Source organism: Pantherophis guttatus, chromosome 13 (genome assembly GCF_059756535.1).
Source record: "Pantherophis guttatus breed Tessera chromosome 13, ASM5975653v1, whole genome shotgun sequence".
Lineage (NCBI taxonomy): Eukaryota > Metazoa > Chordata > Lepidosauria > Squamata > Colubridae > Pantherophis > Pantherophis guttatus.
The window spans coordinates 5,924,508-5,996,596 of NC_142075.1; the positions used below are offsets into that span (position 1 = coordinate 5,924,508).

Consider the following 72,089-nt stretch of genomic DNA (forward strand, 5'->3'; position numbering starts at 1 on the left):
GCACGTTGAATTGTGGGTGTGGGCACGCACACGCGCAATCCCCCCGCTCTCCCCCTGCTTTTGGCACGCAACTGCAAAAAGGTTAGCCATCACTGTCCTATACAATCTCAGACAAGTGACTATCCAGTCTCTTCTTAAAAACCTCCAGCAACGGAGCAGCCACGATTTCTGGAGGCAACTTCTGTTCCACTGATTAATTTGTCCTCACTGTTAGGAAGTTTCTCCTTAATTCCAGGTTGCTTCTCTCCTTGATTAGTTCCCATCCATTGTTTCTTGTCCTGCCCTCCGGTGCTTTGGAGAATAATTTGACCCCCTCTTCTTGGTGGCAGCCCCTCAAATACTGCTATCATGTCACCCCTAATTCTTCTTTTCCTCGGACTAGCCAAATTAAAAAGGAGAAAGAGACACATTCTTTTTCAAAGTTTAATGCTCAACAGAAAAAAAAAAATAGTGGTAAGTTCTAACAGTGTTAAACCATCACCGACATTACAACTATGATTATTTCCAGGGCAAAATAGACCATCAAATCCCACCTGACATTACTCACTAGTTAAAACATCTACTACAGCCTTTGCGATCACTTACTACAGACAATGTCAGCCTACAATTGTACAGAGCTCACACTGTAGCTCAAATGTTTTCTTCTTAATTTCACAGACGTAACTACAACATCAAACCTACTAGAGTTAAAACCGATGAAGCAAGTTAGTTACAAGTACCTCCACTCTTATTGCTTTCAATTAACTTAAATCTTGGGCACTTTTATTAGTTTCAGAGCCTCCATTTTAATGAGAAGTAAAGGCACGTATCTATGTGAAAACTTGTGTTTGCAGCATTATAAAGTGGAAGATTCTTCCACCCTTTGGAAAAAATAGTCAAGAAAGCCTATATTTGTATTAAATAAAACCCTCCAAAACATCATATTGTGTACTTTCTTCTGGAAAAAAAAAGTTTTAAATAAGACCCACTATTGTTGAGGTAATCGTAATATTTTCTTTAGTGATCAAAGCGCACTTTTCAATGGAATAAATTCGTGCATATTTATATCAAGATAATTAATAAACTTTCATCCATTTTGCTCTTTGTGGACAAAAACTCAAGCATCAACCCAAATCTAATTCAGTTTTTGATGTACAAAAAAAAATAGTGAAATCAGCTTAAATTATAAGTGCAAATCCGTTCACTTGTGTCTCAAAATGTAAGCATTCATTGAAAATTCTGCTGGAGAAAAATCCGTCAAATCAGCGCTGAAATCCGTTTAAAATCCGTTTAAAATCCTGGCAGTGCTGCCAACACATAGCAAATAGATCATCTAAGATAGCACTTAAAGTAAAAAAAAAGGACAAAAACAATGACCTAAAACTGGTGCATATTAAGCTACATAAATATTCAAAAATAATTACTGTGACTTGCAGAGATCGTGTCTATCATATTATGATACGAAGACTGTGGTTGGTGAGCTGTGTGCCTAGCCTCTAAATCAATTTCTCAACCTTGGCAACTTTTAAGATGGATGGACTTCAACTCCCAGAATTCCCCATCCAGTCACCTATAAAAACCAATATGGGCTCCGTATGGCTAGCTGGAGAATTCTGGGAGTTGAAGTCCACCCAACTTAAAGCTGCCACAGTTGAGAAACATTGCTCCAGATGCATACAGCTGATGGATAATGTTGGTTGTCTCTACTCTTCCTTCTTAAGATTCTTTTTCTTCAAACCCAACTTGAATTACGTCTAATGTAAGACCACAAGACTCTTTATTAATACAGGTAGTCCTCGACTTACAACAGTTCATTTAGTGACGGAACAACAGCACTGAAACAAGTGACTTATGACCGTTTTTCACACTTATGACCATTGCAGCATCCCTGTGATCATGAGATCAATATTCAGATGCTTGACAACTGACTCACATTTATGATGGTTGCAGTGTCCCGGGTGTGTGTGTGTGTGTGTCATGGGATCCCTTTTTGTGACCTTCTGATAAACAAAGTCAGTGGAGAAGCCAGATTCACTTAATAACCATGTTACTAACTTAACGACTGCAGTGTTTCACTTAACAACTGTGGCAAGAAAGAGCGTAAAATGAGGCAAAACTCACTTAACAAATGTTTCGGTTAGTGACAGAAATTTTGGGCTCTGTTGTGGCCGTAAGTCAAGGACTACCTGTATATTGTAACTTTATTTTTATTTTTTTCTATTTGATGGATTTCTTAATCTGCTCCCATTTGGGGGAGGGAGGTCTATTCCGTAGTATTATCTGAAGCAAGGAGATTATTTTGATCCTGAGCTTGTGGGTTTCCCAAAGGCATTTCGGTTGGTGGCTATTAAAATAAGCATTGTGGGTGATGGACACTCCTTAATTTAGATTCAAAGCTGAAGTGGGGTTGGCTTTTCTCCACTCTGAACAAATCGTAAGTCACGTAACTGAATCCATTCTGAGTCATACGTAGCTTATGCTAGGAACGTCTCTCAATATCGTCTGCATATGATGATCTTTGATATGTGAGGAAAATTGCTCTTAGAAAATAGTCACCTTTTAATGCAGTTTCTCTCTTCAGATTAAAAAAAAAAAAGCTTAGGATCACTGGGTCCAAAACTTTGCAGTCCAGGTTCAAGGCGATTGCATTCTTCTTTGGGACCCAGCCAGTTCCAAAGAAATGCAGTTATGCAAGAATTGTGCTCCAGGTATGTAATCCTATGAAACACAATAGGGGACTGCTCTGGTGGCTTTAATTAAAGCACGACACGCTAATTTAGCAACTGAAGCTTTCCCCATGCTTTTTACCTCATGAAATATGGAAATGCATAAAAGGTGAGAACCTAAATCCTTCCAAAATTGGCATTATTAATAAAATATCCTCATTGCATTCTCCACTTTGCAACAAGAGTGTAGAGTGTGACTGAGTATGTTTGTGTATGTTTGTGTGTGTGTAAGACAAGAGAGGGAGGGGGAGAGGGAGAGGGAAAGAGAAAGGGAAAGAGGGAGAAAAGGAGAGAAAGGGAGGGAGAGGAGAGGGAGAGAGGAGGAAAGGGAGAGAGGAAAGAGGGAGAGGGAAGGAAGGAGAGAGGAAGGGAGAACAAGAAAGACAGAATGAGAGAACAAGAGAGGGAGAGAGGGAGAGAGAAAAGAGGGAGAGAGGGAGAGAGAATGAGAATGAGAGAGAGGGGGAGAGAGGAAAGAGGGAGAGAGAACAAAGAGAGGGAAAGGGAGAGAGGAAAGAGAGGGAACGGGAAAAGGAGGGAGAGAATAAGAAAGAGAGGGAGAGGGAGGGAGGGAGAGAGCGCAATGAACTGTTTAGGCCAATGATCTGACATAATATTAGCAAGTCTCTTTTGTTCCTATTTGGTCACTTATTTTTGAAAAATGTAGCTGAATAAGGGTTTAGAATGAGATTATCTGACAAATTAGTCACACATTTTTGCTAATAGTGTACACAGTTTAGACGTGTTTTCCTTAAACTGCGATCATAACAAGACTGTCTTTATTCCTTAGATTGTTAATACAGGTAGTCCTTGACTTAACGGCCATTCGTTGAACAATAGTTCAGAATTACAGCAGGACAGAAAAAAGTGATTTACACTTAGGACAGCTGTGCCACAACTGTGGTCTGATGATCACAATTTGCACTCTTCCCAGCTTCCAACAAGCAACCTCAATGGGGGGAAAGCTAGATTCACCTAATAACCACAGTAAAAATGGTCATAAAATTAAATGTTATCACGTAATGCCTCACTTAATAACCATCCCACTTAACAAGGAATTTTTCAGTCCTAATTGTGATTGTAAGTCAAGGGCTGTATGTTTGTATGTTTCTTCTGGGTAATCCACGTGAATCAATATGATATTGTATGACTTAAATATCTTTTTTTTAAAAAATGGCTACTCTTTTTAAATTGAGCAAAGATGCTATTTTCCTATATCCACTGATATCATTTCTCAGACAGAAACAAGGAAACTACAAAAAAATATATATCGCATTGAGAGTCCACAGCATCAGTAAAATGAAATCTTATGTAATTTAAGCGAAGAATGCTACTAAGGTATTACTGTATCAGAAAATTTACGTTCCAAGTCCTCAGTTCCTTGTTCAGGGCGAAATGACAAGATATCCCCAGGTTTAAAACGCAATGATGCAGCAATTAAGCTTCTCGGCTTTTAAAAACAAAACTTGGAAATGTTACTTTTTTAAAACCAGGGTCCCTCGTCCTCCTCCTCTTCCCCCTCGTTTTCGTTCAGGTAGAGAAGGGCAATTTTCTTTTCATCCGAAATGACCGATCGTTGGTCAACCATTCTTTGCAGTTGCACAGTTTGATCAAACGTGGACTCCTCTGACTTTTGTTCACTTTCTGGGCCTTTCCAAACCTCTTCCATGCTGCCTTCAGATTGACTGTCGTCTGCTTCTTGCCTACTTGATACAACTAGGGTAGCTTGTGGCTCTCTCCCACCCATTTGGCTTATGTCCATCTGGAAGGTAAAGGATGTTTCTTTCTGTCCGATTCTGATTTGCCCGACAGATTTGCTGTTTTCTGAGGGTCCATCTCTGTGGGAAAATTCCATACCGCTGGAGAGTTGAGCATCAGGACTACGGAACTCTTGCCCAATCTGAATGTGATGTGTTGATCTGCTGATCTCTGCAGGACTAATTTTTTCCGAAGAGTCTTCTTGTGAAGAACCGATTCGTGGAGATTCCAAAACAAAATCTTGGGATAGGATGTCACGACTCTGGACTTCTTTCTGCCCTAATTTAATATGATGTACTGACCCTTCAGAAGAAAACATCTGTCCCAATTCACTGACCTTTTGGTGCTGTTCAGAAATGGGCTCTGTAAAAACAATTTGTTCACTTACAAATTCCTTCGGACTTAATTTGATATGTCTGATTGTGGTGTTAACATCCAGCACCTTCTCCTCACCAAGTTTGACTGAACCATCATCTGATGTCTTGGTGAAGGAACCTTCATAAATGTTTTGGTCAGATGTTGATGTGTCCTTCTGTCCTAATGTAATCTTTTTTACTGTTTCTTCAAACAGATCATGGTCTCCAGTGGAAAAAGGCACTTCATATATTTCTCGCTCAACATGTATTTCTTTGGGATCTATTTGGATGTGTCTTATTGATGTGCTGATTGCTGTGGGATCTTTCACCTGTGAAAAGATACCCCTTCTAGTATCAGATGACAAGTCTGAAGCTGATCCCTCAAACATGATTTCTTCAACAATTTGTTTTGAATCCAATGTGATATGCTTGGAGGATCTAATATCACTCAAAACCTGGATCTGAGTAGAATTTTCAGGATTACTTACTTCTTCAGATGTATAAATAGGACTTCTATAGATTATTTTTTCTGTGGTTTCCATTGTTTCAGGACTCAACTTTATTTCCTTCATGAATTGACCTGTGTCCGCTGATACTCCTGTTGTAAAGTCCCTTGTTCCAAACTCCAGCGTGTCAGAAATAGGACCTTCATAAAAGACATGTTCAGTCTTACGGATTTCAGTTGGACCAACTACAACATGCCGGATGCGTCTGTTGATATCAAATGACTCCTTAGAAGGATAGGCATCTTCTCTCTTATTGGTTTCTTCTGTGGTCCAATGTGTGGAGGAAACATCTATGTGATGTTTTTCATCCTGCCAAGTTTCTGGTTCTTGCTTTATGTATTGATCAAAGTCACCTTCATTTGGTGACTGTTTGGACAATTTCATCTGATCTGTCACAACTTCACCAAGCAATTCTGTACTCAACTGGTCAGAGTCTATTGTCTGGGATAAATTAACTTCTGCAACGATACTAAATACACCCTCTTTTTCGGGGTGCTTTACTTTTTTAATATCCACCTCCAAGGTACTAGAGTCAGTTTTGTCCTCTTTGGTGAGTTCACCGAGTTCCTGTTTCACAAGTTCTGGAAGAGTTGCTTCAAGCTTTCCTAGAGCCTCTTTCAACTGATGTTTAGGATCTTTTGAATGGTGAGCAAAAACCTCCTTTATTGACTCCTGAAATTCATGCGGGATTTTAATCTCCTTCTCAATAACTACAGATTCAGCATGGGCCACCTGTTCTTTGGGGGGTTCCGCCTTTGAGATAAAGGGCCCAGCATCTGCGCCAATTACTTGATAAATCAATTCTGGTAAAGCCATGCTTTCCTTTATGTTGGTTTGAGACCCTTCCAGAAATTCATCTTGCCACGAATATTTCACCATGGATTCTTCTTCAAAATGGATTTGACCATAGGTGGAACCTTCTCCTTCCTCATAACCAAACGGGTATTCATCTGGAGTGGAAACAAAGTACTTTTCTTCATCCACAATGTCATCTCCCTCAGATACTTCTTCCACATGAGTCACAATCACATCGGGTTGTTTTTCCTTAACATCTCCAGTAACACTTGTGGTGGCTTTCTCTTTATCACTATAATATGGATGTTCTCTCACATTGAGAAACGTATCTTCTGCTTCCTCTACTTCGAATGGGGTTGAAAACTCCACCCTTTCATCAACTACAGTTGTAGGCTCTTCAATGATCTCAACTTTAATAGTCCTCTTGGCCTTGTCTTTCATTCCTTTCATCCCAGCATTAATTATATCGTCTAGGACATTTTCATCTAAACTTCCTTTAGTATCCTCCAATACTTTTTTAATATCTTTCTCAAAGAAACTTCCCAATTCAGACTTATTAGACACATCAAGGTCATCTTCTTGAACTGTGGACTCTATGCTGATCTTGGTTTTCACTTTTCCATCCTCAGAAATTTCTTCCTTTTCGAAGGAAGTTATTTTAGCTTCGGGAGGAAGTCCTTCCTCTGAAGACTTTTGTACAAAACCTTTAAGGATGTCAGAAACAATGTTCTCTGCTATACTCTCAGTGAGCGAAGCATCTATTTCAGAATTACCTTCTTTGCTTCTATCACCTGGAGTCATTTCATTGCCGAATTTAAATTCAGCTTCCCCTTTTGATTTTTCTGGAAAAGTTTTGAAGTCTTGCAGTGTTATCTCTACATTATGATTCCTCTGTAGAATTTCGCCTTTAGTATATCCTGAATGAATGGGGGCATCAATAGTTTCTTGGGTTTTTGAGGAGATGCTCACAATGTTCTCCCTTCCAAATGTTGCTGTATCTTTTGGAATCTTCTTTACTTCTGACTCCACTTTAATCTGTTCCTCCCATCTTCTAGAAGGCATCTTATCTTTCATTAATTTATCTTCCTTTCTCTTAAAGATACCCTCTTCCACTGTATTCTCTTTGTTATCCACACCTTCCTTCACTTCGGCCTCCTTTTGAACAGTTTTTTCTACCCTGTTCAATTTCTCAAAGTTCTTCATGGCAGAATCTGTTGCTTCTTTGGCCAACTTTTCCTTCTGCTCAACTCCTTCTACCAAAACGTGTTTTTCTTCTGTTCCTGGTTTGCCCCCTTTGATTATTTCATTGATGTCACCCAAGATTCCTTCCCTCGTCTCATATTGGCTTCCTTTAGAAGAAGAAGTTGTTGAGCTGTAAGATAGAGGTGAAGTGATGATCATGGTGGCCCTGATGCCTTCAGAACTTGTTGGCTTTTTCATTTGCTTCTGAAGGATGGTGGACTCTTTCAAAGCAGATGCCATACTTCCCATTTCGAATGTCTTCCTTTCAGGCGCTGGTGGCCTTGGCTGAAGGTCACCTTCTCTGCTCATCCGATAAGGCGACGTAAAGCTTTGTCTTTCTCTTTGTCCTATCAAGCTTCTTTCGTGAGTCACATATCTTTCGGTAGAACTTGAAGGACGCTGTCCCAGCCTGAAGGGTTCTTTTGGTAGCATTTTTTTCTCAGGGAAAATTGTTTGCCTTCCAGCACTTTCTGTCCTAGATGAAGAAACCACAGAGCGGCTCAAATTTGTTTGCGGGAATTTATATCTTAGGTCAACATTTGGAATTGCGGGAAGAGCTCTCTTTCCTTTCTCCTGTTGATAAGCGGAGTATCGGTTGCTATACTCGTAACGCAAATTTCGGTCACCTGCCAAGAGATAAATAAAAATGGATATTAATGCCATGTACTTATTACTTACTTATTCATTTAATTTGTAACACAGCACTATTATTTTTAGAAATAACTCAAGGCAGCAAACATATCCAACACACCTTTCTCCTCCTTTTTTTTTTTTTTTTTGCTTTAATTTATATGCCGCCCTTCTCTGGAGACTCAGGGTGGCTTACAATGCGTTAAGCATTGTTACCTTCATACCTTCATACTTTTGTATATTTATACAAAGTCAGCTTATTGCCCCCACAATCTGGGTCCTCATTTCACCTACCTTTGAAAGGATGGAAGGCTGAGTCAACCTTGAGCCTGGTGAGATTTGAACTTGCAGTAATTGCAAGCAGCAGATGTTAATAACAGTGCTTTAGTCCACTGTGCTACAGGCTCTGTAGTACTACAGAGTGTACTAACACTGTACTACAGGCTCTTTTCCCCACAACAACAACCCTGTGAAGTAAGTTGGGCAGAGAGAGAGAGGGAGTGACTGGCTCAAATTCCCCAGCTGGCTCTCATGGCTAAGGCAGAACTAGAACTCACAGTCTCCTGGTGATTGGCCTAAATCACCCTGCCAGCTTTCATGCCTAAAGAGGAACTAGAACTCACAGTCTCCTGGTGATTGGCCCAATGGGGCCAAATTTATATATGTATATTTTAACTGTATTTTAATATTTGTATTTGATGTTTTTACTTGGCTGTTCACCGCCCTGAGTCCTCAGGGAGAAGGGCGGTATACAAATTCAAAATAAAATAAAATAAAAAAATAAAAACCAGATTTCATTCCTAAGGAGGGACAAGAACTCAGAGTCTCCTGATGATTGGCCTAAATCACCCTGCCAGCTTTCATGCCTAAAGCAGAACTAGAACTCACAGTCTCCTGGTGATTGGCCCAAAGTTACCCAGCTGGCTTTCATAGCTAAGGCAGGAGTTGAACTCACAGTGTTAAGGCCACAGTCTAGTGGCCTTAACCACTAGATAACACAGCAATACACCTTAGGCTTAATTCTAATCATAGTCTGAACGTATAAAAAAAATAGATCTAGTTTGCTATCAATTCTATTCATGTTTGCATCTCTTTGCAAAACAAGATATAAACATTTTTTTAAAATTTGATTTATATGCCGCCCTTCTCCAGAGACTCAGGGCGGCTTACAATGCGCTAAGCAATAGCCTTCATTCTTTTGTATATTTATACAAAGTCAGCTTATTGCCCCCACAATCTGGGTCCTCAATTTACCCACCTTAGAAAGGATGGAAGGCTGAGTCAACCTTGAGCCTTGGTGAGATTCGAACCTGCAGTAATTGCAGGCATCTGGTCTTAATAATCAGCTTAATAACAGGGTGCCTTAGACCACTGTACTACCAAGGCTCTTGGGCTATAGGGCGTTATAATTGCTCCAGTTTTTATATTCTTTATTACGATACACTGCCAAAGCAAATGAAATTTTCCCTGCCTGAAAAGCAAATTATTATTTTATTTATTAAATTTATATGCCGCTTGCTGTACTTTGAAAAGTGACAAAATGATATTTTGGCACACAAAACAAAATGCAAACCCATGACAAGTATTCAGTGTGTAACTACTACAAGAAATTTACAAGGAAGCCAAAATAAAGTTTTAATTTCTTTCAATTAGCTGATGTGAAATCCACTGGACAAAGCAATAACTATATTCGCAGTACACTTACTTACGTAACCCAAATATAACGATAATTTTACAAATTGCTACGTTCCTTTCTTATTTTGCAGGATGAATCCTACAACTCTTAGTACAGGTAGTCCTTGACTTGCAACCACAATTGGAAGCAGAATTTCTGTTACTAAGCAAAGTGGTTAAGTGAGTTGGGCCTGATTTTATGACCTTTTTGGTCACCGTAGTTAAGGAAATCACTATAGTTGTTAAGTGAATCACATGGTTGGTAAGTGAATCTAGCTTCCCCCATTGACTTTGCATGTCGGAAGCCCCTGATTTTACAACCTGGGGCAAAACTCATTTAACAACCGTCTTGCTTAATAATGGAAATGTCGTAAGTTGAGGACTACCTCTATACAGTAGTGGCCAAAATTGTAGAAACCTTTGGGGAAAAGTGTATTTTCTAAAACTAGCTAATAACACCACTTTTTTGGGGAGTAGTATCATAAAATTATATATCAAAAGATAATTTAATCAAGAATGTAATGCAATAACTTTTATGAAGGACTGGCTATTAGAATAGCAGTTACAGTATAAAGAAGAAAAGTGAAACACGTAGGAAAAATCGAGATGTACAAAAATTATCCCCATGTCAGTTAATACTTAGTTGGGTAACCTTTAGCATGAATTATGGCCTTACAACGTCTTTCCATGGAGCGAACCAAGTCTTTTAGTTCTGCAGCTGTTATCATGTGAAATTGAGATTGTAGGATTGCTTCTATTAACTTGGTTTTATTGCTGGGTCACGTCTGACTAACAAGTTTCTTTTGTCGGCTCCCTAGATTTTCAATTGGGTTAAGGTCTGGGCTATTCCCAGGCCATTCCAGCAGTGGACTAGGATTATCTTGAAACTCCCCCCAAAAAGGTGGTGTGATTAGCCATCAAACCTCAAAAATACACTTTTCCCAAAAGGTTTCCACAATTTTGGCCACTACTGTACTCCATATAGCTTGGGACAAAGCAGGAATGGATGCTTTGTCTTCCCTTCTGCTTTTAAATGCATTGATATAATTTCCATCTTTTGTACCTTGGGGTAACCTTCTTCCATGTTCTTCATTCCACATGAGAATCCATTGCTTGCTCTCTGCTCCTAGCAAAGCTCTGCCGTACAGAAAAACAAAATGGAATTAATAACAAATTAAAATATGTATGCCCAGTGCAGTTTTTCTCAATCAGAAATATGAACATGAACCAAGCAACCATCCTAACAGTGTTTATCTCTCAACTGTGGTCACTTTAAGTTGGATAGACTTCAACTCCCAGAATTCCCCAGCCAGCACGGCAGCATGGTTAGGGAATTCTGGGAGTTGAAGTCCACCCATTATAAGGTGGCTGAGGTTGGGATGCACTGTTTCAGGGCAACATCCCCTTTCCTTAATTTTCAGTTATGCTTATGAAAGCCAGAATGCTACAAGTTTGTATTTCCTCTTCGTATTTCTTACACTTTCTGTCTCACATAAAAATTTACATCTTTTTTCCCTTTGGGAAATTAATTTTTCTGCCTGGCCCATGAATAGAATCAGTCTTGATTAACTTTAACCAAGGTCTCGAAATAACTTTGGCTAATCGCATTTTTAACTGATTTAAATCAAGAACAATCAAGTTAAATCTTCCACACTGTAGTATTTGCAGAACCAGAAGGGAATCATATTATATGTCTACCTACTGACTGAATTAACACGGCCTGTAATTGAAATTCTTCTAGGTTCGTTTTTTTTTAACAGAATTGGAAAGATACAGGAATTTTGCATACTGGGATAATATCATTGGAAAAAATGGTGGAATACTTTATGCAAATTAAGCTTCATGTCATTATTGCAAACCCAGTTAGTCCTTGACTTAAGACCATTATTGAGTCCAGAATTTCCGATGATGAGAAGGTGGTTAAGTAAGCTGTACCTGTTTTTATGACCATTTTTGCTATCGTCGTAAAGGAATTTAAAGTGAATTTACACTTTACAAGAAGTGTAAGTGGCTGTTACAAGAATCCAGCTTTCCCCATTCCCCTGAATAAGAAGGTTGCAAATAATAATCATGTGACTTTGGGACATTGCAATTGTCATAAATGCGCCCAAAGCTTGATCACATGACTGTAGGGAATGCTGTGACGGTCTTTGAGCACTGGTCACTTTTTGAGTCACTTTTTTCAGTGCTGTTGTGACTTCAAACGGTTGCTAAACAACTGGTTGTAAATTGAGGATTACCAGTATAGGAACTGACACATGGACTCTATGGAAGGCTTCCTGTCTAATCTACTGCATCTTCAAAGTAAGTGTAGGAAATAACCAGGTTGAACTGGAGGGAGGCGTCAAATATATCATCAGTCATGAGTCTCTGCTCCCCTGCAAGAGATCTAAATCCAGCCCAGCTTGAATGCCTCTCTTATCTCCCGCTCATTTCCCTTGGCCATTAGTTGGCCAGATTCTTCTAGAGCAGAGCTGTCAATCTCACGTCATCATCTCGTGATGTATCGGGACCTTTTCCCCCTTCACTAAACCGGGCTTGGGGGTGGCCAGCACGTAACACATCTGACCCGCGGGCCACAAGTTTGACAGCCCTGTTCTAGAGAGCTTAAGCTAGCAATATATACCCATTTGAACCAGTGGTGAAATCCAAATTTTTTTACTACCGGTTCTGTGGGCATGGCTTGGTGGGTGTGGTGTGGCTTGGTGGGCGCGGCTTGGTGGGCATGGCAGGGGAAGGATACTCAAAATCTCCATTCCCTCCCCACTCCTGAGGAAAGGATATTGCAAAATATCCACTCCCACCCCACTCTGGGGCCAGTCAAAGATGGTATTTGCCGGTTCTCCGAACTACTCAAAATTTCCGCTACCAGTTCTTCGAACTGCTCAAAATTTTCGCTACTGGTTCTCCAGAACCTGTCAGAACTTGCTCGATTTCACCCCCGATTTGAACTGCCTGGATCTCCTGATTTTCCCTGGCGCTTGACAGTAGGATTGGAAAAAGTCACCGGATGCTTCAAGCAATTCAGGTGATCGGTAATATTAAATAAGAAAATTCAATAACTCTAATTGACCCTAAGGCAGCTGCCTCTATTGTTAGGATGTCCTTTTTCAGTGTAATAGCTGACAATTAGCTCATCCTCTGAAACAGAATTTGTGAAAAATATATCCTTTGAGTCTTTTTAATTATATTAAATATTTATTTTATTTATTTATTTAATATAATTTGTATGCCGCCCTATCTCCGTAGGACTCAGGGAGGCTCACAACAAATAAAAACAAACCCAATAAAACATAAAATACATAAATATGCATACTTAAAATACATAAATGTATAAATATATAATTTAAACATATATTAAAACCCATTAAAATCAAAAAAACCCACAGTCCAGGCTAACTAATAACTAATATATAACTAACTAATAACTAATATATATATATAAATGATATCTATATATAACAATTAATAAAGATATAAAAAGGTGCTTAACTTAGTTAAGGTACAATAAGTCCGTCTGCCAAATTGATTGCAGGTAAAAAAATCTCTCCGTAAGAAATGCTAGAGTTAAAACTATAGCAATATGGACATTCTCCTACAGCTGCTGTGAAATTGCTGGGTTCATTAAAGGCAACACGTACAATATTTTAAACTGTGTAATCTCTCAAAACAACATTTTCAGTTTTGCTCTGCCAACTGCTTTGACCTGATAATGCAGGACGACTATCTACGCTCTATAAGGAGCTTATTTGGAAATGTTTGATAGCTAAGATTCCTGGAAAGCAATATGAAATTTAAGTCATTTGCCTTTAAAGACCCACAATGTTTAAACACTGAGGAAATCTTATTTCATTCTGAGTTATAAAACAGTAATGCAGCCATTTCATTGATTTGTAATTGGTTTAAATATTGCTACACAAATTGAAATGTCGCATAAATAAAATACAGTGGACGTAAATAAATGAATGGATATAATTCTGTGTTGAATACAGTGCTTAATTTTATTTGTCCTCTGCGAATATATACCGTATTTTTTGGAGTATAAGATGCACCTTAGTTTTTGGGGAGGAAAATAAGAAAAAAGCTGGAATACCCCCAATCAGCTGTTCCCAGAGGTGAATTTTAGCAATGGGTTCCTTTGTTGTGAGCTTTGTTCCTTGCTTTTTTTTTTTTTTGTCTTTTTTTCTGCCTCTGAAACTTCTGAAACTGTGTTTCAGAAAAAACTTTTTCCTGCCTCTGAAACAGAGCTTCAGAAAAAAAGCCTCTGAAGCTGGGTGGGGCTACATTCAGAGTATAAGACGCACCCAGATTTTCACCCTCTTTTTTGGGGGGGAAAGGTGTGTCTTATACTCAGAAAAATATGGGTATATGTATTATGGTGCACTTATTTTTAAAGAATTGTAACTGAACTTTTTTAAAAAAATATTTTAGACGCATTGTGTTCATGGAAAGTAGCTGTTTTTTTTCTTCACAATCATGCAGACTGCATCCGATATATTATGAGAACTGCTAATAGCCAAGGACTTTAACAAACTATACTACAATATTTATAAAAATATTTGAAAGGGTGTGTGGAACCGATGTGATCTCCGTTGCTCTAGAATCAGTGGATGAAGATGGCAGGGAAGTAGCATTTGATTCAATGTTAGGAGCAAATCCTCTCTATTTAAAAAATGGCCAATAATGAAACAATGTCTTGGACAATAAATCATTACTCCTTGGACACGATTCGGTATGTAGGAACTTGCTTCCAGCAGAAGCTCGCAAACAGGACAGAACCAACTAAGTTGATTTATTGTAGACAAGACGGGAGCTGTGTAAACAATGATCTACCAAAGTAGAAAAGAATTCCTATGTGTGTTTGCTTCAGGGTTTAAATTCTAGGCTAGTGATGGCGAACCTATGGTATGTGTGCCACAGGTGGCATGCAAAGCCATCTCTGCGGGCACGCGAGCTGTCGCCCTAGGTCAGCTCCACCGTGCATGCGTGCGTGCCTCCCGCCAGCCAGCTGATTTTTGGGACTCTGTGGAGATGCGTGTGCATGCACGGGGAGCAGGGGGGGTCGTGCGTGCATGCACGGGGGGGCAGGGGTCATATGCGCATGCACTGGGGCGGGGGTTGCATGCGCATTGCAGGGGTGGGGGAGGATGGGGAGGTCACATGTGCATGCGTAGGTGGGCGGGGGAGCGCAGCGGGGGTCGGGCGTGCATATGCAGGGGCGGGGCACACGGGGCATCGCATTATGGGTGTGGGCACACAGGTACGCGCTGTCGCACGCACGCACATGATTTCGGCACCCGAGGGAAAAGAGGTTAGCCATCACTGTTTTAGGCCTTTTCCTCCTGGCTTTTCTGGTTAAAGAATAATTTCTTTTCTCTTCACAGGCTTGAGAAAATTACCTGTGTAATGTAGACATAACCATTTTATCTGCCCTGGGAAATCATTAGGTCTTGCCTTGGACCAGTTCGCATTTGAGATGTGATGGATTTCCAACTCACTGAAGACAAATTTTACAGAATAACAGAGTTGGGAGAGACTTTGGAGGTCTTCGAGTCCAACTCTCTGCTCAAGCAGAAAATACCATTTCAGACAATTTGCTAGCCAGTCTCTTCTTAAAAGCCTCCAGTGATGGAGCAGCCTCAACTTCTGAAGGCAAATCATTCCACTGATTAATTGTTCTCACTGTTAGGAAGTTTCTCCTTCTAGGTTGGTGTTGTGGCTCGTCAGCGGCCTGTGAGGATTGTAGCTGATTCCGACAGCGAGGAGGCTGGTGTGGTGCTGCACCTGCAGCCTATGCAGCTGGTACTCGAGTCGGACAATGAGGAGGCTGGAGAAGATGTGGTGCCAGAGGCAGGGATTCAGAGGCCTTCAGAACCTCCAGAAGCTCTCTTAAGTGAAGAGGAAGAAGAGGAGGAGCCTCTTCTCGATGCCTGGGCGCACAGAGCGGCCAAAAGGCAGGAGTGGCTCCTCAGGAGGAGGTCTCCTCAAGAGTAAGGCTTGGGGCTAATTGGCCACTCCCTTAGCCTATTTAAGGAGGAACGCCGACTGAAGCAAGTTGTAGGGAACAACTTTAGTTCACTCTACTTCGCGTCTGGATTCTCTGCAAATTGCTTCTGGGCTTTCAGCCAACTTTAGTAAGATTGTGATTACTTTATCTTTGGTTTCTTTTAGGCTGTTAAGAAAGTTTATTAACAGCTTTTGTTTTGATAAAGACTGAGTTAGTTTAGTAAATTAAGTTTCCGGAGAATCGGTAGTAAAAAAATGCCTAAAAAGTAAAAAAAAAAAAGTTCTGACGATCAGATGAGTGACGCGCGATTTTTGGAACTTTTTTTTTTTTTTACTTTTTATCGCGCATTACTCACCTGATCATCGGAACAGTTTTTTTTACATTTTTTACTACCGGTTCAGCGAACCAGTAGCCTTTTTTACTACTGGTTTGGGTGAACCGGACCTAACCGGGAGCATTTTTACCCCTGCATCTAGGAGGATAAAGAGAAAACCTATAGGCAGGGGCTGGACAGCACAAGCAAAGGACAGCCAACGACTTAATATCCAGCCATCAACACATCCCAATCAACATCTAAAAAGCCACATACAACAGGTTCCCTATAAATACCACTGTTGTAGCCTGTTGGCCCCTCCAGCAGCCGAATCAGATGAGGAGGAGGCGTGGGAATCAGGGTCAGCATCAGGGCAACCTGAGAGCTCCGAGGGGGAAGAGGGCATGGAGCTGGCAGAGAGAGAGGGAGAAAGAGGCGGAGCCTGGGCCGTCCGTCAGCCCTCAAATGGAGAGTCAACAGCCTCCAGGACTGGAGGTGGCTGATGGAAAAGAGGAGGAACAGCTGGGTCCAGTGCCTGACGCGTGGATGTGCAGAAGGCAGAGGAGAGGAGAGCAGTGGAAATCTATGGGCTGGTCCTTGGGACAGAAGAGCTACCGCTGCTAGTGAGGCCCATCCTAGCTCTGGGGATAAAAGGCAAGGGGCGCAGATGAATGGGTGTGGCAGACAACTATTCATCTTCCAGTCAGACAGACTTGTTAGCCTGCGAGAGAAACTTTTTTGCCGGGACTGCCGGCATTTCTAATAAAGGAATCTTTTGAGTTCACGTCAGAGGGTTTGTCATATTTGGGGAGCTGGGTTAGAAAAACCACACAAGTACACTTTGCTAGAGAGAAGTTCCCCGAGGATGGGCTCCAGCATGAGTCCGAAAGCTCGGAAGACAAAACCTCTGTTCCTGGTGACTGACCCACACTGGATTCTGCAACATTATCCTGGGACACGTATGTTCACCTTCATTTGTAAGAAAATTTATATCTATAGGAGCCGTGGTGGCGCAGTGGTTAGAATGCAGTATTGCAGGCAAACTCTGCCTGCTGCCAGGAATTCGATCCTGACCAACTCAAGGTTGGCTCAGTCTTCCATCCTTCCAAGGTCAGTAAAATGAGGACCTTGATTGTTGGGGGCAAGATGCAAATAATGCTTTTACATAGTAAACCACCCAGAGAGTGTTGTAAAAGTGTAAAATAGCAAAAATGCTATTGCTATCCTCGGTCTCCCAAAACTGCAGTGTATTCCCATTTCTCCATGTAAGAAGTATTACAATCCAGAAAAACAAATCTGAAGATCTTCTCTAACTCCTTCCAACTGAAGTCCTTGAAAGCTTTAACTATGATGACAGAAAGCAGGAATGCAGGAAGCTTAACTAATGATTGTTGGCTACTGATAAAACAACAGTTTGCGGCAGTTTCCAGAGCAACCCAGAAGTCACTAAAAATAAGCTGAAGCACTCACTGTATATGGGAAAAGGGAGCCAAGCACATCTTTAAATGTGAGAACTCACAGCTTGAACTGCTAGAAACAAGCCGAGCATTAACATTAAATATTGCAAATAAAAACCACTTGACAAACACAGAAAGGAAAGAAGGAACGGCAGATGCTGAATTGCTTCTGATCTGTCTTTGGTCCAATTTATGAAATGGAACGGTTTTGAGGTTTATAATCTTGGAGAAAAGCACAAAGGAAATCATAGCAATGGTTTGGGATGGCTTGAAGCAACATATTGAATCGTAGTCTAATTTTGTGGGTGTGTAAGAAAGAGCAAAAAGAAGAGCAAAAAGATGGTAAGGAGTCTGGAGGCGAAACCATACAATAAACAGTTGCAGGAATTAGGCATGCCAACAAAAGTGCCTATAGTCAAGGCGATGGTTTTCCCAGTTGCAATGTATGGCTGTGAAAGTTGGACCATAAGGAAGGCTGGGCACCAAAGAATTGAGGCCTTTGAACTCTGGTGCTGGAAAAGACTCCTGCGAGTCCCTTGGACTGCAAGGCGATCAAACCGGTCAGTCCTAGAGGAGATCAACCCTGACTGTTCTTTAGAAGGCCAGATCCTAAAGAGGAAACTCAAATACTTTGGCCACCTAATGAGAAGGAAGGACTCACTGGAGAAGAGCCGAATGCTGGGAAAGATTGAGGGCAAAAGAAGAAGGGGACGACAGAGAATGAGTTGGCTGGATGGAGTCACTGAAGCAGTCGGTGTGAGCTTAAATGGACTCCAGAGGATGGTAGAGGACAGAAAGGCCTGGAGGAACGTTGTCCATGGGGTTGCGATGGGTTGGACACGACTTCACAACTAACAACAACAGCCTAACGAAGAGAAGAACTAGGATTGACATGATAGCAGTCTTCCAATATTTGAGGGGCTGCCACAAAGAAGAGGGGGACAATTTATTCTCCAAAGAACCTGAGGGCAAGACAAGAAGTTAACAGATAGAAAACCTATCAAAGAGAGATTCAACCTAGAACTAAGGAGAAATTTCTTGATAGTGAGAACAATTAATCAGTGGAATGGGTTGCCTTTGTAAGTTGTAGGTGCTCCATCACTAGAGGTTTTCAAGAAGAGACTGGACAGCCATTTGTCCAGAGAGGCTCCTTCTCAAAGCAAGGGATTGGACTAGATGACCTCCAAGGTCCCTTCCAACTCTATTATTCTATGTTCTAAGTGCCAAATTAATTTTAAAAAGCCTGTTTGCATGCAAGTTCTCCCGTCAGTAAAAAGCCACACTGAGAACAAATGAAGTGTAATAGGTGTAAAGGGATCCTTGGTTGAAAAGGATCTTTTTCCACAATAACACAAATCATCAGCAGGATGAATACCTTGAAGAAAAGTTGAAGCACCTGATTTCAGCATAAGTAGTCCTCAACTTACAACTTTTTGTTTAATGACCATTCGAAGTTACAATGGCACTGAAAAAATGACTTATGACTATTTTTCACACTTACGACTCTTGCCGCATCCTTGTGGTCACATGATTAAAATTCAGATGCTTGGCCACTATCATGTATTTATGATGTTGCAATGTCCTGGGCTCATACGATCACCTTTTGCGACCTTCTGACAAGTCAACGAGGAAGGCAGATTCACTTAACAACTGTCCCAAAAGTGATTTTTTCAAGAGGCAACTGGACTTCCTTGTTTTTCTTTGAAGACGTTTCGCTTCTCATCCAAGAAGCTTCTTCAGCTCTGACTGAAGATAGATATCTATCCCCACCATCCAGTCAGCGCTGAAAAAGCTTCTTGGATGAGAAGCAAAACATCTTCAAAGAAAGTCCAGTTGCCTCTTGAAAAAACACCTTTGGGACAACCATGATCTGGATGACTGAGAATCTCCACAGGCACTTAACAACCATGTTACTAACTTCATAAACTGCACTGATTCACTTAACAACTGTGGCAAGAAAGGTCATAAAATGGGACAAAACTCATTTAACTACTGTCTCACTTCGCAACAAATAATTTGGGCTCAAAAATTGTGGTCATCGAGGATTAATCGTAGTCTTATTTTGTGGCTAAACTCTGCTAAACAAATAATTCCCTCAACACTGTCAAATTAGTTATTAAGTCTGCATTACTATTAATCTTCTCATCGTTCCTATCACCCATCTCCTCCCACTTACGACTGTATGACTGTAACCTTGTTGCTGGTATCCTTAAGATTTATATTGACTGTTTTCTAATATGATTTGATTGCCTATTTGTTCCCTATGACTATCATTAAGTGTTGTACCTTATGATTCTTGACAAATGTATCTTTTCTTTTATATACACTGAGAGCCTATACACCAAGACAAATTCCTTGTGTGTCCAATCACACTTGGCCGAGATTTCTATGCTATGCTATGCTACGCTACGTTACGTTATGCTACTCTATTCTTCTATGCTATTCTATTCTATTCTATGCTATTCTTCTATGCTATGCTACGCTACGATACTCTATTCTTCTATGTTATGCTATGCTATGCTATGCTATGCTATGCTATGCTATGCTATGCTATGCTATGCTATGCTATGCTATGCTATGCTATGCTATTCTTCTATTTTATTTTATTCTGTTCTATATTCTTGAAGTGGACTTCTAGCCTCTTGTTTTTTTTTTCTCTTCACCAATGAGATTTGGCTGCTTACTTCAACGGTCTCTTATGCGCTATGAACATGAGTTTTATCAGTACTGGCAGACAAAAACGGAATAAGAACTAAATTCTGCACTTTACTGGTTTTGTTCCCTGTGATGTAATCAGTCTTGCTGAAATTTATTCTTTTGAAAAAGTGAAAGTATTCCCGAGCTGCATTCGGTTCTTTCAGAGGGGTTAATTGTATTATGAAGTCACACCCAGTAGAGGAATTCGTTCAATTCAAAGTTATTATTCAAACAAGAAATAGCATTAGGACTCTTACGCAAAAGGAAACATGGAAAAATTTTATTGGTTGCTTCAAAAGGAACAGAGATTCTTTTGAAATGCCTTTTTTTTAATAGTTAAATGTTTGCAGAGATTATGTTAAAACGTAGCACGGAACAGAAGTAAACCTGGCATCTTAACAGGATGATCAACTAGGTTTTGGAAATTTCTTTTATTAGCAAAGCTAAAAAACAACAAAACCTTCCATTGGGTCAAATTTGATTGGCAAGTCAACTTTAACTAGAAATATCATAATTTAACGTATTGAAGTTTGTAAGAATTCCAGGATAACAGGATCAGTTGATTGCCAATCAAGAAAATTTCCTAATCCTAAATCTATACTAATCCTAATCTTACACTAATCTCTTCAACACAGGTAGCTGTTGACATACAACCACATATGACCACAATACAGATAGGCCCATATGACATACGACCCAAATTTCTGTTGCTGAGATCATTGTTAAATGAGTTTAATTTTATTAACTAAACCCCTAATAAATGTATCGAAAGAATGAAATTCAGTTTTCCGCGCTTTGAGCACCAATCAATATGTAGTACAACTGACAGTTAGAACAATTAATCTGTGGAACACTGTAAATGCTTCAACACTGGAAGTTTTTAAGAAGATTTTGGATAACCATTTGTCTGAAGTGGTGTAGGGTTTCCTGCCTAAGCAGGGGGTTCGACTAGAAGACCTCCAAGGTCCCTTCCAACTCTGTTATTCTATTCTAATATATCTAAAGACAAGTGCCCAAATACTTCCAAACTTCACACCTGACTGAATTTCCCCAATAAAACTACCAAGAGTCCCAATATTACTTGGGATTAAATTTTAGTCAGTTTCCATATTGTCACCTGCATCTCAGCAGCCCTTTTCTAAACTGCTTTCAAGTTTATTCTTAATGATAAAACATTCTGTTACTCATCGAGGCCTTTTATCTTCCCTTCCAATTCTGCAGAAATTTCATTCCAGCAGGAACCTCAAAAACTTGTTCTGGAATTTGGCCGAGTGCAGGGGTGAAATGCTCCCAGTTCGGACCGGATCGCCTGATCCGGTAGCGATGGCGGCGGGTGGTTCGGAGAACCAGTAGCAAAAATCCCTGCCCCCTCCCCCCCCATGCCCGACTGAGCTGCGCGATCATCAGAGGCTTTTTAAAAAAAATTTAAAAGCATTTTTTCTACAACCTCTTCAGCCGAAGAGGCTGGAGAAAAAAATGCTTTTAAAAGCCTCTGACGATCCCAGCTGAGTTGCCTGTTCGTCAGAGGCTACGCCCCCAGAACCGGTAGTAACAAATTTTATATTTCACCACTGGCCAAGTGTAAAACGAAGCCAAGGTTTCCCTCGCGTCTTCCTGCAGGGTAAAAATATTCCTACCTGTAAGTTTCAATTTCAAGGCTGAGTCCAGCTTTCACTTGCAGGAGTTCATGGTAATCCTTCAGGTACTCTGCAATGGACATGGTTAAGTAGTTCTTCTCTTCTTCAAGGGCTTCAATTATCATCTGAAAACACAGAAATAATCATGAGCGTTGGGTGCTCAGGTCGTCTTCGACTTACGACCACAGTTGAACCCAAAATTTCCTCTTGCCAAGCAAGACGGTTGCTTGGGATGAGTGAGCTTTTCCCCATTTTGCGAACTTTCTTGCCACAGTTGTTAAGTGAATCACTACAGTTGTTAAGTTGGTCACAGGGTTGTTAAGTGAACCATGGATTCCCCGTTGATTTTGCTTGGCAGAAGGTTGCAACAGGGGATCTCGTGACCCCCGGGACATTGCAAGCAACCGTCATAAATTGATCATATGACCATGGGGAGGTTGCAACGGTCATAAGTGTGTGAAAAATGGTCATAAGTCTCTTGGTTTCATTGCCATTGTAACTTTGTCACTAAACATAAGGTTGTAAATTGAGGACATCTGTAAATATATGACCAAAAGCCCATCTTTATCAATTCTTAATTCACAGCGAGGGGGCCTTCCCACACTAAAGCTTTAAACTGCTTGGCACCTGTGCATAGGTAACCTGGAAGTGATTCTTTAGAGATTTGCAGATTTCAATCCTTTTTTCCACTGTGATAGCCAGGTAGTTGGTTGTTTGATCACAGCCCCTGATCAGTTGATCCCACCAGGTTCTTGACATCTCCACCCATTCCAAAAAAGTGAGCATCAATTTATTTCCTTCCTTTCTTCCTTCCCTATTCTCTTTCCTTCCTTGCTTTCTTTCCTTCCTTTCCTTTCCTTCCGTATTCTTTTCTTCCTTCCTTCCTCTCTCCCTCTCAAACATTTCTCAGTTTCCTTCCTTCCTACCTTCTTTCTCTCCTTTCCTTTCCTTCCTTCCCTATTCTTTCTTTTCTTCCGTCCATATTCTTTTCTTCCTTTCTTCCTTCCTCTCTCAAACATTTCTCAATTTCCTTCCTTCCTTCCTTCCTACCTACCTGTCTTTCTCTCCTTTCCTTTCCTTCCTTCCCTATTCTTCCTTCCCTTCCTTGCTTTCCTTCCTTCTTTCCTTCCTTCCTTCCTCTCTCCCTCTCAAACATTTCTCAATTTCCTTCCTTCCTTCCTTCCTTCCTTCCTTCCTTCCTTCCTTCCTTCCTTCCTTCCTTCCTTCCTTCTTCCCTCCCTCCTTCTTTCTCTAATTGTTGCCTCTTCAGTGCTGCAGATAACAGGGGAAATTTTGTCAACTTCCCAATCCTTGTCAATTTAAATCATTTCATTTTGCCCCCCCCCCCCCCCATATGTTTGTTCAGCTAGTCCAGGGGTTGGGCAACTATGGCCCCTTTGCACCCATGCGGACTCTGGGAATTCTGGAAGCTGAAGTCCAAAGCACGGAAAGGGGGCATAGTTACCCACCCTCGAGCCGGTCAGTTTCATTTATCCTGCCTCCCTCCTCCCTGGCATGATGGAATAGAGCCTTGGTGGCGCAACAGACTAAAATACTGTTAAGTAACACCAGCTGCCTGCAATTACTGCAAGTTCAAATCTCCCCAGGCTCAAGGTTGACTCAGCCTTCCATCCTTCCGAGGTTGGTAAAATGAGGACCCGGTTTGTGGGGGCAATAAGCTGACTTTGTATAAATTAGAAGACCGCTTTGGGGGGGGGGGCAAAACCCCTACTAAGCAGGTATATACAAAAGTATGAAGGCTATTGCTTAACGCATTGTAAGCCACCCTGAGTCTCTGGAGAAGGGTGGCATATAAATCAAACCAATAAATAAATAAATAAATAAATTTATCTGCTGCTGTTGATGTGGGGTGTTTCTTCCGCTACCCCATTATTTCAGCTTGGAAGAATGCTCAAACAGGGGGTTGGGGTGGGGAGAGGAGGAGGAGGAGGAGATGATTAAGTTACGGAAGCACTACTAAAACCCTGGAGTCAGGCTGGCTCCCTCGGCTGCAGGATTCTACCTGGTGGATGGCTGGTGAGCTGAGCAGTAAAGCCAGGAAAGGAAAGCCATCGTGTTGCCGAGAACAACTGGGACACTCGTAAATCAACACTGTTGAGTAGTGACTTGGAAAGTCACAACAGAGGGCAGGGTAGGAACCGGCAAGAGGGCTGGCTAATATCTTGCCAATCTCTTGCTGACAAGAGCAGGGAAAGTGTTTTGGCTCCGTTACTACTGTTGAAAAGGCCCAGACAGCTTAGCCAGGCAAATATTAAGGGGTGACATAATGGGGGTCTTAAAATATCTGAGTATGTCCTGCCAACGGTAAGAGAAAAAAAACACAGGATGGCAATCATCTGCAATCGGCCATGTCACTTATATCAAAAGCATTCTGACAATCCAAATAAATCTACCTAAGTCATTCTGCCTCTTGTCATTGCAGTGGGTTCTCAGAATTGGCCATTCCTTTTGCTCATCATGCACCTACGGGCAGTCCTTGTTTAGCAACTGCCTCATTTAGTGGCCATTCCTAGTTCTGATGAAAAGGTGACTTTACAACCATTTTTTGTATTTACAACCTTTACCGACTTGGAAAGCCGAGGTCAGATAGTAAGCAGAGTTGTGGTTTCACTTAGCGGCTGCTTCTCTTAATGACTGAGTTCCCAGTACCAACTGTGGTCACTAAATAAGGATGATCTGTATTAGATACCGATGTAGAAAAAGCTGTTACTAGTGTTTAAGTTTTGATGTGTTTGTTTTTGCTTGTTTGTTTTTGTTGTGTGTTATGGTTTTCTTTTTTTTTCCTTTTCTATTTCTTGTACTGTGTATTTTAATGTTTGAAAATTTATTAAATATTATATTTTTTTTAAAAAAAGGATGATCTGTACTCTACTATCTGGAACGAGCTCCCCCCGGAGACACGGAGGATCCCGGATCTGCGTACCTTCCGTCGCGCGCTCAAGACTTTCTTATTTCATCAAGCTGGTCTCACCTAAGTTTTTCCCCTTTTTAAATGGAAATTTTAAATTTGGTTTTAAATTATTGGGGTTTTAAATTTGTTCAGCCAAATTATTTAATTTGTTTTATTCTATTTTAAAATTTGTATTTATATGTTTTATTCTATGGCTGTTCACCGCCCTGAGTCCTTGGGGGGGAAGGGCAGTATACAAATTCAATAAAATAAATGAATAAATAAATAAAATACTCACTTTTACATGTGAGTAAAAGTATTATTCACGTAATACTTTTGAAGTTCTTTCAGTTCGAGAAATCATTAAGTTCAAAGATTCTTAGAACATAAAATAATAGGGTTGGAAGGGGCCTTGGAGATCTTCTAGTCTAACCCCCTGCTCAAGCAGGAACTCTATACCATTTCAGACAAATCATTGTCCAATTTCTTCTTAAGAATCTCCAGTGATGGAGCAGACACAACTTCGGCAGGCAAACCGTTCCACTGATTAGTCACGAAATCTCTCCATAATTCTAGGTTGGATCAATCTTTAATGATCTTCCACCCATTACTTTTTATCCTACCTTCAGGTCAGTGGTGAAATTCAAATTTTTTACTACCTGTTCTGTGGGCGTGGCTTGGTGGGCGTGGCAGGGGAAGGATACTGCAAAATCTCCATTCCCTCCTCCCCCCCCGCGGGAAGAATACTGCAAAATCCCCACTCCTGGAGGAAGGGTACTGCAAAATCTCCATTCCCTCTCCACTCCTGGGGGGAGGATACTGCAAAATCTCCATTCCCTCCCCCCAGCCAGAGATGGCATTTGCCGGTTCGCCGAACTACTCAAAATTTCCGCTACCAGTTCTCCAGAACCTATCAGAACCTGCTGGATTTCACCCCTGGTTTTGCACCATGTTCATCCTTCCTAAAAGATGAAGGAAAAGTTTCAGAGAAAGTTCCTTTTTCCTTCCAATATAAAATCGTAGAGGCCATCTAAGGTGACGGATGGCCTGGAATCCAAAACAAAACAAAGATGTTCCTTTTGTAATTCTGTAATTAATTTCCAAACTGTGCTGCCAAAAAGCACCGGCAGTGGCCATTAGCTTAATGGCCACTGCCGGTGCTTAAAACAAAAGAAGCATATTTCAGCAGATGAATTTATGGCTTTTCAGCACAGAGAATCCAGAGGCAAGATAACCCTGAATGCCAAGGGTTTGGGAACAGGAAGAGGGGTAGCTCTTTCTTTCCCTCCTCTCCTCATTTGGGAGTTTCTCGGAGACACTTAGTGGCAAAATGTGAAATAAGTGGAATTTTGATGCACCTCGTGAGACTTTCCATAGGCCCAGTTGTGGGGGCAATAAGCTGACTTTGTATAAATTATACAAAAGTATGAAGGCTATTGCTTAACGCATTGTAAGCCACCCTGAATCTCTGGAGAAGGGCAGCATATAAATCAATCACTCAATCAATCAATCAATCAATCAATCAATCAATCAATCAAATAAATAAATAAATAAATAAATAAATAAATAAATAAATAAATAAATAAATAAATAACAGTGATCAGCTGTAGGACGGCCCTTTGAAGGCCCGTGGCAAGAGTTTAAACAGTTTTTTTCCTTCTAGCCGATCAGCTGGGACTCGGGAGGCAGTGAATAGATTGGGGGCGGGGCCAAATAAAAGGTAAGAATAACATCGGGGAGGGCCCAGTTCCTGAACAAAGAGAACCGGTTCGGTGATGTCATATCGTCACCGCAACCAGCTCGGCTGAACTGGGCCGAACCGGGAGGAATCCACCACTGACCCCAACTGATATAATGGTGAAGGTGCTGAACTAGAGAAATCAGAAGATCAGAAGTTCTAGTCCTCTCCTAGACGTGAAAGCCAGCTGAGTGACTTTGGGCCAATCACCAAGAGACAGTGAGTTCTAGTCCCGCCTTATGCATGAAATCTGACGGGTTGACTCTGGGCCAATCACCAGAAGTCTTTTCCGATGCTTCATCTCTCTCAGCTCCTCCGAGAACCAAGGTGCCAATTGAGATCGGCATCGGGTCAGAGGCCGCAAAGGCACGACGCGGTCCAAAGCTCCGGCAGCTGCACTATCCCAGGCGGCCACCAGCTCTTCAGTCAAGTCGTGTGTTAGAGTCCCAGGAAACGGCCCAAGCTCCGTCAGGAATCTTTTGGGATCCATCAGGCGCCTGGGACGGAACCATCTGGTCAGTTCCGTCTCCCTGCGGCAGGGGGAAGCGGCTGGAAAGTCCAAGTGAGGGAGCGAATGATCTGTCCATGACAAGGGTTTAATGTCTAAGTCCCCTCTACCAAGATCATTCAACCACTGACCAGAGACGAAAATCAAGTCCAGAGTGTGTTCCCCTGTGTGAGTGGGGCCTTGAACTAACTGGGTCAGGTCTGTAGAGAGACGATCCATGAAGATAGGCTAAAGAGAAGTTCCCTGAGGATGGGCTCCAGCATGAGTCCGAAAGCTCGAAAGACAAAACCTCTGGACGAAAGGTGGTATTTAGCTGGTTCGGTAGTGGAGATCGTGGGTGGGCCTGCCCACCCACCCTGGCGCTATGCCGTCCTATTTTAGGCATGTTTTTGAGGCTGGGCGCATGCACGGAAGGCATGCACGCAAGCAAAGCGTATGCACGGAAGGCCGGGCGGATTTGCGGAAGCCATGCGCGCACGTGAACTGGTAGTAACAAAATGTGAAACCCACCGCTGCTCTGGACCCAGTGTCCGACCCTGGTTGGATCCTGTAACGTTATCCCGGGACACATTTATAAACGCCTTCATTGATGTAATAGAGATATTGCTTATCCAGAATGCCCCCGAGATGTATTTATTACACTTTCCTAGCTGCTTTTTCACTCAATGGTACAGGTGGCCATAACACCTGTTTCTTCATACGGAGTCCAGTAGCCGATTGCCATTCCATCTGACCATATTATAGCCTTTTCTTGGAGCCAAAAATCACTGCAGAATAGTCATGGCAGGCAGCCCTGAGTGAAATTTAAACCTAGCCGTGCTGTTCTCAACAGGGGAGGTTGGAAAGGGTGACACGTCTTCATTTCTCTCTTCCAGAGAGAACATTTTGTCCTGGGCTTGGGACGGCGGAAGCCAAAAATGTGAGCCATCCAATCGTTTTGTTTCGCTTCATGAGGGGGATGAGATGGAAGAGGTTTCCAGGCTGAATTTGCTTCCCCATCTGCTAGAACAGGGGTCTGCAACCTTAAACACTCAAAGGGCCATTTGGAGCCCGTTTCCCACAGAAAAGAAAACACAGGGAGCCACAAAATACCACCTGTGATTGGCCCCGCCCCATCTATTCTCTGCCTCCCGAGTCCCAGCCGATCCGGGACGAAATGGGGATTTTGAAGTATCCTTCCCCCAGGAGTGGGGAGGGGATGGAGATTTTACAGTATCCTTCCCTTCCATGCCCACCAAGCCATGCTACACCCACCAAGCCACACCTACAGAACCAGTAGTAAAAAAAAAATTGAATCCCACCACTGACCCGTAAGTAGACCAGCTCCTCATTGTTACCACCATCATCAACCTAGTAAGAATTAATTTAGAAGCCCTGGAAGCTGTAATATAGGTAGAACAACTTAATTATGCTGGTCTGGGGACTTCTGGGAATTGAAGTCCACATATTAAAGCTGCCAAGGCTGAAAAACACCAATTTAAAAGTTTTAGTTTCTTGACCCTATTACTTCCGGAAAACTTCAAAAGTCCCGGAATTAGCCTAGAGCAGTTTACAAAAACGTTATTAAAAGTAGAGTGAAAGAGTTCTGCTTGGAATTCTACAGTATTGAATATATTGTTGCCATTGACAATGTGTTCATTGAAATCAGAATTATAAATGGGTAAATGAACATCCCAAGAAAGGATTGGGAGATGAGCCGTGGCCAGGGGGGCTTTTTATCAGGTTTGCCTGATACGCCAGTTGCGCCCCTTTCTGGATCGGGACTCCTTGTGCACAGTCACTCATGCCCTGGTCACATCACGCCTGGACTACTGCAACGCTCTCTACATGGGGGTCCCCCTGAGGAGCACCCGGAGGCTCCAGCTGGTGCAGAATGCGGCCGCGCGGGTGATTATGGGAGCAACGTGGCACTCCCACATAACACCTCTCCTGCGTGAGCTGCACTGGCTCCCGGTGGTCTTCCGGGTGCGCTTTAAGGTGTTGGTTCTCATCTTTAAAGCACTCCATGGCTTAGGGCCAGGGTATTTGCAAGACCGCCTGCTGCTACCGATAACCTCCCACCGGCCAATACGCTCTCACAGAGAGGGCCTCGTCAGGGGGCCGTCGGTCAAGCAATGTCGGCTGGCGGCCCCCAGGGGGAGAGCCTTTTCTGTGGGGGCACCCGCCCTGTGGAATGAGCTGCCTCCTGGAATACGATTGATCCCGGACCTCCGGACCTTCCGTAAAGCCCTGAAGACGTTTTTATTCCATCAAGCCGGCCTAGCCTAAATGGTTTTTAATTGGGATTTTAAATTTTATGGATTTGAGGGTTTTAAATTGGGAAGCTAGTGATTTAATTCTTTTTTAATTATCTTAACTTTTGTATTTGTATGTTTTTTTAATTTTGGCTGTTCACCGCCCTGAGTCCCTTCTGGGAGAAGGGCGGTATACAAATTAAATTAATAAATAAATAATCAGCTTGAAGGGCTAACCATGTCCCCTACCCTCTTTTCTCTAGTAGTCAAGGGGCAGTATGGGCCTGGGTCTTTTGGGGGGGGTGGAGCCTTTAATGGATGGGCAACTGGCAGAAAGGCTGTGACTCATGAAATTGTGTTGGCATTTAATCCCATTTCAGCAAACATATATTGGGTATAGCTAGTCCTTGGCAAATAGATGGGGAAGAAATGGAGGAACTGACAGACAACACTTGCTCCTGGGGAGGAAAGCTATGGCAAATCTAGACAGCCTACTACCCTGTTTCCCCCAAAATAAGACATGCCCTAATAAGCCCAATCAGGCTTTTGAGTGCATGGCAATAAAGCCAAGCACTTACTTCAGGGATCAAAAAAATATAAGACAGGGTTTTATTTTCACATCACCTTGCCAGCACTCGTCACTTCTCGTCTGGACTATTGTAACGCTCTCTACATGGGGCTCCCTTTGGGACGCACCCGGAAGCTCCAACTGGTGCAAAATGCGGCCGCGCGGGGGATTATGGGAGCGACGGGGCGCTCCCATGTGACACCTCTCCTGCGCGAGCTGCATTGGCTTCCAGTGGACTTCCGGGTGCGCTTCAAGGTGTTGGTGACCACCTTTAAAGTGTTCCATGGCTTAACTTTTATGAAGGATTTGCTATTAGAATAGCCGTTAAGGTATAAAGAAGAAAAGTGAAACAAGTAGAAAAAAAATGAGATATACAAAAATGATCACTATGCCAGTTAATACTTAGTTGGGTAACCTTTAGCATGAATGACGGCCTTACAACGTCTTCCCATGGAGTGAACCAAGTATTTTTTAGTTCTGCAGCTGTTCTAATGTGAAACCAAGATGGAATGATGGCTTCTATTAACTGGGTTTTATTGCTGGGTCACTCTGACTAATAAGTTTCTTTAGTCAGCTCCATAGATTTTCAATTGAGTGAAGGTCTGGGCTATTCCCAGGCCATTCCAGCAGTGGAATAGGATTATCTTGAAACTCCAAAAAAAAAGTGGTGTTATTAGCCATCAAACCTCAAAAATACACTTTTCCCAAAAGGTTTCCACAATTTTGGCCACTACTGTATAGGCTCTCCTGTTGGAGAGAGGGTTGGACTAGAAGACCTCCAAGGTCCCTTCCAACTGACTTATTCTGCAATTCTGCATATAATCACGACTTCAGATCGCTTTGTGGGATCCGAAAGTCCGAAAAGGAAGGCGAGTCACCTTTTCCTACCGGTTGTTTAAAAAAAGAAAAACCCGGAACGCGCCAAGAAACTTTTCCGACAACCAACCGGCTTTCTAAAAAAAGAGGCAGCCGGAGCTTCTGGGCGCTTCAGCCCCCAGCATCTTGGCGAGCTCCACCGGTCTCCCTCGCTCTCGCCCTGCCCGACGGCCTCACCTGGTACTCGGCCAGCTGGGCGCCGTGGCTCTCCTGCTGCGCCAGCCGCTCCTCTTCCAGCCGCTCGCCCAGCGCGCAAAGCTCCCGGCAGCGGCGCCACAGCTCCTCGAGGCGGCGGCGGCTCTCCTGGTTCTGGGCGCGCAGCTGGCGCAGGTCTTGGTGACCGAGGCGGCCCTCCAGCTCCTGCAGGGCCCGCAGCTCGGCCTCGTAGCGCTCCAGGCTCTGCGCGCAGCTCCAGCTCAACACCAGCGCGAAGTCGGATTCCAGCTGCCGTCTCTCCAAGCGCTCAGCCCGGAGGACGCGCGGGGCAGGCAGCAGCGCAGCCGGCCGCTGCTTGCGCGCTTCCTGCAGCCCTCGGTGCTCGGCCAGGAGTTGCTCCAGCAGCGCCTCCAGAGCGGCGCAGTCGGCCCGCAGCCCCGCCAGCTGCTGCTGCTGCCGGGCCAGCTCGGGCTCCAGGCGGCGGAGGCGCAGCTCTCCAACTTGCGCGCACAGCCTCTCCAAGCTCTCCAACTCTTGGCGCAGCGCATCCCGTTCCAGCTCGGCTTCGCCTTTAGCCCGGCTCAGGTCGGCCACCACCCAGCGCAGCTCGGCTACCTCTTGCTCCGTCTCCTGCCAGCGGCCGGCGCGTCCTTCCCGGCTGCGCAAGGCGGCCAACTCGTGCGCCAAGCACCGGTTCTCCTGCTCCAAATCCCGCACCCGCCGCACGTAGAGCTCCAGGCGGGCGTTGAGCTCCCGCAGCTCGCTCTGCTCGTCCCATTCGTCCCGCTGCATGGCCGGCCCGACTCCCTTCTCCGGCTCCCAGCCCGGCCCGAGCGGCTCCTCCGAGGCGCGCTGCCCGCTCTTTGCCCGCCGGCAGCTGCTCCGGCGTTTTGGAGACGGGCTGGGCCCGGAGGGTGGGGAGAGCGCCGGGCTCGGGCCGGCCAAGCAGCGGCCTCTGCTGGCGGGTTTCGCTGCTGGAGAGGCTTCTTGGGGGGATCCACCCAAAGTCTCCGTTCCCGAGAGATTTTTGGCGTGGGCGGAGGGAAAAAAATACCAAAAGGAATGACCCAAAAGATTTTGAGCTGAGAGGCAGGAAAGGAACTTTTGGACAAGGCGTTGGATGGAGTTTCCCCTCCTTAATGGTTTCTTTTTCAGTTTGTTTGCGGATTAATGGAATAGAATTTTTAGAATAGAATTCTTTATTGGCCAAGCGTGATTGGACACACAAGGAATTTGTCTTTGGTGCATATGCTCTCAGTGTACATAAAAAGAAAAATAAATACATTCATCAAGAATCATAAGATACAACATTTAGTGATCGTCATAGGATACTAAATAAGCAATCAAATCATACTAGGAGACTAAATAAAACAATATAAATCGTAAAGATACAAGCAACAAGGTTACAGCAGTGGCCAAAATTGTGGAAACCTTTTAGGAAAAGTGTATTTTTGAGGTTTGATGGCTAATAACATCACTTTTTTTTTTTTTTAGAGTTTCAAGATAATCCTATTCCACTGCTGGAATGGCCTGGGAATCAGAGGTGGGTTTCAGCAGATTCTGACCAGTTCTGGAGAACCGGTAACGGAAATTTTGAGTAGTTCGGAGAACCAGTAGTAAAAATTCTGACTGGCCCTGCCCCCATCTATTCTCTGCCTCCCGAGTCCCAGCTGAGCGGGAGGAAATGGGGATTTTGCAGTATCCTTCCCCTGCTACGCCCACCAAGCCACACCCACAGAACCAGTAGTAAACGTTTTTGAAACCCACCACTGCTGGGAATAGCCCAGACCTTAACCCAATTGAAAATCTATGGAGCCGACTAAAGAAACTTGTTAGTCAGAAGCGACCCAGCAATAAAACCCAGTTAATAGAAGCCATCATTCAATCTTGGTTTCATATGATAACAGCTGCAGAACTAAAAAATACTTGGTTCACTCCATGGGAAGACACTGTAGGGCCATAATTCATGCTAAAGGTTACCCAACTAAGTATTAACTGACATGGCGATAATTTTTGTATATCTCATTTTTTTCTACGTGTTTCACTTTTCTTCCTTATACTGCAACTGCTATTCTAATCGCAAATCCTTCATAAAAGTCATTGCATTACATTCTTGATTAAATTATCTTTCCACTGATATTTAATTTTATGGTACTACTTCCCCCAAAAGTGGTGTTATTAACTAGTTTTAGAAAGTACACTTTTCCCAAAAGGTTTCCACAATTTTGGCCACTACTGTATAGTCATGTGGGAGGAGATAGGTAATAGGAAGGATGAGAAGAAGAATAGTAATAGTCTTAGTAAATAGTTTGACAGTGTTGTGAGAATTAGTTGTTTAGCAGAGTGATGGCATAGGGAAAAAAACTGTCCTTGTGTCTAGTAGTTCTGGTGTGCAGTGCCATTTTGAGGGTAGAAATTGAAACAATTTATGTGAGAGGTCTGTAGATATTGCCTGTAGATATTAAGTATTCCTATTAAGTTTATCCGTATAATATACAGATAATCCTCAATTTACAACCATTCATTTACTGACTGTTTGAAGTTATGGCACTGAAAAAAGTGACAAGTAAAGTCAATGGGGAAGCCAGATTCACTTAACAACCGTGTTACTCACTTAACAACTGTGGCCAGGTGGTAAAATGGGGCAAAAGTCGTTTGACAACTGTCTCACTTAGTAACGGAAATTTGGGGCTCAATTGTGGTCATACATTAAGGACTACATGTAACCCTTTTACCGTCTGGGATATTTTCCTTCATTCCTCCCCCCCAATAATTTTATTAAAGATCATATTATACAGATAAAAGTAATCGAAGTGCATAATACAGAAATACATTAAAGAGGAAACGAGTTAAATTAAAAAGTGCAGAAAAAAGAATTAGGAAAGAAAAAGAAGAATCTCTCTTCATCCCCAACAAGTATAATCAACATTAACCACTACTAACAATTTATCACTGTCTCTTAAGACAAAGCTGGCTGAGGAACTCTGGGAGTTGAAGTCCACAAGTCTTAAAGTTGCCAAGGTTGGAGACCCCTGCTTTAAAATACAAGCTATCTCCTGCTTGAGCCTGGGGTTGGATAAAAGACCACCAAGATCCCTTCAAACTCTGTTATTCTGTTAAATTCCTCATCCCATGCTCTATAAGCCTGTCTCTGAAACCTCATTTCTCCATATTAATCAGCAAAAGTAAGGAGGATCAGAAATAATGACATAAGTACTATAAACCTTATCTATTACAACCAGACTGAATTCTTATTTTTATATTTATATCTCCATTTCTATTTAAACAGATTCCTCCCAATTTCCTTTCTGCAAATAGTCAAAGTCTGTCCCAATTAGAAAAACTATTAAGCATCATTAGAAAGACCAACTCATTATCTTAACCTTGGTCTGATAAACCACTGTTTGTAATCTTTCTTCTTCCTTCCAATGATCTTTAAACTGCTCAAAGAAAATTCTAACACCTGTTTTTCACACTCTCTTTGTCTCTTTTCCCAAAATTCTTGTTATCTTTGTCAGGCTTCTGTTGTCCTCCTTCCTGTGTGACAACTCCTTTTGTAAATCCAATTTTAAAAAAAAGATTATCCACATTGTTTCTGGCTTATTATTTGGATATCTTTTTCCATTTTAAAATCTTCATCCAATTCCATTTGTAAATCCATTATTTCCATATTTTTTTTGCAGACTATTTTTTTTAAAAAAAATCCATCTGTAAGTCAGTTTCAATTTTATTCAATGTGGTTTGTTCCTATTCAATTCCAATACTAGAATTAAATAATTACAAAACTTCCTGGCCACTCCCTGAACACATTTCTTTTCAAACTGCCATCTGATGCCCTCTAGTGTCCAATCTTCACATTTTTATCAGTATCCAAGTATTAACAAGGGGATTTTCCCAGGAGAAAGGATTAACTTCAAAGTCTTCCATCCAGCCCATCTGAGCCAATATTCCATTTAAATCTTTAATAACAGCAATCACCCTTTTGCTGTATATTTCAGGAAAAAAAACTTATAAAACTTGTAATTTTCTGTCTTAACGAATTAAAGAAGGACCCACTTATTAAAGACAACAAGACTTGTGGTTCTGAAGGCAATCTTTAAACAAGCAGCTAAAAAAACAAACAGCCAAGCAAAGATTAAAAAGACGAGGTTTAGTTAAACCCTGAAGTCTATAAAAGATTACTTTAATAGCTTTGAGCTTGGCAGAATCCTGCAACTTCCAGCTGTTTGCAAGAAACCACAAAAACATTTGTTCTTGCTGTGTACTCACAAAAAACACAACAACAAAAAACAGTAGTTTTTTGTACATATGGGTAATCTCAAATTCTCTCCTAGATCCAAAGAAAAAAAAAATCAGCAATCTGGATCCAGCAAACAGCTAATCCAGAGTTTATGCGCATTTGTTTAGTCACTGTTCAAAATTGCAATGGCACAGAAATTGAATATGTGATACGAAACAATAAAAAGTATTTATACACAAAATTGCAATGGCACTTGAAAAAGTGATTTACAACCAGTCCTTGCACAAGTGGCTAAGACGGGTCAGCAACCTATGACTCCGGAGCCGCATGTGGCTCTTTGGGCCCTCTGCTGTGGCTCCTTGTCAGGTGATCCCAACACTGGCTGGCCCCGCCCCTCGCCCTCCCCTCCCAGTCACTCCTCGCCTGGCCTGAGAAGGTAAGGGCGACAGCGGGTGATGGAGAAGCAGCCAGGGCAGAAACAGAGATACAGAGAGGGAGGGAGGGAGGGGGAGAGAGAGAGATGTCAAAAGGATTTTGTGGTTCCTGGTGTTTTTTAACAGCTGGTTCTCTGCCCTAATGACCAGCTGGGTAGGCGTGGCTAGGGGGGGGTCATGTGACCGGTGGAAGTGAGTGACAACTTGTGGACTTCAACTCCCAGAATTCCTGGAATTCCCCAGCCACACAACTTAAAGTTGCCAAGTTTGGAGGCCCCTGCATTAGATTAGCCTTTCTTCAATAGTCTTTATCCATATCTGTCAGTTTGTCTGTGTTTATATAATATGGTCCCCGTTTGTGTATGTGTGTCAGTTAAAATGCTTGCAATTCCTGAGGTTGCCTCTAGATGGTGCATTTTATTCATTTTATTCAACAATCACAACAGACAGATTGTTGTTATTACATAACTATCTGGAAGACTTAAGTGACAAGTCTGGGAGAAAAATAATGGTTAAGAATGAGCAAAATTGATTTCTGAGTATCTTGTATTTTGTAGCAATGGAAAATTTCACACTTGGATTTGTATTTTGAAAGGAGGTTGTACGTACAGCTCATATGGAAAACGAGTTGGTATATTCTCTTTTCTATCAATCTCGGATGAATCGGTTTTAGAATGTTAAAATTCTGCTTTTTTTAAAAAAAATCAGATTTACAAACCTGTATTAAAGGACGTTACAATAACTGTATAGAAAGCACACGGAAGCTTTCCAGGAACAACAGCCAAATTCAAAAATTATTTTAATTAACAGAAAACTTGGGCAAGATTTTTGTAAAATATGTCCTTCCAAACACATTATGAAGGATGTAATAAATATCTCAAAAATGTTTTAAATACAGAGTATGAGCCAGTGGTGGGCTGCTGGTAGTTCAGTAGTTCAAAGCACTGGTTGGCCCTGCCCCCCCCCCCGCCCCAACCCGTGGTGGGTAGTGGTAATTTGGCCTGGGTCGCCGAACCGGTAGTGACTGCTGGCTAGCCATGCCCCCGAACCAGTAGCCCGGTTGCGGCTCGCTTGCCCCACCCGCCCGCATGACTGCCGGGAAGCAGCTGGCAAAGATGAGGCGGCTGGGAGGCTTCTCGCAGTCACATCGAAAAAGAAAAAGCCCATTGCCTGCGCTCGGAGTGACACATCCCATTGCCTGCTGTGTCAGTCCAAGCGCAATGCAGCAGGCAATGGGATGCGTGTGCACGGCCGGCGCAAAGAACAGGGCGGCGACGGTGGCAGCAACTTTTTCAGTGACCTCCAGTAGTTTTCGGCGGCCTGTGGCCAGCTGCCAGAACCACAAAGCACCTCTCAAAGAGAGGCTTTTTTTTTCCGATGCGACTGCGAGAAGCCTCCCAGTTGCCGCCTCTTTGCCAGCCGCTTCCCGGCAGCGGCGGCTGGCTGGAGGCCGCCAAAAACTACCGGAGGTCAGATTGCCTTCCGGACTCCGGACCAGCCGCCGCGGGAGGAAGTTAAGCAGCCTGAAGAAAGAGGCGGTGGTCGGGGAGGAAGCGGGGCTAGGGCCGGGGCTGCTGAAGGAGAGGAAATGGGACAACGCATGCGACTGGTGGAGGGAGGGCAGGGTGGCATGCAGGTGGAGGCCTTTGATAGGTTAGGCCAGGCCTGGGCAGAAAATAAGTCGACAGGTAGAAATTCAAAAACATTTCCTACCTTTTTCTGTGGGCATGGCTAGGTGGGTTGATCATGTGACTGAGTGGCTGTGAATGATGTCAAATTGGCCACGCCTACTCAGTCACATGACCACCAAGTAAGCCACGCCCACAGAACCGGTAGTAAAAAAATGTGAAACCCACCACTGGCCTTGACGCTATCTGGTCCTAGATATTTGGATATTAAACCATGGTATCATGCTGCACCGGCTGGAAGAGTTGGGGGTGGGAGGCACCATGTTGCGGTGGTTCTCCTCCTTTCTCTCCGACCGGTCGCAGTTTGTGTTGGCAGGGGGGCAGAGGTCGACCTCGAGGCCTCTTATCTGTGGAGTGCTGCAGGGATCGGTCCTCTCGCCCCTTCTGTTCAACATTTATGTAAAGCCACTGGGCGAGATCATCCGTGGCTTTGGGGTGAGATACCACCAGTACGCTGATGACACCCAGCTGTACATCTCCACCCCAGGCCACCCCAATGATGCCCTTGAAGTGATGTCCCAGTGCCTGGAGGCTGTGCGGATCTGGATGGGGAGGAACAGGCTCAGGCTCAACCCTTCCAAGACTGAGTGGCTGTGGCTGTGGCTCCCGGCATCCCGATATAGTCAGTTGACTCCATCACTGACTATTGGGGGAGAGTCTTTGGCCCCCACAGAAGGGGCTCGCAATCTGGGAGTCCTCCTGGATAGGCAGCTGTCCTTGGAGGAACATCTGACAGCTGTGACCAGGGGGACCTTTTGTCAGGTTCACCTGATTCGCCAGTTGCGGCCCTTTCTTGATCGGGATTCCCTATGCACAGTCACTCATGCCCTCGTCACCTCTCACCTTGACTACTGCAATGCTCTCTACATGGGGCTCCCCTTGAAGAGCACCCGGAGGCTCCAACTGGTCCAGAATGCAGCAGCGCGGGTAGTGACGGGAGCAGCCTGGCGCTCCCATGTAACACCGCTCCTGCGCGAGCTGCACTGGCTCCCAGTGGTCTTCCGGGTGCGCTTCAAGGTGCTGGTTATCACTTTTAAAGCGCTCCATGGCATCGGGCCTAGCTATCTTCGAGACCGCCTGCTGCTACCAACGACCTCCCATCGTCCCGTGCGCTCCCACAGAGAGGGCCTCCTCAGGGTGCCATCAGCCAATCAATGCAGGCTGGTGACCCCCAGGGGGAGGGCCTTCTCTGTGGGGGCACCTACCCTCTGGAATCAGCTGCCCCCAGAGATAAGGAGAATCCAAGACCTTAGCGCCTTCCGCCGTGCCCTTAAAACCCACTTTTTCCAGCAAGCCGGGCTGGCTTAAGAAGAAATTTTAAATGTTTTAATTGGTTTGTATTTTTAATTTTGGGCCAAATTTATATATATTTTAATTGTTTTTAATATTTGTATTCCATGTTTTTTAATTCTGGCTGTACACCGCCCTGAGTCCTCAGGGAGAAGGGCGGTATATAAATTTTAAATAAATAAATAAATAAATAAATAAATAAATAAATAGCACGCATGAAGCAGGCGTGCATGCGCGCTCACATTTTCGGTGAACCGGTTTTTAAAGTATGTGCAGCCCACCTCTGCTGTGGGCTGGTAGAACTGTAATTGCACTACACAGCTGTAATGAAACTTGATTTTCCCCCTATCTTGCAGACTTATTCATCTATTCGACAGAATAAAAAAAGAACATAGAATTCTAAAACCGGAAGGGATCTCAGAGATCTTCTAACCTAACCTTCTGCTCAAGGCAGGAGACTTTATGCCATCCTGGTTAAATGATTGTCCAATCTCTTCTTCAAAACTTCTCGTAACGGAGCACTCACAACTCCGACAGGCAGGCTAGTCCACCGATTAATTGTTCTCACCGTCAGGAAATTTCTCCTTACTTCTAGGTTGGATCTCTCTTTAACAACCTTCTACCCGTTACTTCTTGCCATGTCGTAAAATTCATTGGAACTATCAGAAGAGCAAATATCTAAAATACTACCCTAATTAACAAGTTATATGCAAAGCTGTTATTTTCCTCAAATGCTGGAGATGATGCTAAATGTTTAAAGCAGAGGTCTCCAAACTTGGCAGCTTTAAGACTTGTGGACTTCAACTCCCAGAATTCTCCAGCCAGCATAGCTGGAAAACGAAACGCGTAGCCATATCAGTGGGCACCCCAGCTCAGCTCCAGCACGCATGCCAGCTGATTTTCGGGCCTTCTGGGCCCATCAGAATTAGGGAAACAGGCTGTTTCCTGCCTCCGGAGGGCCTGGAGTGCGTGGGGAAGGCCCGTTTTTCTTTCTCACCTGGATCCAAATCCTCTCTATGCATCTGAGGAGGGCAAAAACAGCCTTCCCCATCCCTCCAGAGATCCTCCGGAGGCCCGAAATGGCCCACATAGAATTATGGGTGTGGGGAGTTGAAATCCACAAGTCTTAAAGCTGCCAAGTTTGGGGACGTCTGGTTTAAAGATTCAGCTGGCTGAATCCTGCCGCTGAGTATTCCTTGAGCTTTACTTTGAGTTCTGGATTTGCAAAAAAAGAAGGACGATTTTCAAGATAAATCTATTGCAGCGTTTAAAGAGGGAAGTCTCTTTAAGTCTCGGGTGCAGAGAATTCTACCAGCCGTAAACAGCCTGCCAGGTAAACTTTAAAATATTCTTTCTTTGAAGAGAGCAGATTTAAACCATTTGGAGGCTGCCATGTGGAATCTTTCACTCAAGTGTGTAAAATTTCACATTCCTGTATAGGTTTCACTACAGAAAGGCATCAGGGGGCTATTAGTCTTTTATGTGAGCTTCTTAAGGTATTGTGAAAACTTTGATGGACTTTTCAAGTTTTCTTCTCCATTCTCAGCTCAGACTCCAAAATCTGGAGAGCTGTAAAAGATCAAGGTTATTTTTTTAAAAAGACCTATAAAGGAATGTTTCCAACTCCACAACCACATGTGGAGAACATCAGGGTGTGGTGGCAGAATGGATTCAAATTTCGAGAAGAATTTGAAGCAAAGGACTGTACAGGTAGTTCTCGACTTACAGATACAGATTAACAAGAGTTGGAAGGGACCTTGTAGGTCATCTAGTCCAACCCCCCACCCAAGCAGGAGACCCTACACCATTTCTGACAGATGGCAGTCCAGTCTCTTCTTGAAAGCCTCCAGGGATGAAGCTCCCGCATCTTGTGCAAGCAACCCCAGAACATGGCTTAGCTTAGGTTGGTAGCCTTGTGTAAACACAGGCCTCAAAGACATGAATATAGAACATGTTGGAGGGGATCTCGAAGGTCATCTAGTCCAACCCCCCGCCCAAGCAGGAGACCCTACGCCATTTCTGACAGATGGCAGTCCAGTCTCTTCTTGAAAGTCTCCAGGGATGAAGCTCCCACAACTTCCAAAGGCAACTTCTGTTCCATGGGTTAATTGTTCTCACTGTCGGAAAATTTCTCCTTATTTCCAGGTTGAATCTCTCCTTGATCAGTTTCCATCCATCGTTCCTTGTCTGGCCTTCAAGTACTTTGGAAAATTCTGGGAATTTTATGCCATCCTGAAAATAGTGACTTATGACCAGTTTTCTCACTTGTGACCATTGCAGCATCCCCACGGTCAAATGATCAAAATTCAGAGGCTTTGGCAACTGGGTCATATTTATGACGGTCGCAGTAATATTTTTTCTTTCTCTGAGTTTTCTTTTATTATTATTATTATTATTATTATTATTATTATTATTATTATTATTATTATTAATTAAATTTATATGCCGACCTTCTCCCATAGGATTCGAGGCAGCGTACAGAGTTAAAACATATAACAATAAAAAACCTAAAAACACCAATTAAAACCCCAGACAAATAAAATCACATAGCAGATCAGGGAAAATGCTGGAACAGCCAGGTCTTCAGGTCAGTGCGGAAAGTGCGGAGGTCGGGGGCCGTCCGGAGCCCAATGGGTAACTCATCCCAGAGGGTCGGTGCGGCCACTGAGAACGCCCTCATCCTGAGGGCCACCAGCCGACATTGTCTGGCCGATAGTACCCGGAGGAGGGCAGCCCTATGTGACCGCACAGGGCGGTGGGAAGCCGGTAGGAGCTGGTCCTGCAAGTATCCTGGGCCCATGCCATGAAGGGCTTTATAGGTAAGAACCAACACCTTGAAGTGGACCCGAAGGACAACCAGCAGCCAGTGCAACCATTTTCAAATGGTTCCGTCTACTTTATCTCCAGCTGGACCAATAAAACCTACTAGCTCCAGGGTGATGGAGACTTTTCCCTCTACCTACGTTAGGGATGTGTTGGAGAAGATAAAGATTTTGAAGTCTGTAGAGATTCTCAGTCATCCAGGTCCTGGTTGTCCCAAAGGTGCTTTTTCAGGAGGCAACTGGACTTCCTTGTTTTTTCTTTTGAAGACATTCCGCTTCTCATCCAAGAAGCTTCCTCAGCTCTGACTTGGATGGTGGGGAATGGAAGGATTTATATTCCTTGCAGACAGCTGGTCCTTTGCATTCTTTTAGAGAGTCGTTGAGGCCACTTGGAGGTTTATCTGTGTCCTCAAGGTCACCTGAGTGGTGCTCCTGGTTTCTGTAGTCTGCATTTTTTCCTCTGGAAATCCATTCCTACTCCCACATCATTCAAAGGATGTTCACCCCAGATTGTACAGCTAAAAGTCTTTAGAGATTCTCCGTCATCCAGGTCATCCCCTGGGAGTAGGAATGGTGCATACACTTCCAAATTAATAAGGAAGTTAAGTAGATTTCGCCTCTGACCTGAAGGCAAGACAAGAAGCAATGGATGGAAACGAATCAAAGAGAGAAGCAACTTAGAACTAAGGAGAACTTTCCTGACAGTGAGAACAATTAATCAGTGGAACAATTTGCCTCCAGAAGTTGTAAATGCTCCAACACTGGAAGTTTTTAAGAAGATGTTGCATAACCATTTGTCTGTCTGAGATGTTCTCTATCAACACCAAAGCCTGATTTGCAAGAAAGGAATCGGAATCTTAGTGTATCTCAACTTTAGCAACTTTTAAGATGGATGGACTTCAACTCTCAGAATTCTGGGAGTTGAAGTTCACCAAGTCTTAGGGTTGCTAAGGTGGAGAAACAACACTGTGACCCATGGTGGCACAGTGGTTAGAATGCAGTACCTTATAGGCTATTTCTGCTGACTGCCAGCTGCCAGAAGTTCGAATCTCACCAGGCTCAAGGTTGACTCAGCCTTCCATCCTTCCGAGGTAGGTAAAATGAGGACCCAAATTGTTGGGGGCAACAGGCTGACCCTGTAAACCACTTAGAAAGGTCTGTAAAAGCACTGTGAAGCGGTATATAAGTCTTAAGTGCTCTTGCTCTTGCTATGCCGTCTTAGATCTTCCAGGAATTTTTGTCTTTTTGCATATGGCTTCTGGCAAACCTACATACATGTATGTCTCAATCACATAATTTTAATCCAGCCTGTTCCCACTTTAAAAGAAAGGAGAAGCCTTAATATACATATTTTAATCAGTGGTGCCATGTAGACCAGACTCTCTGGAACAAGTCCAGAACCAAAAGCTTAAGGGTGCCCCAATTCCAGCATCGTGCTTATTAAAAAATAAATGCAAAAGTCATCAATCACGATACTCTTCCCTTCTCCTACTCCCCTCCACTTCTTCTTCCTCCTCCTCTTCTCCCCTGAAAATCCTTTGGAGAAGGTAAGACGTGAAAGGATAACAACCTTGTTATGCAGCAATACCCAAAGTTAAAGGGAAAAAAAACCCCTCAAAGTATTGAGTGATAATGGGAGAAGGAGGAGAGACAAGAAGAACAAGCAGGAGACCTTGGTGAAAGGCGTGAGAATATTCTATTGTGTCTGACTGTCTGTGGGTGGGAATTCTGGAGGACATCTTTCTGAAGATCAGGCTAACTCTGTAGCACCACTAGAACACAGAACATAGAAAGAGCCTCGGTGGAGCAGCGGACTAAGTGCTGTTAAGTGCTAGCGCTTAGGTGCCAGCTGCCTGCAATTACTGCGAGTTCGAATTTCACCAGGCTCAAGGTTGACTCAGCCTTCCATCCTTTCGAGGTAGGTAAATTGAGGACCCGGATTGTGGGGGCAATAAGCCAACTTTGTATAGAACAACACCGCTTGGGGGGGCCAAAAGCCCTACTAAGCAGGTATATGCATAAAAGTATGCAGGCTATTGCTATAATGCATTGTAAGCCGCTCTGAGTCTACGGAGAAGGGCGGCATATAAATTGGACTAATAAATAAACAAATAAATAAATAAATAGGGTCGGAAGGAACATTGGAAGTCTCCTAGTCCAACATCTTGGTCAAGTTGAAGATCCTATACCAGTGATGGTGAACCTATTGCACATGTGCCGGAAGTGGCACGCAGAGCCATCTCTCTGGGCATGTGAGCTGTTGCCCCGTTGCCCTTTTGGGATCCGGTGCGCTGGCCAGCTGGTTTTCACGCACACAGGAGCACCAGAAACCGGAAGACCAGGTGGCAGGTGCGCATGCGTGCGCTGAAAACCAGAAGATCATCTTCCCGGCGCATGCATGTGCACGGGGCAGCTGCTCTTCCGGTTTAGAAGCCTCTGATGATCAGGCACCTCAGCTGGGATCGCCAGAGGCTTTTAAAGGGATTTTTTTTCCTACAGCCTCTTCAGCTGAAGAGGTTGCAGAAAAAAATGCTTTTAAAAGCCTCTGACGATCCCAGCTGAGCCCTGCGATCATCAGAGGCTTTTTTTTTTAATTTTAAAAGCATTTTTCAGACGAAGAGGTTGTAGAAAAAATGCTTTTAAAAGTTTTTTTTAAAAAAGCCTCTGATGAGGTGGGCGGGGTAAGCAAGCAGCGACTGGGCCGGGGACCAGTTCGGGGGCGTGGCCAGCCAATGTTATTACCGGTTCTCGGAACTACTACAAATTTTTACTACCAGTTCTTGCGAACCGGTGCGAACCGGGAGCAACCCACCACTGATGCGCACACTAGAAACTGGGAGATTATCTTCCTGGCATGTGCACCAGGTGGCTGCTTTTCTGGTTTCTGGCATGCATGCACACACTCCCATTTTGGCACTCAGTGCCGAAAAGATTCGCCAACACTTTCCTCTACCATTCTGGACAAAGGGCTGTCCAGTCTTTTCTTTTTTTTATTAAAAAGTTTTTTATTTTAAACATATTAAAACAAACACAGTCTTTTCTTAAAAGCCTCCAGTGATGAAGCACCCACAACTTTTGGAGGCAAGTTATTCCACTTATTATTTGTCCTCACTGTCAGGGAATTTCTCCTTGTTTCTAGCTTGGATCTCTCTTTGATCATCTTCCATCCTGGACCTCAGGTGCTTTGGAGAAGAAGTTGACCCCCTCTTCCCCGTGACAGACCCTCAAGTCCTAGAAGACTGCTATCGCATCACCCCTAGTCCTTCTCTTTGTTAGACTAGGCAAACCCAGTTCCCTCAATCGTTCATCGTGCTATTTTTCATATATATTTAAATGCATTTCTCTTGTATATCAAGAGTGCCAAGAATTACATCACCACTCTAAGGAAAGGCACCAAACCTGTTTGATGGCGGAGCTGCAATCAGAAAATGAGACTCAAGGTGTCCGCGTGAAAGCATTTGGGATAGGAATTTGGAAAGGTCCATCTTCCTAGCCAACTCGAGGGATTTGCCAGGAGAAAGTCTATAGCAGGGGTCTCCAACCTTGGCCACTTTAAAACTTGTGGACTTCAATTCCCACTGGGAATTGACATCCCAGTGGGAATTGAAGTCCACAAGTTTTAAAGTGGCCAAGGTTGGAGACCCCTGCTCTATAGGGAAGGAGTTCCCTGAAGCTAAAATATTGAAATACCACTAGAGGGAAGTCTACCCATGAATTATCTTACAGCTTGAGGCAGAAACTCACCTTTGACCAAGATTCTTTCCCAAATCAACAAGCTTTTTGTTTGCGTTTTTAAATTTCAGTCGATCCCAAAGCCTGAGAACTTAACATCTGTACTGTGAAGAGCTCCTTCTGAAAATAACCAAAGGAGGGTTGGTTATTCAAAGGGCAGAGTGATGAAAACTGTCCCTGTCGAGAAGGAGCCTTCTGCGTAGAAGTTAAAATACTAAGAAATGGACACCTTAAAGCTCACTCTCTCTATAAGAGTTTCATTTGAAAGCAGAGTAATCATTGGGATTTTTGTGTTGTATCTCCCACCTTGTCACAAATGAGGAGGTGATAAGTCGCCTGGGAATGCCAAGGGAAATCATCAAAGCCATTAAAAAGCGAAAGTTAGAATATTTTGGACATGGGATGCGACACCCGGAAAAATACGGCATCCTTCACTTAATCCTCCAGGGAAAGATTGAAGGCGAATGAGATCCAGGCAGAAGAAGAACATCATGGCTTCAAAACCTAAGGGACTGGTTTGGACAAAACTCAGCAGCATTTTTTCATGCGGCTGTTGACAACAATAGGATTGCCAACATGATCGCCAAGAAAAATCTCCTACCCTCCTTCTAATAAATACTATTCTACTATTGGCGTGCGATCTCCTGGAACGAGCCCAGGACCAGTGACAGGTAAGAGCCTTGGTAGCGCAGCAGACTAAAGCTCTGTTAAGTAACACCAGCTGCCTGCAATTACTGCGAGTTCAAATCTCACCAGGCTCAAGGTTGACTCAGCCTTCCATCCTTTCCAGGTAGGTAAAATGAGGACCCGGATTGTGGGGGCAATAAACTGACTTTGTATAAAAAAGAACACCTCTTAGGGGGACCCGAAAGCCCTACTAAGCAGGTATATACAAAAGTATGAAGGCTATTGCTTAACGCATTGTAAGCCGCCCTGAGTCTCCGGAAAAGACTCGCTCCCATAGAGAGGGGCTTCTCAGGATGCCGTCAGTCAAACAGTGTCGACCGGTGGCCCCCAGGGGGAGAGCCTTCTCTGTGGGGGCACCTGCCATCTGGAACGAGCTCCCCCTGGAGATACGGAGGATCCCGGATCTGTGCGCTTTCCGCCATGCCCTCAAAACATTCCTTTTCCAGCAGGCTGGCCTGGCCTAACTTCTCTTTTGAATTGTTTTTAAATTTTAAATTTGTCTTATAAATTGGGGTGTTTTAAATTTGTTTTCTGGGCCAAATTATTTAATATGTTTTAAATGGTTTTTTTAACGTTTGTACTATGTGTATTTTATTTTTTGGCTGTTCACCGCCCTGAGTCCTTCGGGAGTAGGGCGGTATATAAATTTAAATAATAATAATAATAATAATAATAATAATAATAATAATAATAATAATAATAATAATAATAATAATAATAATAATAATAATAATAATAATAATATAAATCAAACCAATAAATAAAACTCTATAAATATAAAAATTTAATAATATAAAAATTTAATTTAAGCATGAGTGGTTCAAGGATAATTTAAGCATGAGTGGTTCAAGGAGACTGATTCAGAGTCTTCCCTTCAAAAAAAATCAGTATCTTGAATACCAAAACCAATGTCACGATTACTGGCCTTTTCTTCCCTCATTGGGAAGTTGGTTCAGTTAAACTGGCTTGATGTAGCATAGTAGTCATGTCTTCTAGAATACAAAATATAGAATAAGGGAATTGGATGGTACCTTGCAGGTCTTTTAATTCAACCCCTTGCTCAAGAAGACCCTATGCCCGTGATGGGGAACCGGAAACGGCCCATTTTCTGACTTCCGGTGGAACTGGAAGGCCCGTTTTTTGCTCTGCTCAGGCTCCAGAGCCTTTCTGGTCCCACTGGAAGTTGGCAAATGGGCCATTTCCAGCCTCCGGGAGGTCTCCGGGGGGGGGAAGGCTGTTATCACCCTCCCCAGGCTTCTAGAGAGGCCCTGGAACCTGGGGAGAGCAAAAATGGGCCTTCCAGTCCCACCATGCCATCGCGTGTCAAAAGCGGGGGTCACGGGGGGGGTCGCTGCCCTATGCCATTCCAGACAAAAGGCTGTCCGGTCTCTTCTTGAAAACCTTTCCACACCATGGCTCAGAACACAGAAGAACATAGAATAACAGGGTTGGAAGGGAGCTTGGAGGTCTTCTAGCCCAACCCCCCACACAAGCAGAAGACCTTATACCACTTTGGCTATCCAGTCTCTTCTTAAAAGCCTCCAGTGATGGAGCACTGGAGACAAGCGGTTCCACTGATTAATTGTTCTCATGGTCAGGAAATTTGTCAGAACTTCCATCTGTTCCTTCTTGTCCTGCCCTCTGATGCTTTGGAAAATAGGCCATCCCCCTCTTCTCTGAGACAGATATTGGAAGACTGCTATCATGTCACCCCTAACCCTTCCTCTTTGTTAGACTAGATACAGTCTCTATATTATGGACAACCAGTTAAATACAAGCCAGCGGTGTGCAGCGGCAGCCAAAAAAGCCAATGCAATCCTAAACTGCATTAACAGAGGGATGCAATCAAGATCAAGTGAGGTACTAATAAAGCCTTAGTAAGACCACACCTAGAGTACTGCATCCAGTTTTGGTCACCACACTATAAAAAAAGATGTTGAGACTCTAGAAAGAGTGCAGAGAAGAGCAACCAAGATGATGAGGGGACTGGAGGTTAAAACATACGATGAATGGTTGCAGGAACTGGGCATGGCTAGTCTAGTGAAGAGAAGGACCAGGGGAGACATGATAGCAGTCTTCCAATATTTGAGGGTGACCACAGAGAGGAGGGGGTCAAGCTGTTTTCCAAGGCACCTGAAGGCCAGACACGGAATAATGGATGGAAACTGACCAAGGAGAGATTCAACCTAGAAATAAGGAGAAATTTTCTGACAGTGAGAACAATCAATGGAACAGAAATTGCGGAGCTTCATCACTGGAGAAGAAGAAGAGACTGGACTGCCATTTGTCAGAAATGGTGTAGGGTCTCCTGCTGGAGGTTGGACTAGATGACCTACAAGGTCCCTTCCAACTCTGTTAATCTAATCTAATCGATAGTCCACCAGTTTAGCTTCCAGACCCCTTATCACCTTTGTTCCTCTTCTCTGTACACAATCCTATCCTATCAGAGGGAAAATTAGCCCCAAATTACAATCTCCAGGGAGCCTAGGTAATCATAGATGCCTGGAGGTTTGCCGGCGGAAAATGGTTTTCAAAGAGTAATTACAATGGCCAAGAAAACAATTAATATGACAAATGAAAGAGGGGGAAAAAGTCGCAGAAAATATCTGCAGAAGCTTGGATGCCTCCGAAAGCAGGGGGTTATACCCACAGTCTTAGCACTGACTTTAGACAGTGGACAGATTCTCCCCCCAGAGAGAGAAACCCTTCTAGGCTTCCAAAGAAATGACCAACAATTCAATCTCTGCTCGGAAAGAAGCGGTTAATCCTGTCATTCAAATCTTGCATTTGATCCTGGTTCGAATGTAGCAGGCACAGCCTGTACTAACTGAGGTTTGCAAGGAGTCCTGTAAACAACCCCACCTAAGTCATTGTTGTAAAACCATCAGTTAAAATAATGCCTATTGGACTGTGGCTAGTCTAGGAACAGATTTGATTTGCGACCCGACTGATGATAGATTAAAAACAATTCCATACACGGAAGCTTTCTCAGCATCAGGGGCAAAGCTGTGTTTAGCATCACCCCCGTTTTATGTTTTCGGAAGGAAGCTTATCCCCATATAGAATAAAATGGCATCCTATCTGAACCTCATGTATGGACGATCATTCAGAGAACTGAATGATAAAAACAGAATTATTTTTGTTAGGCATAATACCAGAAAAATGTGGTAAAGGAAATGTATATTTGATATTGCATGTTCTAACAGCAGCAGGAATTGTATTTGCACAACATTGGGAAAGCAAGGAAACACCTGCGGAAGAAGGTATGATTCAAAAAACATTGGACTGTGCAAGAATGGACAAATGAGCACTGAAGACAAAAAGAAGACACAGAATATTTTCAAAGTTGAGTCTTGTTTTATCAATGGTTGGATAAAAGAGATAGAAATTAGGAACTTAAGTATCACTATGTAAATGAATTGACCCAGGCTGTACATTGTTTATTAAGCATATATTGTATGTAAAGAGAAAATTATATATATTATATATGCCTAACATGCAGGCAGCCCAAGTTTGAATCTAAGTAAGGGTATGGCTAGCTGATGAGAGCTAAATAGCTTGAAATAGATCTATACTAGTCTTCCTTTATTTTTTTATCAGCGAATATAAATTTGATATATATATGTGTGTATGTATGTATGTATGTATGTATGTATGTATGTATGTATGTATGTATAGTATTCTGCTTGAGCAGGGGGTTGGACTAGAAGACCTCCAAGCTCCATTCCAACTCTGTTACAGGTAGTCCTCGATGCACAATGGTTCATTTAGTGACCATTCAAAGTTACAACAGCACGAAAAAAGTGAGTTATGACCGTTTTTCACATTTACAACTGTTGCAGCATCCCCATGAATGTGTGATGAAGATTCAGACGCTTAGTAACTGATTCATATTTATGACTGTTGCTGTGTCTCAAGGTCACGTGATCCCCTTTTGCGACCTTCTGACAGGCAAAGTCCATGGGGACTTTGATTCACTTAACAACCGTGTTACTAACTTAACAACTGCAGTGATTCACTTAACAATTGTGGCAAGGAAGGTCGTCAAATGGAGCAAGACTCCCTTAACAACTGTCTTGGTTAGCAATGGAAATTTGGGGCTTCATTGTGGTCATAAGTCAAGGACCACCTGTATTCTGTTCCGTCCTGCTCTCTTCAAAAGACAGGTTCTACCCTTGATCAGAATACTTCCCTGTGGCATGTGTTTGTCGAAAGCACACTTTATAGTTGCAACGTTGTGGGTCATCTCACCGCATCCCAGCAAACTTCATCCTCAGTGAATATTTGCGAGGGTACCTGGCTTAATTGTATCCGCCCAACGGCAGGGGTGGAATCCAGCAGGTTCTGACAGGTTCTGGAGAACCGGTAGCGGAAATTTTGAGTAGTTCGGAGAACCGGCAAATACCACCTCTGGCTGGCCCCAGAGTGGGGTGGGAATGGAGATTTTGCAGTATCCTTCCCCTGCCACGCTCGCCATGCTACGGCCACCAAACCATGCCACGCCCAGCAAGCCACGTCCACAGAACCAGTAGTAAAAAAAAGTTGGATTTCACCACTGCCCAACGGCCATTCTTTTTGGTTGGATTTAAGTGGAGAACTTTCATTCCCACCCCCCCAAACCATTCCATGCAAGTGATTTCCCCCCCACATCTACCCGGGCAGTTTCAAGTCCATAAATCTTTGTTCTTTTTTTGCTGAATTACACCACAGGCTGACAAGTTACTCCAATATTATAAGCTACATGTTTTTGCACACTCCTGGAACGCGCTGGGCTAACCAGTCAAAACAATTCCGAGGCCAGCTGGACCTTCCCGCTGGATTGCTGCAACGGCCAAGAGATGCTTTCTTTGAAGTCGTACGGCCGTCTTTTTGCTCCCCGGGCTTCGTAAGACGTATGAATAAGTATCTCAGCAGCAACTGCCGCTTTTCTCTCTCCTCCCTTGCAGAGACAAATTTATAGCCACCTCTAAGGAACTCTTCCTTCTCCTCCTGATCTGCAGCTCCTGAAAGGGTCTTTTGCCTTCGGGGGGTGGGTGGGTGGGTGGGAAATCTGCACCAACCTGTTTGCCGATCGGTTTAGCAATAGCAATAGAACAGGGGTATCAAACTGAATTTCGTTGAGGGCCGCATCGGGGTTGTGTTTTTCACCTCGGCCGGGGTGTGTGTGCATGGACAAGGTGGGCATGGCTAGCTTGATGTCACTCACGGGGGGGGGTACCACTCTGCTAGTGAAAATGGGCTCCCGAGCTTCATTTTTGGCTGCAACGGCTTCCCGCAATCCTCTGCCAACGAAAACGGAGCTTGGGAGGCCATGTTCTAAACTGGTCCTATCCAGTTTGTGCGAACCGGTAGTGGCGGCTGCGGAAGGCTCCACCCACTCACCCGGACGTCATCGCATCCCGTTTTTGATGCTCTGCGCATTCACAGAAGGTTCTGTACATGCACAGAGATGGTGCGTGCACTCACATTTGCGAACCGGTAGCAAAGATAAGGGAATACCACCAGTGGTGGGTTCCTCCCGGTTCGGTCTGGTTCGGCCGAGCCGGTAGCAGTGACAATATGACGTCACCGAACCGGTTCTCCCCCCCGCCCTCCCACCCCCCACCCCCACGTTATTCTTACCTTTTATTTGGTCCCACCCCCAATCTATTGCTGCCTCCTGAGTCCCAGCTGATGACTAGAGGGAAAAAAACTGTTTAAACTCTTGCCACAGGGCTTCAAAGGGCCGTCTTACAGCTGATCAGTGTTAAAAGCAAACAAATGAGTTGGGTCGTAAGTGCGAGGACTGGTCGTAAGTGTGAGGACCTTCCAGAAATGACTCTGACCAGCTAGCCACACCCACCTAGTCACATGACCTCCAAGCCGCACCCACAAAATAAGCCACACCCACAGAACCATAGTAAAAAAAATTAGAACCCACCCCTGAATACCACCCCTGCCTCACAACCTCCATTTTCGGCTGGGATGGCCTCCTGCAACCCTCTGTCAGCAAAAAATGAGCCCCCAATTTTTCTGGCAGAGGCACCACAGACCGATCCTTTGCTGTTTCCAGGGTGGACCCCTGGGCCAAATCTAAGCACCCTGTGGGCCAAATCCCTGTGGGATGGTTTATCTTCAGAAGTTGTGGGAGCTCCATTAGTGGAGGCTTTGACGAAGAGACTGGACACCATTGGTCCAGAGTGGGATAAGGTTTCCTGCAGGTGTTCTGTCCCCAGCCCCATGCACACACCCCAACAGACGTTCAGGAGTTAAAAGACCAAACCAGCCGGCAAAATCCTTTTCCTTATGATAACGGAACTTGGCAACAACCTAGTGGCTGCCTGCCAAGAGTTTATTATTTACAAAGAGGAGAGATAACTTCTCCCCACTTCTGGTACATCCAAAGAAACAGCTCAATAATTACAGAGTCAATCAAGTCCAGAGATAATCCAGCAAAATCTATAGCAAAAGTCCGGCAATGCAGAACGGTGTCGAAGCTTTCAGCTTTGTTCGTCACAAGGTTTGACTGGCCACCACGCTCCCTTTTATATCCTGTGGGGTGTGGTCCAGTGACTCAGCCTAATCTCGGGCACGCCTTTTCTTCTGTTGCGCGCGCTTATCTCTGCGATGCTGGCGTGGGTCCAGCCAAGACTCATTTCCCTCATCACTGTCCATCTGTGGCTGCGTGGACATGCTTGGCCCTGGCCCTATCTCTTGCCCTTCGGCGGAGACCGAAGGCATTGCCAGAGAGGAGGGTCCTGGAGAGGGAGGCCTTGCCAACTCCTCCCCTTCACTCTCGGAGTCCTCTCCTGACGATGACACAGGCTCCAGTAACGGAGCCACAACAGCAGGGGGTTGGACTAGAAGACCTCCAAGGTCCTCTGTTACTCTATGTTCTACTTTATTCTGTATTCTGAGCCATAGCGTGTGATCTGGATGACTTCACCTCCTTAGGTGAAAATGTTCCTTGCCTGATTACGCAGACTTCTGTGAGGCTGGAGACACGGAAAGTGTCTTGAGAATTCAAATCAGAACATGATGATGAAGCCTGCTGACGAGCCCAAGGTCAGGATCACAGCAAGGTGGGGAGGGAGAGAGGAGAATTAAATCTTTCCTCTGATATAATTTACGTAATAGCCTGTCATAGGCTTAGCTTCATATCTCCTATGACTCAATATTAGAATAGAATTGTTCTGACCTAGGCTTCCTGAGTCATTAAAACACAGGAGTAGTCCCAGAAAACTTTTTTATTGCAACAGCTATGAATTCTGTTCATTCACAGATGAGTCCCAATTAGTTGTAAAGAGTCCTTTGGGATAAGGCTGATAATCACCCATCTTTATCTCCCTTGACACGCGGCCAAAGACCTAATTGGCAAAGCCACACGGAGTTCAGAATCAAACAGAGCTTCGGACTTCAAGCTGAACAGAATGAACAAACGTTGCTTCCTGCAAAGGCCCATGTGCCTTTGCTCCTCTTTTAAGCCTTATGGGAGGGGACAATCATCTCCAGGCCTTACTCCTGAGTCATCCCTTTTGTTTTAGCTGTTCTTGCCTTCTGGCAGCTCTGTGCATGCGCGTACTGGGAACAGGCGTTCCTCTACCTCGCTGAGGTCCGACTCTAGAGGCTTCAGAGGCAGCACGTACCTCCCAGATGGCCCTTTCTCTCCCTCCGATGCAGAGCCCTCGTCCGAGCCTTCCCCAGACTCCAGGACGGGCCCATGTTCCCCCCCAGCCTCCTCACTGACTGACTCTGCTGCCAACTCCGCAGGCTGCTGGTGGATCACAACACGAATAATAATAGAATTGGAAGGGACCTTGGAGATCTTCTAGTCCAACCTCCTGCTCGAGTAAGGAGACCATATAACATTTCAGATAAATGGTTATCCAGTCTCTTTTTGAAAGCCTCCAGTGATGGAGCACCCACAACTTCTATTCCATTGCTTGATTGCTCTCACCGTTAGGAAATTTCTCCTTATTTCTAGGTTGCTTCTCTCCTTGGTTAGTTTCTATCCATTGTTTCTTGTCTTGCCTTTTGGTATTTGGGAAAACAGGTTGACCCTTCTTTGTAGGAGCCCATCAAATATTGGAACTTTCCTACCATCTCACCCCTGGTCCTTCTTTTCCCTAGACCAGCCATACCCAATTCCTGCAACATAAAATATTCCTTCGTATATTTTAGCTTCCAGCCCCCTAATTATCTTCGTTGCTCTTCTCTGCACTCTTTCCAGAGTTTCAACATCTTTTTTTCTATCGTGGTGACCGAAACTGGATGCAGTAATCCAAGGCTTTGTAAATTGGTACTACAGCTTCACACAATCTTGATTATTCAGATTATAAATTGCTCCCCACTATGATGGATGTGGTGGCTCAGTGGCTAAGATGCTGAGCTTGTCGATTGAAAGGTAGGCACTTCAGCGGTTCGAATCCCTAGTGCCGCGTAACGGGGTGAGCTCCCGTGACTTGTCCCACTTTCTGCCAACCTAGCAGTTCGAAAGCACATAAAAAATGCAGGTAGAAAAATAGGGACCACCTTTGTGGGAAGGGAACAGCGTTCCGTGCGCCTTTGGTGTTGAGTCATGCCGGCCACATGACCACGGAGACGTCTTCAGACAGTGCTGGCTCTTTGGCTTTGAAATGGAGATGAGCAACGCCCCCTAGAGTCGGGAATGACTAGCACATATATGCGAGGGGAACCTTTACCTTTATGATACATTAGATAAGAAATCCTCTCATCAAGTATGGGTTTCACGTATTTTTACCCCTGGTTCGCTGCGTGCACGCTCGCTTCGTGCGCGTGCCTTTTGCACATGCGTCCAGCCTTCCGCGCATGCACCCGGCCTCGAAAATGTGGCTAAATAGGATGGCATAGTGCCGGGGCTGGTGGGAAGGCCTGCCCGCGATCTCCACTACCGACTGGTATTCAGGTGGTTCGGACCAAACTGGTTCGAACCGCCTGAATACCACCACTGCCTCTCATTGTCTTTGCTGCATCCAAATTATACGTCATTTGGAAAGAGATGGAAATTTAGGGGTCAAGCATGAAACTTCGGAGGTAACTGGCAGAGAAGAGCTGGCTTGGGACGGGTGAAACCCGAATCCAAGACATCAAAGAATCGGAGGTTGGAGAAAGTTGATTTATCGCAAGGAAAAAGAGTCGAGGAAACAAAGCTGTGTGGTCACAACAGGAAGCCTTGCAAAAGGGTATTTATGGGAATCTACAAACCATAACTACTTTCTCCCTTTTCTCTTCCTCCTCCTTGTTGAGCAGCACACCAATTACGTGTCCTTGTGGCCAAATTACCAGGGTTTCATTATCATTAACATTCGGAGGCCGGTAAACAAGTTTATTTATGCTTGAGCACTGCAGAAGAAACGAGTCGCACAGAAGAAGGGAAGCTGTAGTAGGTGGCCCAGATTTTTTCGTTTTGTTTAGTTTGTATCCCTCTCCCCCCCCCCCTTCCCGGTCTCTGCCCTGGAGAACAGCTCTCACAAAGTCTGAACCCTCCGTCTGCTGTTCTACAAGCCCCCCTGAGTTAAGGAAAGGACTGGGTGTCCCTTATTAAAAAGGACCGGGGGTGATCGTGCTCAAATCAGTCCTGGGTGGTCAGGTTTTAATGGGATAATTGGCTACCCTTTGCTCCTTCCAACCTTTCTGTTTTTAACCCTTTCCTCCTTAAAAAAATAAAAGCATTGTTGAGACCATCCTGTGTTCTTCCCCAAGGATGGGAAATCTGGTATCCAGTCTGAAACCAGGGACCAAAAGCAGGACTTGAAGAGCCGCAGTGGTGCAGTGGTGAGAGTGCAGTACTGCAGGGTACTTCTGCTGCCTGCCGGCTGCCTGCCTGCCTGCAATTTGGCAGTTCGATTCTAACCGGCTCAAGGTTGACTCAGCCTTCCGTCCTTCCGGTGGGTAAAAAGAGGACCCAGATTGTTGGGGGGCCAAAATGCTGATTTTATAAAACCTCTTAGAAAGGACTGTAAAGCACTGTGAAGTGGTATAGAGTCATGGTGGCATAGTGGTTAGAATGCAGTATTGCAGACCGACTCTGCCTACCGCCAGCAGTTCGATTCTCACCGGCTCAAGGTTGACTCAGCCTTCCATCCTTCCGAGGTGGGTAAAATGAGGACCCAGATGGTTGGGGGCCCAATATGCTGACTCTGTAAACCGCCTAGAGAGGGCTGTGAAGCACTGTAAAGCGCTATATAAGTCTAAGTGCTATTGCTAAGAAGGAAGGAAGGAAGGAAGGAAGGAAGGAAGGAAGGAAGGAAGGAAGGAAGGAAGGAAGAGAGGGAGGGAGGGAAAGGGAGGGAGAGAGGGAGGGAGGAAGGAAGGAAGGAAGGAAGGAAGGAAGGAAGGAAGGAAGGAAGGAAGGACGGACCGTGGTAGTGCAGTGAGACTGCAGTATTGCAGGACAATTCTGCCGACTGCCCGGAGTTGTGTGAAGCGGTATATAAGTCTAAGTCTAAGTGCTATTGCTATTTAGCATCAATTCAGCATCAATGCAAGCAGAAAATGTCTATACAGGTAGTCCTTGACTTGCAACCATTCCTTTAGTGATTATTTGATTGCTGCAACGGCACTGCAAAAAAATGACTTTGGACTCGTGTTCACATTTATGACTGTTGTAGCATCCCCACGGTCATCTGATCAACATTCGGACACTCGGCAGCTGACTCGTACCTTCAGGCTACGTGTCGTGTCATGTAGCCTGAAAATACGGGTGATGGCCTCTCCCTGCCCATCCCTAAATTCAGAACGTGGGTGGAAGATTAAGGAAGCCTTCCACCATAGGCCTGGATGCTGTGAGTGGGTGTGAGAGCAGGGCAGAATTCTGATCTCACCTCTGCCACAGTTTCTTCACCGTCCACTGTGCTCCTGGGCAAGATATCTCACTTTGCAGTGCCTCTTCTCTCCTTAGTCACAGATAATAAAAGGAATATATTATATATGTTATATTCTAAGCTAACAAGCAGCCTTCTTTAGTAAGATATCATCATATTTTTCTTCTTCTTCTTCTTCTTCTTCTTCTTCTTCTTCTTCTTCTTCTTCTTCTTCTTCTTCTTCTTCTTCTTCTTCTTCTTCTTCTTCTTCTCCTTCTCCTTCTCCTTCTCCTTCTCCTTCTCAACACTGTCAAACTATTTACTAAGTCTGCACTACTATTAATCTTCTCATCTTCTCATGGTTCCCATCACCCATCTCCTCCCACTTATGACTGTATGACTGTAACCTTGTTGCTGGTATCCTTACGATTTATATTGACTTTCCTAATATAATTTGATTGCTTATTTGTTCCCTATGACTATCATTAAGTGTTGTACCTTATGATTCTTGATGAACATATCTTTTATTTTATGTACACTGAGAGCATATGGACCAAGACAAATTCCTTGTATGTCCAATCACACTTGGCCAATAAAAATTCTATTCTATTCTATTCTATTCTATTCTATTCTATTCTATTCTATTCTATTCTATTCTATTCTATTCTATTCTATTCTATTCTATTCTATTCTATTCTTCTTATTGAACATATTTTGCCTCCTGTGGAGATGTATCCTTCTGCAAACATCTACATTACCCTAAGAGGGCTGCTATCTCTTCTCAGTGCATGGGTGCATCTATTCTACTCTACTCTACTCTACTCTACTCTACTCTACTCTACTCTACTCTACTCTACTCTACTCTACTCTACTCTACTCTACTCTACTCTATTCTATTCTTCTCCACCTCCTCTTCTTTTTCTCCTTTTTCTCCTTTTTTCTTCTTCTTCCCCCTCCTCTTCTTCTCTTTTTCCTTTCTACTCCTCCTCTTTCTTTCCTCTCCTCCTCCTGTTCACACATTGCAGTAAACCATGATTTCATTAACTGTGATTTACTGAATAAAGCACACTTAGTTTTGTTCCCTCCAGGAGCCATCATCCATGGTTTATTACCATGGATTGATTCATACCTTTATACAAAACCAATCAAATTCCATTGTGGCTTCATCTTTGATGATTGAGCTTCTACTTTGCATTATAGTCTGCATTATCAAATAACCAATTGTTGGGTTGTCTGAAAGGTGCTTTTTTCAGGAGGCAACTGGACTTCCTTGTATTTTCTTTGAAGACATTTTGCTTCTCATCCAAGAAGCTTCTTCAGTTCTGACAGAATAGTGGGGAATGGAAGGATTTATATTCCTTGCAGACAGCTGGTCATTTGCAACCTTTCAGAGGGTTGTTGAAGCACTTGGGGGTTTACAGACTTTTAGCTATACAATTTGGAACCAGGAGTACCACTCAGGTGACCTTGAGGACACAGATAAACCTCCAAGTTGCCTCAATGACTCTCTAAAAGGATGCAAATCAGGGGTGAGATCTAGCAGGTTCTGGAGAACCGGCAGTGGAAATTTTGAGCAGTTTCGAGAACCAGTAGCGGAAATTTTGAGTAGTTCGGAGAACCGGCAAATACCACCTCTGGCTGGTCCCAGAGTGGGGTGGGAATGGAGTTTTGCAGTATCCTTCCCCTGCCACGCCCACCAAGCCACACCCACAGAACCGGTAGTAAAAAAATTTGGATTTCACTAGTGGTGCAAATGACCACTGTCTGCAAGGAGTATAAATCCTTCCATTCCCCACCTTCCTGTTAGAGCTGAAGAAGCTTCTTGGATGAGAAGCGAAATGTCTTCAAAAGCAAAAAAAGAAGGAAGTCCAGTTGTCTCCTGAAAAAGCACCTTTGGGACAACCATGACCTGGATGACAGAGAAACTCTACAGAAATTGTTGGGTTGGATTTACATCGAACGCATATCATGGTCCACTGATCTTAGACCGTAGTCGCCAAGGTTGAGAAATCTTGCATTAGACTCTGGAAGTTATGGCAACTGGACTTCTTTTCTCCTTTGGATTGAAATGTTTTATTGCTTGCAGGTTGATGAAGCTTCTTGAATAAGGAAGGAAACATTTCAAACCAAAAAAGAAAAGAAGTCTAGTTGCCATGACTCAACTTCCAGACAACTCTTATCTGGAGTACTGAGCATCTTCATCACCCCTGCACTACAGTCTTTTCCTGTTCTGACCTAGGCTTCCTGAGTCAGTAAAACACACGAGTAGTCCCAAAAACCTGTTTTATTTTAAACAGCTGTGAATTCTGTTCATTCACAGATGAGTCCCAATTAGTTGTAAAGAGTCCTTCGGGATAAGGCTAATAATCACCCACCTTTATCTCCCTTGACACGCTGCCAAAGACCTAACTGGCAAAGCCACACGGAGTCCAGAATCAAACAGAGCTTCAGGCTTTAAACTGCACAGAATTAACAACGTTGCTTCCTGCAAAGGCCCACGTGCCTTTGCTCCTCTTTCAAGTCTTATGGGAGGGGCCAATCATCTCCAAGCCCTACTCCTGAGTTGTCCCTTTTGTTTTAGCTGTTCTTGCCTTCTGGCAGCTCTGCGCATGCATGCACTGGGAACAGGCTCCCCCTGTTCCTCTGCCTCGCTTAGGTCCGACTCTGGAGGCTCTGGAGGCAGCACGTACCTCCCAGATGGCCCTTTCTCTGCCTCCGATGCAGAGCCCTCGTCCGAGCCTTCCTCAGATTCCAGGTCTGGCCTATGGTCCTCCCCAGTCTCCTCACTGTCCAAGTCTGTTGCCAGCTCCGCAGGCTGCTGGCGGACCACAACATTTCCTAGATTCTAAGGAGCTGAACTTTAAGAGACTCTCACTTAAGGCCTCTCTCAGTCTGAGAAGTACAGGCAGTCCTCGACTTAAAACAGTTCACTTAGTGACCTTTTGAAGTTACAACGGCACTGAAAAAAAGTGACTTAGGAGCATTTTTCACACTTATGACCACTTATGCAGCATCCATTCCCCAGGGTCATGGGATTTACATTTCGATGCTTGACAACTGACTCACATTTATGACGGTTGCAGTGTCCTGGGGGGTCACGTGATCCCCGTTTGCGAACTTCTGACAAGCACAGTCAATGGGGGAAGCCAGATTCACTTAACAACCGTGTTACTAATTTAACAAGGGCAGCGATTCACTTAACAACCGTGACAAGAAAAGTGGTAAAACGGAGCAAAATTCACTTAAGAAACTTCTTACTTGGCAACATAAATTTTGAGCTCAGTTGTGGTCGTTAGTCGAAAGGACATTAAAACCTGTACTTTTAATGTCCTTTCTGCAGCAGAGAAAGAAATTGGCTTCAGATGCCCACAATGCCACATACCACTAGCTCCAAAGTCTTGGGAACTCTTGAATATCATTTGGAGCTGACTGAGCTAAATTTGATTAACGGCATCTGCCTTTGACACCACGTTGACATTATAAACTTAATAGGCCTTCATATGTCAAATCAGGAGAGCCATTTAAAAACACCTCCCCTCCCAAAGATACAACAGATGTTGCATAATCCTCCGAAAAGAGTATCCATTACATGTTCATCATACTAATTTGTCTTGACTTTTCCTAGCATCAGGACTGTCCACTACTCGACATCCAGCATCCAGTCAAGTTTCTTTCCAACTTGACAGACATAAACAAACGAGTAAGGTTATAGTTCTTTTCATTAGACTACACCAGTAATGGCTAACCTTTTTGTCGCACGCATGTGTGCCTACATCCATAATTCAATGTGCCCCCGTGTATGCGCGTGCGACCCCCCCCAGGCTCCCCCCGCTTTTGGCATGCGATGGCACGGTGTGCCTGGTAGGTCCGTTTTTTTGCCCTCCCCAGGCTCCAGAGACTTTCTTGGGGGTTCCCTACCCCCCCCAGAGGCCCTCCAGAGGCCAGAAATGGCCCATTTGCCGACTTCTGGTGGGACCAGAAAGTCCGTTTTTCGCTCTCCCCAGGCTCCAGAGCCTTTCTAGGAGCTTGGGGAAGGCAAAAATGGCCTTCTCCACCCCCCCAGAAGCCCTCCAGAGGCCGGATGTGACTCATTTGCCAACTTCTGGTAGGCCCGGAAGGCCCGAAAATCAGATGGCGGAGCTGAGTTCGCGTGCCCACCGATATGGCTCTGTGTGCCACCTGTGGCACGCGTGCCATAGGTTCGCCATCACGGGACTACACTTACCAATTCCTGCAACCGTTCTTCAGTTCCCTGATCTTTGTTGCTCTTCTCTGCACACTTTCTAGGGTCTCAATATCTTTTGTGTGATGCTTGTGGGATTTTTATAGCAGAGAATCCCATATCCTTACTTCTTTGGATGGTGTTATTATTCCCCATTTAATATTAGCATAAGGAGGGTTACCAGATATCTGAACAGGCAAAGGCGGACATGGACAATTGGAAGAGCCAAGGAGGGGAGGAAAGGAGGACACACTGTTTAGCTTTCTTGGCACATGCAACAAAAATTCCACTGGAAAATTGCAAAAAATAATGTACTTGGGCTTATATGTCTGTGGAGTTACTTTTTCCAGAAAGACTCATTTTTTTTAATCACAGTATTTTCCAACTTTCAAGCACATACGCTAGAGATAACATAGACTCAACAACATGCTTTTCAAAACTTCACCCTAGAATGAAAAGTCACACAATCTCCAGATTACAATGGTCTGAAGAGACTGGATTGACGTCAATGGCTGGAATCAGGAAATACATTAAAATGTGCAAATCTAGACGCTTGAGTCTGTCAATGGACGAGTGGAAGAAAGAAGCAATTTACACAGAGGTGAAATGCTACCGGTTTACAATGGTTCAAGTGAACCGGTAGTAAAAAAAAGCTACCGGTTCGTGTGAACCGGTATTTCCAATGATCAACTGTGCTGCGCAATTTATATTAGCTAGAAAGCAGGAAATTCTGCTTTCTAGCAAATCTAAATCGCGCAGCACAGCTGTTTCCCCCCCCTCCGTTGCTCTACCTACCTTCTTAGGACTCCTTTTTCTGTGCGAAGCGTGTATTTGATGTGCACCAGAGTTGGGTTTCAGCAGGTTCTGACCAGTTCTGGAGAACCGGTAGTGGAAACTTTGAGTAGTTCAAAGAACCGGTAGTAAAAATTCTGACTGGGGATTTTGCAGTAACCTTCCCCTGGAATGGGGAGGGAATGGAGATTTTACAGTATCCTTTCCCTGCCATGCCCACCAAGCCATGCCACGTCCACCAAACCACACCCACAGAACCGGTAGTAAAAATTTTTGAAACCCACCACTGAACTGGGTATGTCTAGTCTAACAAAGAGAAGGAGTAGGGTGACACAATAGCAATGTTCTAATGTCTAAGGGGTTGCCACAAAGAAGAGGAGGTCAGGCAATTTTCCAAAGCACCTGAAGGCAGGTAAGAAACAACAGATGGAAACTAATCAAGGAGAGAAGCAACCTAGAACTAGAGAAATTTCCTAACGGTGAGAACAATTAACCAGTGGAACAGCTTCCCTCCAGAAGCTGTGGGTGCCCCAACACTGGAAGTTTTTAAGAAGAGATTGGACATCCATTTATCTGAAATGTTATAGGATCTCCTGCTTGAGTAGGGGGTTTACTAGAAGACCTCCAAGGTCCCTTCCAAAGCTTGTTATTATTCAAAGCACCTGAAGGCAGGACAAGAAACAATGGATGGAAACTAATCAAGGAGAGAAGCAACATAGAACTAAAGAGAAACTTCCTGACAGTGAGAACAATTAACCAGTGGAACAGCTTGCCTCCAGAAGTTATGGGTGCTCCATCACTGGACACTTTTAAGGAGAGACTGCACAGCCTTTCGTCCCGAATGGTACACGGTCTCCTGCTTAAGTAGGGGTTGGACTAGAAGACCTCCAAGATCCCTCCTAATCCAATTCTATGCTTTAATTTTCTCTCATTGCCCAAGAGCGAAGAGTTAACCCAGGAACCTCTGTGCTTGCCCCTATAAACAATAAATCATGGCTTAATATGCTATATGTAAGCTCACTATTTCTCATTACAAATTTAACTTGTTTTACAATTTGCACTTTCAAATGTTAAGTTTTGTCTAAGAAATTGAATGGGTTTGGTTTTTTTGTTTTTGCGCTCAACATAATGCTGAAATAAAACCGTCATGTTCTGTTCTTTTTCTTAAAGCTTACAAAACCACCCACACCCACCTACCCACCTACAAATTTTACAAACAAACTTCTGAAAAATATGTTTAGATTTCTCCACTGCTTCGTTTTTAAACTTTGATTTTGGTTCTCGAAATGATTTTGTTTTTTAATGGGGCAATGCTATATAAGTCATAAATATGAACAAGACCTACAGAAATCTTTTGACATATTGAAATTATATTAATATAGTTTTCCTTAATGAAAGCTGAAATGAAAAATAGTAGATATAATAATAGTATTCTATTAATAATAATAGAAGTATGGGGAGCATTGTTGGGCATGGTAGTTTTTTTTTCTATGTGTACTTATAGGTCACAGTCTTTAGCATGAAGACACAGAAGCCTAAATATAATTCCAGAAAGATAAAAATGAGAAAAACAAGCACACTTTTGTGGATATATCTCCAATTCAAAGATTGTAAGAGTTATGGATTGCTATAGATCCGTGATGGCGAACCTATGGCACGCGTGCCACAGGTGGCAAGCGGAACCATATCTGTGGGCATGTGAATATTGCCCTAGTTCAGCTGATTTTCAGGCCTTCCAGGCCCACCGGATGTCGGGAAACAGGTTGTTTCTGGCCTCTGGAGGGCTTCCGGGGGGTGGGGGAGGCCGTTTTCACCCTCCCCAGGCTCCAAGAAAGCCTCTGGAGCCTGGGGAAGGCAAAAAACGGGCCTACCAGGCCCACCAATAACCTTTTTGCCGTCAGATGCCAAAAGTGGGGGAAGTGCGGGAGGGGGTCGCGCACTCGTGTGTGTGGGTGCGGGGTGAGGGGGCTTGAATTATGGGTGTGGGCACGCACACGACCCCCGCTTTTGGCACACGACGGCAAAAAGGTTAGTTGTCACTGCTATAGATCAATGTTTTTGTCCACCCATCTCGAAGTTGAGAAACATGGCTCTAATGGAAGAAACTGGGTCATAAAATGAGATCCTTCTAAGCAACTAAAAGTACAAGAAAGATTCACCAATTTTAATAGGGGAGCCCTAATTTAAGAGCAACCATAGTCCCTGTCCTAATGTTTCCGCTATTTGTATCTATTTTATGTATCCAATCCATGTTTATACTTATTACCTAATACGTTCGTGACAAATAAATAAATAAATAAATACATAAATTGCAATGGTGGAATTCAATTTTTTTTACTAACAGTTCGGTGGGTGTGGCTTGGTAGGCGTGGCAGGGGAAGGATACTGCTGAGGGCAGGATATTGCAAAATCCCCATTCCCATCCCTCTCCAGGGGAAGGATACTGCAAAATCTCCATTCCCATCCCACTCCAGGGGAAGGATACTGCAAAACCTCCATTCCCACCCCACTCCAGGGGAAGGATACTGCAAAATCCCCATTCCCTCACCACTCTGGGGCCAGCCAGAGGTGGTATTTGCCGGTTCTCCGAACTACTCAAAATTTCCGCTACCGGTTCTCCAGAACCTGTCAGAACCTGCTGAATAGCACCCCTGCATAAATGGCAGGATTCTGGTGGTAACAACAGGATATTTATTTATTCTATTTTATTAAATTTATATGCTGCCCATCTCAAGATCAAGTGATCTTGATCTGGGTGGCTTTAAAAGTTTTTAAAGTTTCCCAAGATAACAAATAATGGAATCATCAAGGATCCACTGTCTTTCAGTTCTGGCTGTGTTCATCACTTTCAGTTAACCTTGAAACTTCCACAAACCACTGCAAATGGTATTGATGTTTATGAACAAGGATTAATCTGTTTCCAGTCCCGGACAGTTTCCAAACACAACAGCGACTACAAAGAACAAAGGAAGCCTTTGTTATTGTTGTTATTGTTAATGTTGTTGGTAAAAATAATAATTTTCCTTTTTCCTCTCGTGGAGAAAGTGTTGACATAATGGAATTTCACTGCAGGTTCATTGTGTTTATTCTTTTTAAGTCTAAGAGATCTGGAATGGGATTGGGGTTGAGTGTGGTCAGATAGACGTTTGCAATGTCTACTCTTCCATCTGGAAACCCCAAGGTCAGATGCCGAAAGCTTGTTCTTGAGTAAGAAGGTCAATAGTAACAGTAACAGCGTTGGAAGGGACCTTGGAGGTCATCTAGTCCAATCCCCTGCTCACACAAGAGACCTGTACTAGGGATTTGAACCGCCGAACTGCCCACCTTTCTGATCGACAAGCTCAGGGTCTTAGCCACTGAGCCACCTAGTCAGGCAACAATAAGGTATCATCCACAGAAACCTCTTCCCAACTTCTCTTATTCATCCAAATAATCAGTGTCTGTAGTCTTAACTGCTGTTCCTTCTAAGAACCTCTGGCAGGTTTTTCATTGCCCACCTGGGCAGGAAGACTAGGTATGGGTGGAAATCAGATGTCTTCATCCAGAATAACAGAATAACAGAGTTGGAAGGGAGCTTGGCGGTCTTTTAGTCAACTCTGTGCTCAAGAAGTAGACCCTATCCCATTCTGGACAAGTGGCTATCCAGTCTATTGGTAAAAATCTCCAGTGATGGCGTATCCACAACTTCTGAAGGCCATGTCATTCCACTGATCGATTGTTCTCACTGTCGGGAAATTTCTCCTTAGTTCTAGGATGCTTCTCCCCTTGATTAGTTTCCATCCACTGCTTCCATCCAACAGAGAGCCCATCATCCCCTTTAGATGATCCCTTCAGTAAGGTTACAGGAAGAGAGAATGGCATTGCAGATTCCCAATCTGCTCCATTGGATATAGAATATATATTTAGAACTCTGGATTCTGCAGTTAGAGAGCAGAATAGCAAACCAAGCAGTTAATGTTTGATATCCGTGTCTGCTGTAACTAGCTGAAAAATGAATCATTTTTGCTTTGGTAGCTTTCCCTACCAAAGAAATTGGTATTTCTTTGTTATACCAAAGAAATGTTTTGGCAAATTGAGAAGCTATTACTTATACTGGGGTGGAAAGCGCGGGAACTTTCAGTACTGGCTTTCCACAAGTTCGTGCCAAGATGATAACTTGGCACGAACTTGTCGAAGTTCGTGCCAAAGAACAAATAACTTTGTTCTTTGAGGAAACGAAATGCCTCAGAATTTGATTGGTGATGGGTGCATTACTTGGAACCTGACACTTTTAGGTTTCTCTATTTTCACATAACAGAAGTGGGGATTCACTTAATAACCATAGCAAAAAGTTATTAAAATGGGGCACAATAACAGAATTGAAAGGAACTTGGAGGTCATCTAGTCCAGGGGTCTTCAACCTTGACAACTTTAAGCCTGGCAGACTTCAACTCTCAGTATTCTAGGAGTTGAAGTCCTCCAGGCTCAAAGTTGCCAAGGTTGGAGACTCCTGTTCTAGTCCAATCCCCTTCTCAAGCAGGAACCCTATACCATCACAGACAAATGAGTGTCCAGTCTCTTCTTAAAAACTCCAGTGCTGGAGCACCCAATCTGGAGGCAAATCGTTCCACTGATTAATTGTTCTCATTGTTGGGAAATTTCTCCTTAGTTCCAAGTTGCTCCTTTCCTTCATTAGTTTCGATCTGTTGCTTCTTGTCCTGCCTTCAGATACTTTGGAGAATAGCTTGGCTCCCTCTTCTTTGTGGCAGCCCCTCACATACTGGAACACTGCCATCATGTCACCTCTAGTCCTTCTTTTCATTAAACTAGACCAGGGTTCTGCAACCTTAAACACTCAAAGAGTCATTCGGACTCGTTTCCCACAAAAAAGAAAACACCGGGAGCCACAAAATCCTCCCCTATTTCTTGAGCAGCCACAAAACTAGCATATGTAGTTGAATTAAATGTTCTGTTTTCTTCTGAAATTTTTCTTTTTTTGGATTTATCCATGTTTGGCCTACCAGAGGTTGAAAAGCGCAATAAATCGCATGCTGGCGGGTGTTGCACATTGGCGGTTGTGACGCATATTTTGAGTGATAGGGAGCCACAGCAGAGGGGTGAAAGAGCCACATGCGGCTCCAGAACCACAGGTTGCTGACTCCTTAACTAGACATACCCAATTCCTGCAACCGTTCTTTATATGTTTTTAATAGGAGCCCTCCGGAGGTCCCTTTTTGCTGGCAGAGGGTTGCAGGAGGCCGTTGCAGCTGATAACAGAGCTTGGGAGCCCTTTTCTCTGGCAGAGCGCTCAGGCCACCACAGGGGCCCCCCGACACGAGCGTTGAGCTGGCCACACCCACCCTAGCCATGTTCACCCTGACCCCCCGAGGTCAAACACAACCCTGATGCGGCCCTCAATGAAATCGAGTTTGACACCCCTGCCATAAACCAATATATACATATATACAGTCTTTTTATATGTCAACAGGGCTACCTTTATTAGGGCGGTGTGGTGGCTCAGAAATTAAGATGCTGGGCTTGTTGGCTGGAAAGCCGGCAGCCTGTGTTTGAGATCCAGTACTAAAAGAACGGGGTGAGCTCCCATCCTCACCCCAGCTCCGGCCAACCTAGCAGTTCAAAAGCATGCAAATGCAAGTAGATAAATAGATACCACTTTGGTGGGAAAGTAACAGCACTCCGCCATGTCATGCTGGTCACATGACTGCAGAAATGTCTTCAGACACCGCTGGCCTTGAAATGGAGAGCAGCACCGCCCCCCCCCCCAGGATCAGCAACAACTAGCGGAATAAAATCCCGCAGGGACTCCTCCTATACCTTTATTAGTCCTCTGAATTAGTCCTTTGGTGTGAATTAACTGACTGCCAAGGACTTTTAAAATTTAGGCTAAGAGCGCCAAAGAGTTACTAGTTACAAACTTTTGATTTAGGACAGTTCACTTTTTGTATGCTAAACCCGAGAATCTTCAACTCATTTACAATCCCGTATGTGGCAAGCTGAGGTATAGGAAATGATCAATGCTTTTCAAAAATTGGGCTTTTCTAAAAACGGAAGACCTGAAATGCTTTTCTTTCGTCAAGTCCTCTTGATGAAGCTGGAGGCGCCTTGATCGTTTCTCATTATTTCCAAGGCTAAGATTGGTTTGGCTGAATTTTCTCACTGTATCTCCTGAATGTGCGGACCTGGGTGGCTGAATTGGGCATGACATAATCGCCGATCATGTAGACTCCAATTATCCTTCTTCAGTTGCCCCACAATGGAGTTGACTGGAGCATTATTAAAAGGCCTTTTCATCAGCCAGAATGCGGTGAAGGAAGCCAGGCCCAATTCCTCTTCTGGATTAGTTAAGTGTCATTTAGGAGAAGCCTGGGAGAGGATTATTGGGTGTGTGATTTGACAGCCTCTCTCTGCAGCACTGCTTGCTGTGTCCTGGCCACCCACTGTGTCTATACTTCACACAAGGATTAGCATGGGAGACTCTTTGTATATTATATTATACATACATTAAGGACCATATTAGCATGGCAGACAGTTCCAGAATGATGATGATGATAAGCGTGAGCACTGAGGGGTTGGCCTCCTTTTTCACCGTTGCGTCATCCAGCAGTTTTTAAAAGACTTTAATAGTTGATCTTGCTTGTTTTAATGGCCATCAAGATGGCTTCAGCAACTGACATAACCCCACACCGGAAGAGCGGATGGTGGAAGACGATGGAGCTGGCTGAGAGGGCAAAATGGACAGCTTAGATTGGAGAAAATATATGGATTTTTAGGCTGATTGGAAACTTCTTTTGGACTTTCTGTGTGAAATGGGGGGTGGGAAATTAAATTGCAATATATGAGTTTGAGGATTAGGAAAGAGATAGCAGATAATGAAAAAAATAAAACTTACGTTGTAATCTTAGAGAAGATTAGAGAAGTAGGTCTATCTGAATTGGTACTTGCAACTGTTGTAAAAAGAAAATACAGAATACAGAATAACAGAGCTGGAAGGGACTTTGAGAGATCTTCTAGCCTAACCTTTTGCTCAAGCAGGAGTCCCTATAGCAGAGATGACAGTGCTGGATTTCAAAATTTTTTACTACCAGTTCTGTGGGGGTGGCCTGGTGGGCGTGGCAGGGGAAGGATACTGTAAAATCTCCATTCCCTCCCCAATTCAGGGGAAGGTTACTGCAAAATCCCCATTTCCTCCCGATCAGCTAGGACTTGGGAGGCAGAGAATAGATGGGAGTGGGGCCAGTCAGAATTTTTACTACCGGTTCTCCGAACTACTCAAAATTTCCGCTACCGGTTCTCCAGAACTGGTCAGAACCTGTTGAAACCCACCTCTGAGTGATGGCTAACCTTTTTGGCACTGAGTCCTGAAACTGGAGTGCGCGCGAGCGCTGGAGCACCAGAACCCAGAAGAGAGCAGCTGGTCGGTGCGCATGCGTGCGACGGCCAGCTGCTCTTCCGGGTTCCATCATGTGCATGCATGAAGATCAGCTGGCTGGCATGAATGCACGCAATGGAACGCAGAAAAGCAGATGGCGACGGTGCGTGTGCCCAGAGAGGGCTCTATGTGCCACCTCTGACACATGTGCTATAGGTTCACCATTATGGCCCTATAGTACTGTGTTTCCCCAAAAATAAGACCCTGTCTTATATTTTTTTGAACCCTGAAATAAGCGCTTGGCCTTATTGCCATGCGCTCAAAAGCCCAATTGGGCTTATTATCAGGGGATGTCTTATTTTGGGGGAAACAGCGTATACCATTCTAGATAAGTGACTGTCTAGTCTCTTCATAAAAGCCTCCAGTGATAGAGCACCCACAACTTCTGGAGGCAAGCTGTTACACTGGTTAATTGTTCTCCTTGTCAGAAAATTTCCCTTTGATAAGTTTATATCTGTTAGGGTGGAAGTCAAAAATTTAGTTATTTTTCGGCTTTTCTTTCTTTCTTTTTCTTTCTTTCTTTCATTTTTTTATCTCTCCCTCTTTCCCCTTCCTTCCTTCCTTCCTTCCTTCCTTCCTTCCTTCCTTCCTTCCTTCTTTCTTTTTCCCACCTTAATTATTACTTTTTGTTAGATTTTATCTTTCCGACTTTAAAAAAAAAATCTAATAAAGTTATCATAAAAAAACCCACAATACTTCAGCAACCATTACTCTGTCCCTCTTCCAAATAGTTAATGCGTGGCCTTAAATTTTAGAAGAAAGTTGTAGAATGAAGTATGTGTTTATTTCTTTAGCTCTCTACAGGAGAAAAAAAAAGGTGCATTATTATTATTTTTTTACGCAATACTTTCCTTAAAATTTTTTTTAAAAAGCGAAAGGTCACCCAAGGTGAAAGAAATAGAACGGGGTGGGGTGGGGGGGGGGAGAGCTTACAAATTCAGTACTCTTTGTGGCTGACCGCTCTGTTCCTTAGAAGCTCAAAGGTTTATATTGTTAGGTGCTTCCTGCTTCTCAAGGCATGTGGCTTACGTTTGATTTCCTCCAAGAAGAAGAACAGTGGAGTGTTCAGGTACTTCAGCATTTTATTTACAAAAATCAAAAGTTTTGATCAGTGGTGAAATTCACATTTTTTTTACTACCGATTCTGTGGGCGTGGCATGGTGGGTGTGGTGTAGCGGGCGTGGCAGGGGAAGGATACTGCAAAATCTCCATTCCCTCCCCATTCCTGGGGGAAAGATATTGCAAAATCTCCATTCCCACTCCACTCCAGGGGAAGGATATTGCAAAATCCCCATTCCCACCCCACTCCAGGGGAAGAATACTGCAAAATCCCCATTCTCTCCCCATTCCTGGGGGAATGGGGAGTGGGGTGGGAATGGAGATTTTGCAATGTCCTTTCCCCATTCCTGGGGGAAGGATATTGCAAAATCTCCATTCCCACCCCACTCCAGGGGAAGAATACTGCAAAATCCCCATTCCCACCCCACTCCAGGGGAAGGATACTGCAAAATCCACATTCCCACCCCACTCCTGGGATGGAAGGATATTGCAAAATCTCCATTCCCACCCCACTCCGGGGCCAGCCAGAGGAGGTATTTGCCGGTTCTTCGAACTGTTCAAAATTTCCGCTGCCGGTTCTCCAGAACCTGTCAGAACCTGCTGAATTTCATCCCTGGTTCTGATCCATGTCAAGTGGCCCCTTCTTCAGATCAGTCCACCATTAGACACTCTGCCCCCACCCACCTCATCTCCATCCTAAGAATATTTTCTCCCCAAGGCCTTTCGGTTCATAGCTCATTGACCCCGTGACCCTGTTCAGAAAATATGGTTAATAAAGTTAGGAAATAGCCAAGTGAGAATGTGCTGACCCTGTTGCTGGTGTTGAATTGGGAGAAGAAAGCAGTTTTAGCCTCAAAACGGTCCCCATTTTGTTCTGGCTGAGAGCCCACAGGAACTTGGACATGGCTAAGTATTAACAAGGAGTAAAAGATGTGATAAGCCAAGCGGGCAGCTTAGCAAGAATGCCATTTTAACATTGTCTGCATTTTCTTTATCCAAGGTTTATCTGTATCTACACATTTCTCGGAACAACGGGGGGGGAGGGGGGGCTTTTTGGTGAAACCTGGAGTTGAAAACCAGCGACTAAGTTTGCTTTTTCAGTCTTCTTCACCTTCTTAGCGTCCCTCTGGGTTGCAGTGTGTTCACAAGCCATCAATGCTAATGTGACAAGAAGGTTGGTTTTCAGCTGGCTTGTCACAAAGCTTGGCATTGTTTGGGGGCTGGGAAGGGGAAACCGGCCCAAGGACACCCAGATGGATCCCCCGCCCCATCTATGCGAGGACTATAGCTGAGTTTAGAAAGTGTGCAGAGAAGAGCAACAAAAATGGTTGTTGATAAATCATATCATGAATGCTGAGGGAGCTAGGTATATCTAACTCAGCAGTGAAATCCGGCTGGATCTATCTGGGTTGCACGAACTGGTAGCGCCGGTGGCGGGAGGCTCCGCCCACCAGCCGGGACATCATTACATCCCATTTTTTACCCTCTGCACATGTGCAGAAGGCCCCTGCACATGCACAGAAGAGGCATGCATGCGTGCGCTCCCGTTCCCAAACCGGTAGCGAAGATAAGTGGATTTCACCGCTGAGCCAGTGGTGAAATGTAAAATTTGTTACTACCAGTTCTCTGGGTGTGGCTTGGGAGAGTAATGTGACTGGGTGGGCGTGGCCAACTTTTTAAAAAAAAAAACTTTTAAAAGCATTTTTTCTACAATCTCCTCGGCCGAAGAGGTTGCAGAAAAAAATGCTTTTAAAAGCCTCTGACGATCCCAGCTGAGCTGCACGATCATCAGAGGCTTTTTTTTTTTTTTTTTACTTTTAAAAGCATTTTTTCAGCCGAAGAGGTTGTAGAAAAAATGCTTTTAAAAGTAAAAAAAAAACAGCCTCTGATGATTGTACGGCTCTGCTGGGCATGGGGGGGGGGCCGCAGGGATTTTTGCTACCAGTTCTCTGAACCACCCGCCGCCATCGCTACCGGATTGGGTGATCCGGTCCGAACCGGGAGCATTTCACCCCTGCGCTGATCTAACTAACCCATCGAAGAGAAAGATTATAGGGGACATGATAACTGTCTTCCAGTACTTGAGGGGCTTTCACGGAAAAAAGGGGATTGGTTTATTCTCCA

General features: G+C 43.9%; 1 protein-coding gene across 2 annotated transcripts; it reads right to left on the bottom strand.

The window, feature by feature from the left end:
* Nucleotides 1-409: 409 nt before the first annotated feature.
* SYNM (synemin) lies at nucleotides 410-31,659 on the bottom strand. 2 transcript variants are annotated; one of them, XM_060694764.2, is made up of 4 exons: nucleotides 30,790-31,659; nucleotides 21,778-21,902; nucleotides 10,730-10,803; nucleotides 410-7,988 (listed from the first exon to the last, which is right to left on the bottom strand). In XM_060694764.2, exons 1-4 carry the CDS (start codon nucleotides 31,558-31,560, stop codon nucleotides 4,189-4,191), a joined length of 4,770 nt encoding a protein of 1,589 aa, XP_060550747.2. In that variant the 5' UTR covers nucleotides 31,561-31,659; the 3' UTR covers nucleotides 410-4,188. The 2 variants fall into 2 exon arrangements, with proteins under 2 accessions (XP_060550747.2, XP_060550749.2); XM_060694766.2 differs by lacking the exons at nucleotides 21,778-21,902; nucleotides 30,790-31,659 and adding an exon at nucleotides 13,160-13,265.
* Between the last annotated feature and the right edge of the window lie 40,430 nt (nucleotides 31,660-72,089).

What these genes read in the sequence shown, in the direction of transcription:
- SYNM (XM_060694764.2), bottom strand. Translation starts at nt 31,560, where the DNA reads ATGCAGCGGGACGAATGGGACGAGCAGAGCGAGCTGCGGGAGCTCAAC. An exon ending in CCCAGCTGGCCGAGTACCAG is followed by an intron (nt 21,903 to 30,789) that starts GTGAGGCCGTCG and finishes CTGTGTTTTCAG; the next exon opens with ATGATAATTGAAGCCCTTGA. An exon ending in TGGAAGAAGGTTACCCCAAG is followed by an intron (nt 7,989 to 10,729) that starts GTACAAAAGATG and finishes ATCTCTTGGCAG; the next exon opens with GTGACCGAAATTTGCGTTAC.